General features: G+C 40.4%; 3 protein-coding genes across 3 annotated transcripts; all 3 read right to left on the bottom strand.

Moving 5' to 3' along the window:
• Positions 1–1,955: 1,955 nt before the first annotated feature.
• Positions 1,956–11,684, bottom strand: LOC139718803 (F-box only protein 30-like). The gene is given in 6 exon segments (XM_071630268.1): positions 1,956–2,707; positions 3,211–4,227; positions 4,855–5,175; positions 6,342–6,649; positions 6,652–7,332; positions 11,556–11,684. Coding segments are annotated over 5 exon segments (2,598 nt in total). The 5' UTR covers positions 7,331–7,332; positions 11,556–11,684; the 3' UTR covers positions 1,956–2,434.
• Positions 11,685–15,834: 4,150 nt separating this feature from the next.
• On the bottom strand, positions 15,835–43,902 carry LOC139718742 (steroid 17-alpha-hydroxylase/17,20 lyase-like). The gene is made up of 10 exons (XM_071630209.1): positions 43,829–43,902; positions 32,978–33,186; positions 32,121–32,294; positions 31,022–31,115; positions 24,112–24,270; positions 23,334–23,545; positions 21,473–21,595; positions 20,333–20,572; positions 18,855–18,953; positions 15,835–18,053 (listed from the first exon to the last, which is right to left on the bottom strand). Exons 2-10 carry the CDS (start codon positions 33,147–33,149, stop codon positions 17,797–17,799), a joined length of 1,530 nt encoding a protein of 509 aa, XP_071486310.1. The 5' UTR covers positions 33,150–33,186; positions 43,829–43,902; the 3' UTR covers positions 15,835–17,796.
• A 1,961-nt stretch (positions 43,903–45,863) lies between these two features.
• LOC139718802 (steroid 17-alpha-hydroxylase/17,20 lyase-like) lies at positions 45,864–55,539 on the bottom strand. The gene is made up of 5 exons (XM_071630267.1): positions 55,329–55,539; positions 54,564–54,686; positions 51,728–51,967; positions 47,278–47,376; positions 45,864–46,120 (listed from the first exon to the last, which is right to left on the bottom strand). Exons 1-5 carry the CDS (start codon positions 55,537–55,539, stop codon positions 45,864–45,866), a joined length of 930 nt encoding a protein of 309 aa, XP_071486368.1.
• Between the last annotated feature and the right edge of the window lie 16,550 nt (positions 55,540–72,089).

Here is a 72,089-nt window from a genome sequence, read left to right as displayed (position 1 = left end):
TGCTGCAATGTAGATGGGCATTACAGCCTGTGAAAAGTCTACTGAGATTATGTTACTGAACCAGCCTTTGTTAGCAGGGTGTCACTGAGATCCACATGAGACAATTGACCACAGGAGGACTTGATGGAAGGGAAATGTTAATTCTAATTTGCTCTTGAGTCTTAACGATGGTGTTCCATTTCCCTTAACTGCATCAAGCATGTGATGAAATGCTTGAATTACATGGGAAATCCAGACAGTCTAGAAATCAATTCCTGTATGTGGAGAAGGAAGTATGTGTAGTGCGCATGTGTGTCTGTGTGTGTGTGCATGCACGGGGGGGGGGGGGGGGGGGGGGGGGGGGGGGGGGGGTGTTAAAGTTTGACAGTAAGGATTTGTTCAAGCAGGGTACAGACAAACATTTCTGCGAATTGCAGAAGGTTCATTTCATTATTAAGTGACAGACAAATGTTTCATAAAATATTAGCATTAGCTCTTCTAAATTAGATTTCTGAGTTTGCACTGAAGTGGCCTTGGAAGTCAAATTTCTTGTCATTATTCCATTCACAATGTCCATCACAAGTGTGACTACGAAACTTTGACTATACACTTATACACAGGAGGGACTATTCTGAAAGCTTTTGGTGACTCTAATCAAATTAGCTAATTGAATTAATGCACTTCACTTCCAATACCCCCAGAAGGTCTGGCCCTTGATCATATCTGTATGACATTACATGGTGTACAAGTTGTATTGTAGAATGTCCCAGCTGGTGTATTACCTCATGCAGTAATTAAAGCAGTTTGTTAGTGTGAACACCACTGACAACCTCACCTAAATGCAAGTGGACTTCACTACTATGAGATGACATACAAGTTATTGTACAAACATGATAACATCACAACCTCTTCAAGTCACAGTATCACTCCCTTAATCCAGTGCCTACTGGAACCAGTCAGTACCTGTATTCACCCAATAGAAGATTTCCACACTTTGGAGGCAATGAATAAAGCTATAAGTGCTACTGACCACAATCTCATCAGTAGTGTCTTAGTCATGGGGGGGGGGGGGGGGGGGCACTAGAAGAATTGAGAGACTTTGATATAAAATTTCCCATTGGGTCTGTGTAAGAGATTATTCTCCTGTTACTTGAATGAAGCTGAACAAATAATCATAATACTGGTAACAGTGGTAATTGCTTTCTAAAGATGAAGAAGCATACATGTACACATGAATATAGGTAGGCCTACTCTTATAAAATATTTCTTTGCCTGCATCAGCAAAATACCTACATACAGGCACATACATGCATGCAAGTGTGTGTGTTGTGGGGGTGGGTTGGATGGGGGAGTCAGGGGCGGATCCAGGAATTCTGTGAAGAGGAGGCGCCTTTACAAAATGAAAGGGGGCGCACAAGCCCCCCCCCCCCCCCCCCCCCATTTTTTTCTTTTGTTTCTTTTGTTTTAACAAAAAATAAAGAGGGGCACGCGGATGTGCCACTGGGAGTAACACATTTTGAAAATTCCTGAAAATAAGTCTAAATCTATGCAGTTTTCACTGGTACATATTAGACATGCAGCCATTACAATCACTCCATTTCACAGCATCATGGATGCATTCTGCAGTCACAATCAACTCCCATTTATAATGGGCAAATGTGACACATAGTCAGCACTGCATATCAAAAGTTGAGTCAACTGGGGTAGGAAAATATGCTGCGGTTCAAGCAAAATTCACCATTTATAATGTGATCCAAACAAATTCTAGTCTTGTAATTTTCTTCTACTTGGGGAAAGCAAAATTCAAGATATGTACCCATTGAAGACGAGTCCCGAGTATAATTGGGCAGGTGACTTTAGGAAATGCATGTTATAGTAAAATCAGTCCATCGTCAATGGGTTAACGTATTAAAACAGAGCTGACAAATGCATCCCACATGACTGTATGACACACCTTGCTCTAAAATACTTGTAATACTCCAAATTGAAGCATGGCATATGCATGGGGAATTCTTTGAATTAAAATGACTCATTTTTAGATGTGAATTCAGTTGCCCTCTGTCTAACAAACCACAAGTCGTAAAACCTTAAAAAGATGCAACCCTTTCCCATGAAATGAAGACTCATTCATGAAGAGAGTTTACAGTGCAGCTAGACTTCCCTCTAGTACAATAATAGTCGTGTACATCTCAGGAAGTCAACCATGAGATAATGAGTACAGCCAAAGTCGCTGCAGCGATAATCAAATTTTTTCAATCTGTGAAAGCTGATGACACATTAAGGGAAGCAAGGCAAGCATGACAAAGAATATAACCCCAAGAACAACTTTCCAACCATTTACATGCAGAGAACTGAGCATCTTAAAAAGTGTTTGATCCTAGCAGGGAGGTGTTTAATAAAAGAACATCCCTGGTACTGACATTAGTTGTGTGCAGAGTTGCTAAAAAGTCATTTTTTAAGTATCACTTGCATCAATGACGTCATCATCGACACCTGCCTCTCCTCTGGTGATCTTCTTACCCCGTGGTCCCTTTCCCTTCTCATCTGAGGAGTGCTCGTCGGGTGTGGCCAGGTCAACTGATGTAGGGTCGTGACCCATAACCCTCACAGGGTCATGGGCAATGTTACGGATGTTGAAGGGGCACGTCTTCAGGTGTTCAGCAATAGGGGGGTTGTCACAGAAGCCCCAGGAGGTCACAGGGGTGAAGGCGGTACTGAAATGCCACACCTATTGAATGAGCAGAGGGGCAAACACACTCCCAATTGATCCACGGTCTCAATATATTGGTTCTTGATATCGCAACACACATTCTCAAATGTTTCATTAAAAAAAAAAAATGTATATATATACTTTAAATTTCATAAAGTTGACAATCAGTTTGAATTATTGATTTTCACCCTGATCCTGACGGCAGTCAAATCAATAGTTACAACAATACGAATTACTGATGATCTACGGTGAATGGTTTGTGAAAGCATGTTAACTTTAAAACCTATAAACTTTCTTGTTTTTGTCAGTTTTGACGAAACTTACAATTCTCTTTGCTCAGCTCTCCTTTCCTAATTTGTAATCATACTCCCATGATTGAGTAGAGTTTCCCTTTCTAATCACACTCATTCTTGAGAGCTGCTGACTGTGTCAAACTGCTTCCATTCTGCTCCCGTGAAGATGATGAAAGTAAAATGGCTCACACTGCATCATTGCTACTGCCATCCCTGCCCCCAGCTCACCTTCATGGTGGTTCTCCAGCGCCCTCGATGCCTCTCCCACTGCAGGACCACCATACCCCGCTCCTCCAGGAGGCTGCAGCACACCTGACGAAGGAGCTTGGAGACCATGGCCAGGTGGTTGATGGTGAAGGAATCCAGGAAGCGCAGCAAGTAGCGCAGGAGCTCAAAGGGTAGCTGGCTGAGATGGTCAGTCTCCTTGGAGACTCCTTGGGAGTGTTCCCCAGATGGCAGACAATCCTGGTGGGATCCATCTTCCACCTCCTCAACCTCCAACTTCTCCTTTTCTATACTTTGGATACCACCATTTACAATCATGTCGATGCTTTGATCACCTGCATGAAGATGAACATGTTCTCTCTCGGAGGCACTGGAGTCAGATGTGGCAGGAATGGAGGATACCTCCACTCCAGATTTCTTGCTGCTGGTTTCCATGGAAATGACAGCATCTTCCTCCTCATCCTCCAGACCATTCATCCCTGAGCCATGGTCTTTATCTAAATCTGAATTGCACTTTGTTGGTATACACTTATCACTGTGAGCATCTCCTGGCATTCTTGTACCTAATCCATCATGTCCTCTGTCATCCTTGGCATTATTGCTGCTTTCGCTGGAGCTAGAATCAATCACCCCATTACAATGAACTCCACTGTCATTTTCCTTTCCACCAATTCTCTGGACATCCCCGACTGGTATCACAGTTGCCATACTCACAGAGTTTTCTGGCACCCCACATGTGTCTTCCTCCATGCTCCTAACACACAGCGATTCCTCCAACAGTGCAGGCCCACTGCTGAAACCCGAAGAATGGACACTCTCATCGAGACACAAGCCAAAACTCTCCAGGTTTTCACTGTGCACTATGTGAGCGCCACGGGAACTGGGAAAGAGGCGGCGCTGCGAGTAGGTGCAGCCATACGGTGCTAGGGGGCAGCGCTGCTCCATCCATCCATTCAGACCACCATGGATGTCACTGTGAACATTCTGGAAGTGGTATGGGTATTCATCCCTACGAAATTCCTGCAATTAGAAATGTTTCACAAAAATATACACTTCATTCCTGTACATCTGAGAGGCAAAAATGATCACTCACAAATTGGAACCACGCCAACTCTAAATACCTAAATGTAACTGTATTCATGTACATGCACACATTCTAAACACATTCATCGTGGCAGAGATACGGGTACAAAAACACTAGAATTTAAGAGAGCTGGGCATATATGCTTTGCAGAATACACTGTTATACAGAATTTATACAGGAAGGTGCATTTTATCTACAGAGTAAGTAACATGATTTATCATGCCATATTTGAACCGCCACTTCAATTTGACTGCAAAATTGTGTGAAGATATTTGTTAGAACTTTGCCAAGTCTACAGGTTGGCAATACAAGCATTGATTTGTCCTGTAAGTGAAATTTATTTTCTCTTGTATTTTTTATGTACCTGTATGTATCTTCTGGTGGTCTTACGTAGAAAAGAGTTTACTGCAAAGGATATCATTATGATTTTCATACTGCATTGCATTATAGCGTATAGTATAGAAATGCAATCTTATTGTCTGAGAGGTCACTCTCTTTCCCTTTCCAATACCAGGGATAAGTTTTAACAGTCAGTTTGTAGGACAATCTCAGCTCTTACTGACCTGTGCACAGAGAAAAGTGTACATGGAGTCCGGCTTGGCCTGATATCTAGTGATGGACTCTAGGGAGAGGTCAAGGCTGAGTGAGTGTCGGCTGTCCACTGAGCCGTTAGAGGAGGACGAGAGGCGGTGTGACTTGTCCGAGGAGCTGGACAACACTGTTGGTGGCTGGATGATGATGGGCTTGGAGTGACCGCGGGTCGGTGCTGCTGAGACGTCCCCGGTCCTGGACTGTGTGACAAAGACGGCCGGAGTATGCATGTCCAGATCTTCGCTGGACAGAGTGGAGTTGAGTGAGGTTGGCTGTAGGATGTCTGGGCTCAGCTGGTGGGATGTGAGGTAAAGAGGACATGAGTATGCTGGTATGGTATGCTGGAAAGTAGGCTTTTGTTATCATTAATGTTTTTGGTATTAAGATTCCTTTGGTGAAACTATATCACAGTTGCCAATATTTCTGACACATGATCACTTTTGTTCAGTTCTTCAACTCTTATTTGTGTATTTTCATCTACCTTTAAGTGTGCAATTATAAGACCTATGATATATCAATTTAAAGGACAAGTCCACCTTCATATACATGTGGATTGAGTGAATGCAGCAATATTAGTAGAACACATCAGTGAAAGTTTAGGGGAAATCGGTCAATCCTTTCAAAAGTTATGAATTTTTAAAGTATCTGCGTAGTCACTGCTGGATGAGAAGACTACTACAGTGTATGATGTTATATGCGTACAACCATATAAAGAAAATAAAAAGAGAATTTCACAAAACTTTACTTTTTGAATAAAGTACACATTTCTTCGACTTGTTACTGACATATGTTAAGGGTACCGGTAATAGCATTCCCCCTGCCTTCTGAAAGAGAGAAGTCAAGTGTTCTTTTGTTATGCGAGAAAAGTGAAAATATGTTGAATTTTCTTTATTCTGTCTTTATATCGTTGTACTCATGTGACATCACAAGCTATAGTAGTCTTCTCATGCAGCCTTGAGTAAGAAGAAACTTCAAAAATTCATAACTTTAGAACGGATTGTCCGATTTTCCTCAAACTCTCAATGATGTGTTCTACTAATAATGCTGCATTCACTCAACCCACATGTCTAGGAAGGTGAACTTGTCCTTTAATATGATAACTAGCTTTAGTGCAATTAGTCTTTGAGATACGGTATCAAAATGCAAAGAAACAAGTGTTGTGTTCATTGTTTTATTACCATATTTGAAGATAGCATTAAAGAGAGATCATGCACTGATAGTACTGAATAAAAGAACAGGCTTATGGTATTTGATCGAGATATAATGAGAAAGTCATATCGTGAGTCTACTCTTGACTTCACTACACAAGAAAAAATGATGCATGAATTTGAAGGTCAGTTTTCTCTTTACATCATAGATGATGCTCAATGAATGCCTGCAAAAAATAAATGAGGAAATAAGGTACCATGGCTGGATTGAAGAAATAATTGTTTTAATTGTTAGAAGTCTTAAAATATACCTCCCCACTGGTATCCATGAAGACATGCTCTTCCTTCCCATTATGAAAATGAGTTTTGTCAGCATACGGGTCACTTGTGATTCCATTATGATGTTTATGTTCAAGTTTATGATCAGCACATGAAAGATCGCCACTGGCTGACCCCTCCAGTCCCCCGGTAGCACCAAGTGATTCACTTCCAGTCTCCTCCATCTGCATAGCATGGTGGGAGGCCAGCACCCTTTCCATGCGCTCCTTACGCCGTGCACAGTGTGAGCAATGAATGAAAGGGTCTCTGGGCGGTGCCACCTGTGAATATGGGTACGCACCCCATTACTGGCACTGCTATCGTGGTTCTGACGGTACAGTTCGTTGCATATACTGCGCTGCAGTCCCGGAGGAGTGCGGGCTCTCTCACGATCTGCTGCTTCCTTCTCATCCTGCATTGACTGCAGCAGGTTGTCCAGTTCTTTGCGCTCTTCTTCAGTGTCATGCACCTCATGAGAGGTCAGTTGCGCTGCGAGAGGCACTGCTGGGTGCCTACGGTTCAGTGCATTGGTAAGGATCTGCCGTGTTCGCTTTGACGCTCTCATTGATTTTGTCAGCATTCGCTGATCTCTCAGTGCTAGAGCAATGTCCAGTTGGTTGTAATTATCTGGTACCAGCTGCAAGGGTTGTTGTGGTTGGCGCTCACTGGCATACACCGGCCATCGGTTCCATTCCATGGTGCAATTTATGACACTGGCGGGGCACACCTCAAGATGCCTGCATATAAGGCGGCGCTGCATCTCCACTGGGCAGCCATAGATAGAATTCACACACTCAATCTTGGCATTCGGACAGAGCTCACGATGATCCTCAGCTTTACACCGATGGAACCGTGCACCACAGTCAGCGTCACAGTTTACCAGACTGCAGGCATTGCCCGGCTGTGGTGATACCGAGCAATGGCGATCATAGCAGGCATCACAGTGGCCATGGGGAAGATCTGGTTCCACTTCCACCACCATGTCTGTAAAGGGATGTATATAAAACAACTTAATGCTTTCAGGAACTGGATGTCTTGTGTCTCACATGTAAAAGGCAGAATCGCCATAAAAAAGAGGTCAAAGTTTAAAGATGATAAGGATAATCTCACATAATTCATCAATGTGGTAAGTTTAATCCAGAACAAGAGAAGTTATTCTTTTCAGTGAGGATCTCAATCTGTGGCATTGAAGTATCTAAAGCAGAAAAGGCAATTATGCAAATCACTATAAAGTATAATCTCAGCATGGCCAACAAACTTTATTACGATAATTTGCATGCACCATGTCAGGTGGAAAAGCTAACTAAATGTTTCATTACAGTGTAAGAACACTTGCCAAGTATCAAATCCAAATGAGCAAAAGTAACAACTTGATACAGCGCATACATGCACACACACACACACACACACACACACACACAGTGCACATGATGTATTACGTGTACAAATTAACACAGACACACAGGCATGCACACATGGGAGTCTGCAATGCAGAAGTGACTTTTTTTTTTTTTTTTTTTTTTTGTCGATGCCAACTATGGCATACATGTGTGATGTAAAGTTGGTCAAAGGCTGGACACTTTAAGAAGACTAAGAAGCCAAAGTACACAGTGTGTACACATACACTGTCCATGCATTAATTCACAGGCCTTTTAAAATTCACCACTTTAATACGTGAGCTGTACAGAATTCAGTGCCTCTATGATGCAATGCGCAGATTATATGAACATTGGTTTTATATGGGTAATCAACATTTACAGACAGACCAATTTTTATGGAGTGGACCATGGTGGGGTTGAGTGAGTCTACCAGCAAAATTTCAAGCTAAAGGTGGGTACCAGTGTCACTGATATTTTTTGAAGGAATTTCAGGATAAGTTTCCCCCAATAAAGTTCTGATAAAACAGACAGAATGTCTGCAACAGTAGTACACTGTACCGGTAGTTCCAACATTAACCATGGATTTTGTAAGCCTATACCGGTAAATGAACATCCTGTAGTATTGATGCCAACCTGACCTAAAGAGTATTGGGAAAGGAAGGGACAATACAATACCAGGTAGGCCTACAGGGTGCTACTTAAGCACTTGCCCGATTGCCCGGGGCAAGTGAAAATAAAATTCGGGCAAGTTTTTTTAACAATGATAACAAATGCTTGCCCGAATTGGGCAAGCAAAAAGTTTTGAAGCCACGTTTTTTTTCACTTATTCCCTGCAACAAACCCACAAAGTCGACCATACAGAAGCCCAAAGATAATGGCTGTTTAGTGATACTGCAACACACTCTATACACAGTATATTTCATTCCAACACGTATACGTGAAGAAGCCCTAATGCAATGCAACGGCAACACTTGATCGGACAGAGTTTGTTACTCTGTTGTGTTTAAGCATGCAAATCAAAGTTTGCTGTGTATTCAAATGATTGTGTTTTATTAAGCCCTTGACTATCACATGATTTTCTATATAATTATTTCCTTATATTTTGGACTTTCTTTTCGGGCAGGTAAAGTACTGTTCTGGCAAGCGTTTTGCAGCAAATTTGAAAATCTGCTTGCCCGACCGGGCAAGTGGTAAAATAAAGTTATGTAGCACCCTGGGCCTATACTCATACACAATGCTTGCATCTAAAAAGAACTTACAATGTACAGTCATACAGCTATTACCCGACACAGGCATGATATTAACAACGGCATTGTTCATTTTCTAATGATACTGTGCGGTGGAACAAATAAACAAATATGATCCATCAAGGACTATCTTCTGACTAGCTAGATGTATAATGTAGACTGTACACTTGTACATGTGTAGCACACTTGTGAGGTTTGTGAATGCACATTTTTTTTTTTCTCTCTCTGACTGAATTTCTAAAAAAAGAATCTACAAGGCACAATCAGCAATGAAAAAGGAATTCCTTCACAGTTAGCTACACTTGAGACCCTGGAATTCTTTGTCATTATTTATTGTTAAACAGTTTTGAACTGCATACTATTGCCACTGTGATTGATATTTCATACTGAAATCTTTGAAGACTTTGATGGATTTTTGAATGTTCAGTGTCTGTCACTCTTATTAATCAATTTGATTAGAAATATTTTCCTTGTTGAGAATTCTTCTCATTTAAGAATGTATAAGCCAGAGACAGCAGATGAGCAGAAGAACTTGTACAATGTAAATCCAAAGAATGCTACAATGTAAGTTAACATTTATTAGCTCCACCACCAACCCCACTTCTATTTCTGACTCATTATAATTCCGTATGTTAAGTACAGGGACCAATGTTCCTACCACACAAAATTCTATGTACAGAGTGAAAACATAGATCTTACAAGTGTGTGACATGAGTCAGAAGTAATTTAATTGAAATCTCATTAAAGGGAACACTCTGAATGATTTAATGAAAGGGAAGTTAGAAGAAAGGAGCAGATTTTACCCTTGAGGAAATTGGGAAGATTAACAAACCACCACCACCACCAACACAAAAAACTTTGTTTTTCCACAAAACTGTAAATTGGCATTTTCAGCTAAATACAAGTTGTAGGTCTTGTTAATTTTTCTTTTCTTGTTGATCAAACAAAAACAATTTTTGTACAAGGGAACAGCATCATCACTGGGAAAATCTACTCAGCAGTATGAGATTGTGGTAAAAGTTACTTAGCAGTATGAGATTGTGGTATTAAAAAGTATAATTTTTCGAGAACACACGTGAACAAGATGAATTCCCAATTCCAGTTACATTTGTATTTCAGTTTGATTTCATGAATACTCACAGTTCTTAGAGTTACAGTACAATTCATGGCATTGTTTTTTTTTAAACAGAGAAACCTTTTTTTTTTTTTTTTGGAAATACAACTAGCATTGTGCGGGCTGATAACAGAACTCTGACAGTTCATACCGATCAATAAATCAATAATTAAAAAAAAAACAAAAACAAAACAAAAACAACTAACACAGACCATGATAGACTAATATAATGCATGTCATTCAGGCATTGAGTATATACTGCTACATTGTTTGGAAATATAAAAAAGAAAAACAGATTTTAATACAAGATTGAAAAAAAAAACACACCTCCAAACATTTAATCCTTTCTCTGTCACATCATTGGATAATGAGCAATTTCAGTTCCAGTGTATTTTATTTCAGCTGAAGCCATAATTGCACTGATTGGAAAATTCAATGTCTCAACCCTTCCATGCAAAAGTGTACATAATTATGAAATTTAAATTCATTACAGTCTGATGATCTAATTTCTTTGTAAACCAAAGTCAACGAATCCATCCTTTCTTTGATGGATATGATTCAGAGTCCAGACAAGATCTCTCTCCATTAACTGATCCCTATCATACAACCAAGTACCGGTAGCCATTCGTGTAGATTTGAATAAATTTACTCATATCGTATGACATTTATCTTTCTCTCTAAACATGTTTACATTTCTAGCCATGGAATTATCAAAATCAATGTCATTGAAAAACATTCTACATAATCAATGCTACCATGGCTTTTAAAAAAGAGCTCCAGATCTGAGTATGCACCTCAAGGTCAATGGACAATTACATGGAAAGATGTCTTAACATTGGTCATTAGGATTTTGATATGAGAATGGATTTATTTAAAAACAGTGGGATAGGATTAGTGAAATGGTTTAAAGCAATAGGATGGTGTTTGGCTGATGCATGTAGCATCAATGCATCAGATCTTGCATTGGTTATAGTATAGCTATTGGATGGTCACTTCCTAAAATCACATGAAGTCTAACTAACAGTAGACTCTAGGGGGGTAAACAACCTGACGTTAACGTTAGAAGTATATCTTTAATACAACAGAACGCCAGCAAAGATATTCACAGAGCATCATGTACAGTGTACTAACGTGCCAAATATGTGATGGGCGTAATCAAACGGGCTGTGAATATACACTGTAGATCTGACAAGTGAACGATTGTAAATTAATAAACAATCATCAGTCACCATCATCGCACCACTGGCACTGCGACGTCCAGTCTCATACTCATACATAGGGATAGCACACATGATGTGAGTGCATGTCGGTTGTAGAGTTCATTCATTCATTCATACGCCACAACCTACGGTATCGTACGCGACGGTACCCCGCATTGCTCTTCGAAAGTTACGTGCACTGTACAAATGTACGTAACAAACACGAGAAATAATCATCGGGAATGAAACCTGAACGACTTAATCTTACCTTCTCACAGTTTCTTGCACCAAAGACCGAAATTCAAAGTGTCACTTCATTCACGAACATTGCCTGTCTCATGCTCGGACATAAACAAAGGTGATTTTGTCCGAGTCATCGGCCCTTTGTTTGCGCAATGCCTCCCTGTCAAATAGTTGAGATGTTTCCCAACGAGTTATTTACCTTTTACGGAGAGAGCATGTGTGAAAGGTCATCGATAGTGATATCACTATGACCGATCCCAAGATCGATCTTGTCTGCGATCGTCAGATTAAAACGATTTCACAGACACGACTGATCTCGAAGTTGTATTTTAGATCACATAAGATTGCAAAACTTTATTTAGTGTAAATCTACGATTGGAACCTTTTTATGCCTTACCAAGTAGTGCGTTCTGTTTTTCTTGTTCTACACTCTTTTGAATTACCAAACAGATTCACAAAAAAGGTATGGATTTTGCTTTGGTGCCCTCTTTTGTCAAAAAACAAAAAGGCTACGCAACCTGTTTGTGTTTCTTGGAGCACAAGCATTGCTTGCGTCGAAAGAAAATTTGACCGAAATCTGTCGACAAGCTGAGAGAAAAAAAAAAGAGAAAAGACAATATCAAGAAACCGATTGCCTGAGCCAAATTGATAAAAGGTCCCCCCGGGCGATATAGGCCGACTTTGTTACTGATTTTTGAGTCAGTCAACTCTGTCACGTTGGTGGCGCCCTTTATGAAAGAATTCATTACCGGGTATCGTTGAATTTGTATACTTGACTGTGTTTTGTTTGATTTTTATCTCGTAGCTTTCGTTGATCAAATCAAAGCTCTAGGCCCACATCAAGACTGTTGTGATTGCACGCAAAATTTGGTGATGTTTCAGACAGACTTGGAGACTGTAACTTAATACCATACTGGAAAAAAACAAAACAAAACCCAAAACCTCCCATTTTTCAGGTTGTGCATGAAAGTTGAATTACATATTACTTGAAACGAACTCTTTATAACGTCATGTGAATTATAAAGGGGTATCAAAAACAAAATAAAACAACAACAACAAAAGAAACCATTATTCTTTGATGGCCCTACAAGGTAATTTCAGAATGTATTTTACATTGCAGTATAAATAATTATTACGCAGGGGCCGCGGAACGTTTTTCAGTTTGGGGGGGGGGGGGGGCTGCGCAGCCGGAGGAGGGTGTATCAAGGTCAAACCCCCCTCCCCCACCCCCAACCGCTTAGACGCACCGGCGTATATAGCCTGGATACTAGTAATGATCTTGTGATCTTTGGAGGGTAGCGATTAGGCTGCGTTCACATAGAAGTATACTATTCGGGTATTCGGGCTCGTTTTTCGAGGGCACGCATATAGCTTGAATCGAACGATAGGACTTCCTCACACCGGTTCACATAGGAGGGCACTATTCGAAAGTACCGAATAGCTGCGAAAAGTATAGCAAAGTGGGAATCGAGCTTGTTCGATTTTCTTGCAGCGTATACCGTCTCTCGTTTATGAAATAATGACAATTTTAGTCTGGATTTGCCCTTTAGCAAAAATAAGCATGTAGACTGACATTCTGATGCAGTTTAGAAATTGTTAATAAGATTTGCTGGGATGTAGGAGGAAGAAATCCTCACTGCATGGGATGGTGAGTTGACGGTGCGGGTGATGGTGTATTCGATGCCCGAATAGCGAATAGCGAATAGCGAATAGCGAATACATTGTACCGAATACGGAATACTTCTATGTGAACGCAGCCTTTTACTATGCGAGGAAGCCAAGCGACCGAACCCGAGCGAGCGGAGGGAAGGGGGGGGGGGGGGAAGGGTGTGGGAGGGGGTTGCTCCCCCTCCCACGGGGAGAACTTTTTGCATTTTGATGTTGTAAATGGTGCAATTTGATGCATCTTTTTGCGTCTTTTATCGACATGAAACCCCCAATAATAGACGCACCGGCGTAGCCTGGATAATGATCTTGTGATATTGGGAGGGGCGGTGGTTACTATGCGAGGGAGCGAAGCGACCGAGCCCCAGCGAGCGGAGGAAACGGGGGGAGGGTGTGGGAGGGGGGTGTTCCCCCTCCCACGGTGATAACTTTTTGCATTTTTATGTTGTAAATGGTGCAATATGATGCATGTTTTTCCGTCTTTTATCGACTTGAAACGGCCCCACTTATTTAAGGTAGCAGGATATTTTGATGTGGATTATCATTGAACAATTTGTCTATAAAGTGGTAGCATTTAAATAAAGTTCTTATATTAATCTATTGTTACAATTAATTTCATGAACGTTGTCTGTTAAGCAATCAAACAGAAAAGGCATGCTCACAAGGGTATACATACAAAAGGGATATGTCTCCTCCCACACGAAGGTGATTTTACATTTTCAGACCTGAAACTCAGCGATCTGGTGCAAACTTTTGTTGCAATACTTGGATTTTTTTTCTAGCTTCCCCACCCCTCCCCCCCCCCCAAAAAAAAAATATTTCTGGAAATAATTTGGACTTTTTTTCAGGAAGGTGTTAATAGCAAAATCACGGCATTTAGCTCTTATTCCGCGTGTGCATCATCTATGTGTATGTACAAAGTCTAATGAGGTAGAGGGGGAGGGTGTGGGAGGGGGATGCCCCCTCCCACTCGACGGAGCTTTTGCGTTTTTAAAATGAAGATAAAGCGATCTGAAAAACACTTTTTGTGAGAAATTCGGGTAGTGTGATTTTCCCCCGATTTTTCCCTTTCTTTCTTTTTTTTTTCTTTTTTTTTCCACGATCCAAAAGTGTGTGTGTGTGTGTGTGGGGGGGGGGGGGGGGGCTGCAGCCCCCCAGTCCCCCTGCTTCCGCGGCCCCTGTTACGTTTTTCGATTTGTGACCAGCAATGGAAATGCAGGAGTCGAGTGCATATACCCACTTCGGCACGTCCGTCCATAAGTCACTAAGAGTGACAACGGTGGACATTGGACAAACCAAAAAGTCGGAGGGGCTCTATAATGTCGTCAATGCAATGTATAATGTTTTGAAGACGGACTTTTGTGTGCTCTTTTCATACCAACGATTATAACCATGGCGTTTTGACATCCTATTTCTTGCCAAATTGTTCATGCAGTACGAAGTAATTTGTAACGAGTGTGTACGGTGTCTTCTTTCAATCTCCGTTGGGAGCATCTTCCGCAAAGCGTCAAGAACTGCTGAACAACTCTATAGACGTTCTTTTTATAACTGTGAAAGTGACCAATATTCTTCACAGATCGAAAAACTTTAAACTTCAAAAATTCATATGAAACTATTTGTTTGGTTGCAGTCTCTTTTTTCTTTATATATATATATATATATATATATATATATATGAAGAGTTTGTTTGCAAACACCGATAAGTCCATTTTTGAAGATTTTTAAGTACGGTCTGTGTGATAAAGTACAAAATAATACCTTTTATTTATTGGTCACTTTGTCTATACATATCAAGGTACGCTTTTGAAGTTATGGTCAAAAGAAGCAAATATTTTCTTATTATTATCTTTATTTTCTTGACCTTTAATCGCAATCATCTCCATTTGGCAAATATGGACTTATCGGTTTTTGCGAACAAACTCTTCATATATATATTATGTGTCTTTAAAGATATCAAATAACAATCAGATTAGTAATAGCATTCTTCATCAGGTGAATTCATGAATAATGTATGGTAGTTAAAGTAAATGAGTGAGTTTAAATTCAAGGTTATAAAACCTCTATACTGATAGACAAATCTTTCGAATTTTTATTATGTTGTCGTCGGAAAGCCCGTGTTTGATTTATTAGGCGCAATATTTTCATGATGGTAAATAATCTTTCATTAATGATAATTGTAAAGCCACAAGAGAGAATTTCATTATTTTTTTTCACGCTATAAACACAAGGCAAATATCAAGTGTACATGTATACCTGACTAGGATGTCACAAAAGCAAGCCGATTTACATTACACGAGGACCCATCTACCAATGAGTATAGGAAGGACCCTAATCCAGGTTACATCACAAATATACTTGAATTTCTGTCTAACTCTTTGTGTGATGCCACATTTATTTCCTCTCATAGGTTTGTGTGTGAAATTAGTTTTCTTTGTGCACATGTAGTGGCACATAAAGGGTCAAAGTGCAAGAGCATCAGATCGTAATATGCCCGTTTCATTTCAGAGAAATCTACGGCGCTAAATCATTGTAAATTGCATGTATTTTAGGATATAGACTTAGCCTATCTCAACATTTCACCCGATTACTGGTATATATGTAAATGTGAAATAGACTCAGAATATGCACAAAACTTTTAAAGACAATAACTATTTTGCATCATGATTTTATTTTCTATATTCCTTTACTATATGCGAAGCAAGAAGGTACGTACATGTAGTATATCATTTTACTATCAATGTTATTGTTCACTGATGAAGCCCAGGCTTGTTGGGGGTTATACCATGTACTTATAATACAGACATGTGACAAATATGATTTGTTAAAGTCTGCATATTGTCATAAATCAATGCGTATTCTCGAGAGACGATGGCGGTCCTCCAAAGCACAAGTGTCATTTATGTGACACTGAACAATGGAAATCCTGCCTCACCACAGAAAGGAATCGACAGTTAAGAACTATCTTTATTTCTCGAGCTCTATAGATGCATATGATTTTTCTTTTCACTCCAGCATCATTTCATCACGTGAGCTTCCCAAACGAATTTATGAATACATTAATTTGCATGGTGCAATTCATGAAAATATCACGCACTACACTAAAAAATACAAGCAAAGGTGGGAATAAGAACACAGCATATACTTTTACTCGTAGAATATCTGTAAAATCTTAAAGTCAGTTGCTATGATACATTGACAAAAAAGCATGAATTAGTCTATAACACAATATCGAAAAGTCATTAAATACATTGCTGATGATGATGCTGATGATGATCCATAGCATTTGTATGGCGCAATATAATCTGTTTTAAAAACATTCAAAGGCGCAGACTCCTCTAAGAGAATTATAGCTCCAATTATTCAAGAGGTGAATGTGTTAGGCCCCTATACATCATTTCATTATGGCACTGTAATGTGACAACGTCAATACAGACGTTTGATTTACAGAAACATGGAAAATACCAGACGCATTGAAAGCAATCGAAGTAGTTTTCAATTCTTACTTATAATTATAAGCCAACGAACTGCTGTTTATATACAAAGTCGTATTCTGACACAAACTGACATAAAGACTTTAATGAATATCCTTAGAGTTTGGCAATAATTGACTGCGGTTGAAAAAAAAAATATGTTGAGTTCTTTATCAGTCCTACGGATATATTTCTAACCTTTACAAGTTATTGTTGTAACGAGTTGTGATTTGTCTTATGACAATGTATAGGGACACGACACATAATTATACAGTATTTTTGTTGTACCAAGATTTTACACTTGTAACAATGAGCTTTTCATGACATTATGTTCCTAAATTACGTTGAGACAGACAAGGAAAAAATCGAACACTCTCATTCAGATGAAAAGAAGCTTAATTCTAGCCTGTCAGCAGAATCTTGCTCCTGCCTTTCTCAAGACTTTTGTTATTTCCTTTTTGAGATCAATGCATAATTACTTAAGAATATAAAATGAAGAATTTGGGCCAACAGTTCGGCTCGAAAAGCAAGAACGACAATGATGCAAATCAAGATTTTTATGTTGGTTTAAAATCAAGCTGGGTTCTCGGCTTTTTAACTATATTATGGCTTTAAGAATAACATATACTGGTACAGTAAATATGCGAATGTCATGTGTATGAGTGCAATACAGCGTGTTCGCAGAGTATATAAATGCATTAACATATCTACAATGACGATGCTAAATGTTAAAACAGAAGAAGAAAAACTACGGTAGGCATTGCTTGCAACTATATGAAAGCTGAACACCGAAGCGTACAATATAGGAGAGTTTAAAGATTATATCAAGTGCCAAAAGATGATGGATCATAATATTGTGTGAGAGCGAATCAATCAGATACCTACTCTCATTAACAGCTTTCTGGAGCTCAAGTTTTGAACCCTGATTAGCCAATCATGCCTTTGCATGAAACAAATTTAAAGTGTCAGTATCGGAGTGGGAAATCAAATGAAAGAAAGCATGAGCAATGAATGCATTATGATGTAAGTGTAACTGATTTACTTATTGTGTCCTTAAGAGATATATTTGCGGCTGCACTATATAGTAAAGATTTACACTACTATTTCCAGTTGCAACGTTTAATATGGCTTCTATTTCCTCTCGCTGATTACGATTTCGTATGATGTCAGCAGACGCCCGGCGGCTGTCTTAGGGATGAGGTTGATAAGGCTCTCACTCTCCTTGCCCGGTATCTTGGAGAAGGTGTAGTTCTGGAGGAACCAGGAGAAGATGAGGAAGAGGTCGGCCTTAGCAACCGCCTCTCCGAGACAGCTACGGCGACCCGCTCCGAAGGGCATGAAGCTGGGAGGGTGCTGGCGGACTGTGCCGGCCCCGTCTAAGAAGTGCTCTGGTAGGGAGTGGAAGAACACGCAAAGATATGTCTTTTAAGAGCAAAACATGCACTATAGTATGTTACTGAATTTAGGTTTCAAGTATTGTATCTAATAGTCAGCTAAAAAGGTTCCTACAAAAACCCGAACAGTACCACAGTACTTCATAGCAGGCTCTCTCGATAACACGTTTATCATTAATTATAGTCATGACAGTTGGTGGTATTCTGCATCTTTTGCCCATCAGTATACAACGCAAATTTGCAGCATTGGGTGTTGTCATCGACTTCATTCGTATTTACGTATGCTATGGTGTGTGATGTACTTCGTTGTTGTCGATATTCTGTTTTTCGTGTCATCTCCAGCCATCTCGTCATATCTCGGCACGTGTCGGTACATATCGAGACATTTCGGCAAATCAGAGCACATTGCGTAGACACTTTTTTTTTGTGGACACGCCGCGCCGATTCAGTATTCCGACTGAAAACACCCCATGTAGACCATTATGAGCTTTATTTCTGAAAGATTGTTGTTTGTTTGTTTTGCGTTTCTCCAAATCACTAAAATCTACAGAGAGAATACCGACTACATTCTGCTTTTTATTTGTGAGATTAAAAAAACAAAAACAAAACAAAACTAGTCCTACACTCTCACATGGACTTTACACGCAAGTTCGGAGACGCTACATATATAAATCACAAAAATTGCACTTTTGTTTCTTTCTGAATAGGATCGATATTCCCTGAATTTCCGTGTGGAAATACAAGGCACAGAAATGCCCAGCATAATGCTGAGGACCAGGTCCTAGGATTGCCTACCTGGCTTGAAGGAGTGTGGGTCATCCCATTCCTGGGGGTCAAAGTGCATCGAGTGAGTGTTCATGATCACAACGGCGTCTTTGGGGATGATGTAATCACCTACATCAAATCAAAAGAAAAATGTGAAAATAGCTATTTCCGTGTCTATGAGCGGCGGCTATAGTCATCATATTCAATAAAGAAGGAAAAAAGTAGTCTCGACATTTCATGAAAAACTTGCTTAGTATCTACATGTATATTGACTATCACCAGTGACTGTTGTCTGCCAGGGAAAGACTCCAAGATGCTGTGGCTCAATGGACAAGACTACGGGCCCTCAATTTTGAGGTCATCGATTCAATTCCGCTGAAACCAACCGCACCCCCTTGGCAAGGTACTGTACGTTGTCATCCCATTTCCCCAGAACACTGACAGCCCGCCTTATTGTTGTTTGTAAAACACAGGATCGCTTTCTCACTGGTTACGTTAAATCAGGAAACTCGATTCAATATTTTTGTATACAATATGAAGAATTATGTTTCATGGACAATACAATATTGATAATATGTCCTCATATTCAAGAATGTTCTAAATCAAAGGACACGCAACTCTGTCACTCCGGTCATACGTCACTTCGGTATATATGAGACAAATATTTTTTTCGTTCGGTAGATCTGAGAAAAACAAATGGTTGAAAAAAAATCATTTTATATCAGTATATTGACTTCTTTTTTTTTCGTTATTTTAGCAAAATTGTTTTGTCATGGGAGATAACCAGAGTGCATGGCTCTCTGTGCTATGTTAATATTTCCCCCCAAATATTGTCATGATTATGATTCCTGTATTCTACTAGTATATTGAAGGTGTCCTGAAATAAGCCAGTTCGGAGATAGCTTATGTGCACATGGGTACAAATGACCTTTCATTTTTCTCAGTTGGTTAGGCACTTCACTCAATTCAAAGCGACATAATGCAGCTGCTTGCCCAACATGGCAATTCATGGAACTCGTATTCTAACAAAAAATGAACCTGTGTAGATGAAGTGACCAGAATGGTTCGTTGATCAACACTTAGGGAAGCATCTATTTCATTGTGCTGTTTTGAAATAAATACCAGGCTTTTTGTCAGGTGGATGTACTGGCAGGCATCATTAAATTTTATAAGGATTCCATGAATAATCATAGCATTGCAGATGCTTATCTCAGTGAAATTAAAAACCAACCTGTCTCTCGGTACAAATGACCTTTTTCTGCTCATGCTCAAACTGGAACCCGAACTGGCTTATTACAGTGGAATGGAATACACCGCTGGGTTACAACTATATTAATTCGTTACTTTACGTGGAAAGTAAGTATAGCGCATTCGAAAAATAAATTTCTTTCGAATCTTCCGCATATAGCCAGGAGGTGGTGTTGCAGCATTAGATTCAGTCAGTATCAACATACATACATCGGAGGGAATGACTTGAATATAAAGCGCTTATACCTATCGATACTCACGTATCTTGGTATCGCACATGGTCGAATGCGGCAGGGAGGTAGGAACGATCGTGCTGTACCGCATCACCTCATACAAAGTGGCCTCGGTGTACGGCAGTGTCCCACGGTCCTCGATGGTTGGCACACGGTCACGGCCGACCACGGAGTCGATCTCCGCCTGGGCTTTCTTCTGAATCCCAGGGTTCTCGGACATCAAGGCGAGTGCCCAGTACAACGTCTCAATGGTAGTCTGTGTTCCAGCTGGATGAATTCATAAAAAAGGAATGAAATAAATATAAGAGACCCACTGGTTCTACTAGTGCTCACCTGAGTATCGGAACTTCATCCTTCCCGCATTCTTGCAGACATAAACTAAGAGGAATATAGAAAACTTCGGAGACTTTGGGGGTCTCCATGGGACATGATGTTCATTATCTTGTATATTCCATCACATTGGCAATGGTGCCTGCCAAGTTTGTGATTAATTTGACCACGCGTTTTCAAAAAGAAGATTAAAATTTGAAAAATTTCCACTAATTTGGTCGAGGCCCGAAAGAGGGATCTGCCACAAACAATCTACAAAGTGTACATTTCTTACGTGACACCAGTTTCATAGCCCCGAAAGAAATGTTCTTATTATTCGAAGGCATTTGCGCGCTCAATATTGATAACGTGGCACTTGCTGGGAGATATCATGTGATGTGCTTTCGACCAACCCCCACCCCGTTTTGTGATTCTAACTGTTGATGCCGCTATATTGCTATATGTATAGTGTTCAGGCGCTGATCATTCAGTTGTGATTGATTATTTACACCTAAGACCCTAAAATCATATATAAATATATATATATATATATATATATATTTTTTTTTTTTTTTTTTTTTTTAAACTGAAAAGAAAATGAAATGGAAAATGCCTCGCAGTGTTATTTTTATCGCCTGTTTGCAGATACTGAACAGATCGTCATCATAAATCATTGGCCTTTCATTGTTTAGTTCTGGGCACTATGGTAACCTTAATGCCAGTCGCCTTGCGTCACCAAAACGTAATCATACCGTTGAAGAAATTATTAGAAATACTGTAGTCTTTTGTAAGAGCGAACAAAGTAATGCCGGTATTGAGATGAAAACAAGAATAAAAAGTTAATGTCATCGTCTTTACCGCCAAAGATGTCCAGAAGAGTCTGCACAATGTGGACATCGGTCAGTTTGTCCACGTTCTCTCCTGCTCGCCTTGCATCTTCTTGGGTCTTCAGCAGCATACTGTAGAAGTCGCTGATGTTGTCTTGAAAAAAGAAGAACAAGAAGGAATGAATCTTTCTTCATTCATCCTGTCAATAATTGTAAGTGTAAGTTGTTTCGGACGCTGCGATCATAACTGATCTTGAGAGTAATTCAACCAATCTTTAATTGAAAACAAAAAGCACAATTTTTCTGAACTGACGACAAGTTTCAAGATTGCTTAAATAAAGTCAAGAACTGAAATACATGTAATGAGAACATCAATATGCAAAGGCTTTCAACTGCGAAGAAATGCTTTGATTGAATAATGGGTGCACGCTGTAAGGGACTCTATTACACCAGTTCTGTGAAAACTTCATTAGTTTTCAGTTGAAAAACGTGCTGTATTAAGATACTTATTATGACAATATAGTGTTTTAAAACTTAGAATAATCTTTCTCCTTCTTAAATTGCAGAACTTATTCATCACCGCATTCCAACACGAACTCTTCGATTATCCTCACAACATCTTTTGTCAGTCTATCCTGTAAATACACAAACGCAACATCGCTCTTGGGAATTCATTATCTCTTTCAATTAGAACCATATCTTCCTTTGATTCTTTCAAGAAGGTACTGGAAACAGAAATACCAAGTATTGATGATTGTTTATGTCATGATTGATATGCTATGTCAAGTGCATAGAGAATTTTGTTAATTATTATGCGCTTTGTAAGTGTGAATTATCATTGTTATCTTATATAGAAGTGGTTCTACTTTAATTGTTTATATTGATCCACCCATATAGCGAGTTAAAATCGCAATTTTAGATCCAATCTACTCCAAATGCACATGCAAACTAATCGTCAAAGAGTTTCAACTGCCCTTAAACCTGATCGCGGCGAGTGCCGGCCGGCCAGAAAGAGGGATCGAAAAAACAGCCGGACTGCGATAAAACAGCCGGACGGAGTCGTTAAGCATTTTTCCCCAAGGACTTTATAGTTTACGTGTAACATGTAGTTGTCAGGATTAATCGCTGTAAAACATGTAATACCATACATTTGAATACACATACACTTATGCACATTACACATATACAGAGTACATTATACACATACACATTATACACACACCCGCATCAATACACATTATACACACACATGTTTACAGACACTCCCCTCAAGCGCATGTTTGATATACAGCAAGAGGTTATTTCCTTGTGGTAAGAATCTGAATTTTACATATTTTAAACAATTTGGTCTTATGTAAGGTTGTGTTTTTTGTGGTAGCATTTGTTGTATAGTAAAAGACGGTTTTGTTATGTTCTGTGTAGGTCTATGCACGTTCTTCGAGTACAAATGGGAGCAATTCAGTACTGAACAAACAAATCATAATACGCTTGAATACACACACGCTAAATGCACACACGTTAAATGCTCACACACATAACCGTATACACTTTAGTACTACATTGTATAAAGATTGTGATGTTTAAAGACACATCCTTTAGGCACCTCAGCAGCTGTTCGAAATGCACGAAGAGGCATTTTACTCGTAGCAAATTATCGGAATTACATTTTATGCATTTTACCGTGTATGTATAAAGAATTGCAATTTCATGTTTATATCTGCAGTACAAACAGGTTTGTTATATTCATATGTATACATCATGTCTTTTATGTACAATTGTGAGCAATTCAGCAATCTATATTGCTGCGAGTCACGATTTCAATAAACCATGAATAATAATAATAATTCGGAACTTGTGTTGCGCATTAATTGTAAATGTGCAATATATCTTACCAGGGTCATAGGTTTGCTTTTTGTGTTGATCAAGTTCGGTTTTGATGATATTCTCGAACTCTTCCGTGATTTCTTTGATCCTCCGTGGCCCGCTGGTAGGAACGTACTTGGCCCAGGAGAAGAAATCAGCTGCAAGACCGAGACCGAACTGTGCATTGAGCTTGTCGTTTACCTGCATCCATTCCTTCACTTTGGGGTCGTGAAGGGCGTAGCTGGATTGACAAAGATCAGCAGGATTCATTCAAAAGTTTATCGAGATATTAAGGGCACAAAGAAATTGTAAGAAAGCAACTATAAAACTGCTATTGCTGCTATAATCATTATTATTATTTTTACTACTACTACTACTACTACTTCTACTACTACTACTACTACTTCTACTCCTACTACTCCTACTACTGTTATCTTTCGGCATTTCAGACATGCATACATCGACAAATACAAAAGAAAAATGATTCAGCATATGTAACAAAGAATGAGATAAATCATAACAAAGACTGACAACTTTCATGTCATCTCTGAAGACAAGCCAATGAGAATCGAGTAATAGGAGCACCAATAACCCATGCACCATGCAGCAATGGTTGCATACAATGTTGCAATGATGGCATTGAGCTCGTCCAGTGTCGTCATTTAACTGCATCCATTCCTTGATATTGGGGTCGTTACGCTTTAATTAGGAATTATCATTAAACAATTAAAAAACCCATACACATCACGTGTGTATAAGTGCTTATTGTGTATGTTCATACTGAGATCATGATGATTTGTGTAATACCTCTTTCCAAAGCACATCTGTGAGAGGACATTGAACATGATCAGAGTAAGGAGGAGTCGAGGGTCGATCGGCTTCCCGTCATTCTCGGCTAGCTCCTTCTCCACCTTCGGGTACACGCTGGAGACCAACTTTTGCAGGGGCTTGCCGGTCGCAAAGTGCCTTGAAAATAGAACAACAAAATGCACGATATAAGGCCATAATGATGATGATTATTGCTATCATTACTGTTCTCATATAGCCCATAATACCTTTGGCAAAAGGTCTCTATGTGCTTTAAAGGCAAAAAAAGATAAACAGGAAAAGATAATTACAGAAAAAATCTTCTCCTTCTTGGTTGTCTCTCGAAGTCTGAGGAATACTCGGTGTTGCGCCCTCGTCGATGTGTTCGCATGTGACTGCGTAGTCCAAAACTGGAGGTACACAGGCGGTTACAGGTGGGACATGATGCCAGACGATGGGACACAGGTAGATGCAGCTTGATGCCGTCTCTCCCGAGCAGCTGCAAGGCGTTGGCGGCGGTTATCTTCAAAGGCAGTTACAGCCTTCTTTGTTTGGCTCGCCATCGATATCTGTCTACAGCAGCTGTCTCAAGTTCACGGGGTTGTAAATGCACCCATTTGAGGTTGGCCTTGAGATTGTCTTTATAACGTTTCTTGGGACGGCCTTGATTGCGATTGCCCTGTGACAGCTTGCTATATAGAGGAGGTTACGAGGGATTCTTGACTCTTCCATGCGGATGACATGACCAGATCATCGAAGTTGAGCTTGGAGGATTTTGGCTTCAATGCTCGATGTCCTGGCTCTGTCCAAGACCTCTTGGTTTGTGATGCGATCTTGCCATCGAATATGCATAATGGACCGCAGAGAGCGCATGTGGAACTGTTCCAGTTTTTTGGTATGCCTGCGGTACAGGGTCCATGTTTCGCAGCCGAAGAGCAGAGATGACAGGACAACTGCGTTGTACACCTTGAGTTTGGTTGAAAGGCGAACGTTTTTGTGTTGTAGGACTTTCGTGCGTAGTCTTCCAAGTGCTAAGCTGGCCATCTGTATTCTTGCTGCTATTGTCAAGAGTACCGTCACTGGAGAGCGTACTGCCCAGGTATTTGAAGCTTTTGACATTCTTAAGCTGTGTGCCATTAACAGTGATGCTTGGCTGGAAGGGTGCACTGTTCGGTGCTGGCTGGAGGAGGACTTCCGTCTTTCTGATACTAATAATTGTAAGGCCAAACATCTTCGACGCTTCAGAGAACTTGTTGACGATCAACTGTAGGTGGTTCTCTTCATGTGCCATCGGAGCACAATCATCTGCAAACAGAGCTTCAAGAATGAGCCTTTCCAGCACCTTTGTCTTTGCTGCAAGGCGTCGCAGATCAAACAGCGACCCATCTAATCTGTACCTGATGTAGATGCCGAGGTCAAGGTGTCTGACAGCGTGGAACAGGACTTGTGCGAAGAAGAGGTTGAACAACACGGGGGCGAGCACACAACCTTGCTTTACACCATTGGAGATGGCAACTTTTTCGGATAGTTCACCGTTTGACAGAACCTCATCAGTCATATTTTCATGGAACAGTCTAATGAGTGTAGTAAACTTTGCTGGACAGCCAAGTTTTCTAAGAATTGTCCAGAGTGCTTCCCTGTTGACACTGTCGAATGCCTTTGTTAGGTCTATGAAGACAGCATAGAGGTTCATGTTCTGCTCGATGCACTTTTCCTGGACCTGTCTCATAACAAAGACCATGTCGACTATGCTACAATTGCGTCGAAAACCACACTGAGTCTCAGGGAGGTTTTTCTCTGCAACTGTGGAGATCAGCCTATTCAGAATGACATGGGCAAGAATTTTTCCAGCAATGGACAAGAGGGACATGCCTCTGTAGTTTCCACAGTCTGCTCTTGAGCCTTTGTTTTTTGAATAAGGCAACTATAGTGGCATCACGGAAGTAAGCTGGCATTTTTTCTTCATTCCAGATACTGGTAAGAACATCGTAGAATGCCTCAAAGGCCCGGTCGCTGAGTGCCTCGTACACCTCTGCAGGGATACCGTCATGGCCAGATGCCTTTCCTGGGTTCATCTGTTTGATGGCTTTCTTGACCTCGGCTATGGATGGGGGAACATCAAGTTCCTCTTTCAGTGTATGCTGTGGGACCTGATCAAGTGCGGCTTGTTCAACTGCAGACGAGTGATTCAGGAGTTGACTGAAGTGTTTCTTCCATCTGTCATTTATGCCAGGCCTGTCCCTGATCAAGGTGGTTCCATCTGCTGACAACAATGGACAGGAGCCTGATTTTACAGGGCCAAACACTGCTTTGATGGAGCTGAAGAACTCTTTAGATTGGATCGAGTCAGCAAAACTCTGGATCTCTTCAGCTTTTTTCTCCCACAATTGATCTTGCATTCTGCGCAGTTTTTGTTGGACCTTTTTCTGTAACGACTTGAATCTGTTCCTCTTAGAGATGGAGTCATTGTCGTTCTGCCATTTCATGAAAGCCTTGTTCTTTTCGGCAAGCAGCTCATCGATGGCAGCATTGTTCTCATCAAACCATTCCTTGTGGTGTCGCTTCTTGAGGCCAAGTTCTAGCTTGGCAGCGTCGGTCAGCACTTCTTTCAACTGGTTCCACTTTTGCATTGGGTCTCAAGTCAATGGTCCAGTGGAAGACAGCTTTTCATTGAGCCTAGATTGGAACTTCTGCAGGACGAAAGGATGCTTGAGTCTGGCTGTGTTGAAGGCAGTACGAACAAGCTTTGATCGTCTATGGTAATGGGGAGCTACGTGCAAGTTCATGGTGGTGCGGACAAGCCTGTGATCTGTCCAGCATTCAGCTCCTCGCATGACCCTGGTAACATAGACGTTCCGAAGATCTCTCTGTCGAACAATGATATAGTCCATCAGGTGCCATTGTTTTGATCTGGGATGCATCCAGGTAGTCTTGTACTTGTTTGCCAATCTGAACACTGTGTTTGTAATGACGAGGTCAAACTCAGCACACTTACTCAACAGCAGGAGGCGGTTGTTGTTCATCTTGCCAACACCATGTCTACCAAGAACCCTGTCCCATCAACCATGGTCGCTGCCTACTCGAGCGTTGAAGTCTCCTAGAAGGATGATTTTGTCAGTGGCCGGAATCGTATTGAGTATGGAACTGAGGTTATTGGCATAAAACTCTTCGATTGCTTCCTCTGAACTTGTTAGCGTTTGAGCATATGCACAAATGATTGTTGCATGTCGCTTATGACTGAGGGGTAGTTGTATCCCTAATGTCATAAGCCGTTCACTGATGCCAGTGGGTAGGTCTGAAATTTGTCTCATCAGACTGGTCTTTATAGCCAGGCCAACTCCATGGATCCTGTCTTCCTTTTGGGCTTTGCCTTTCCAGAAAAGGTGTAGCCAGTGGTAGGTTCTGTGAGTGAGCCTTCCCCTGCAATCCGAGTTTCACTGAGGGCAGCAATATCAATGTTGTAGCGTGACAACTCTTTGGCAACTAGGGCTGTTCTCCGTTGCGGCCTTGCTGCATCATCTCTGTCCATGAGGGTACGGACATTCCATGCTCCCAAAAGCAGTTTTATTTTCTTTCTGTTTGTTTCCTTATTTGATTTCAACCGCTGAGTTGGATGATCCTGTCAGCCGCGGTAAACTGACCAGATGCAGTAGGGCAGGCAACGTTTAGGCCACCTTTTCTAGGCCCCTCCCTTACTAGGGTGAGCAGTGCTATCCTAAAGAGGGCTGCTCAGTCGCCCTGGATGCTGCCGAACTTCTCTGCTGCCCTGGGTACATAGAAGAGTGACCACTTGCCCAGAACCGCTTACGTGTGGGATTGCGACTACAACTGCCAGTGGTCACCTCCACCTGTTGCTTCACCGCTCCTCCATCGCCGCAGGACTTTTACAGAAGTTGGGTTACGTGGGAGGTAGAGAGCACAACGTAACCTGTGCGTGAATGGGTTTAAAGTGGGAGAACTGTTGCACTGGAGCAAACCCACTCTCTCGGCCTCAGAAGTCAGGTTCCAGTGGAACGAATATACCGTTACGTCTGGGGGCTTCGTTGGCTGCAGTGGATGGCCAGGTCTTCTTTCGTGCTCTGACATGCCCTTCGCACTCCACAGTGCTTTTGCTGAGTCACCTTCACAGCTGTTGAAACACAAGATTTCTTCCGCCTGGTCCGCCGAAACAGGCTTGGTTAATTGGTTCAGGTGAGCAAAGTCCCTAGATGGATGGCCTGCCAAGGCTAACGAGTTCCACCTGCCCGGGTTTTGAAGGCAGAGGTTTCCTTCTCCTGAGATAGATTTTCAACCAAGGTGTTCAGGGTTGAGGGTTCCACCAGCCCAGAGTGGCATGTTTTTTTTTTATCGGGGTTGTCTCCCCTAGATCCGCCATGTTCAGCCGTGGTAGGGGCCCCTCGTACAGGCACATGGTTGGTCTTCGCCATGAGGGAAGCTGGTGTTTTTTGTGACTAGGTCCCATGTATTGCGCTACTCATGGTGCTGGATATGGGGAGACCAGTCTAGGACGCCCAGGGGGCAGAAGGGGCCACCTAGTAAAGGTACTACTCCTCCAGTGATCCAAACCCCCACAGAAACAATAAAATGCTGCATAGATTATCTGACAATCATTATGTCGCTTTTTGAACAGATTTTTAAGGATGTTTTGAACTTATTGATGTAACTTGCATGCTTAACATCACTTGGGATGCTGTTCCACAGTTCTGGGGCAGCATGCTTGAATGAAACTACGTTTACCATAGCAGTTTGTTGAAATGGAGTGCATAACATGTAGATCCTCCCGTGACGACCTAATAACTCTCCTAGGCTCATATTTTACAAGAAGTTCTGAGAGATAAGACAGAGCAATTTCGTGAAAACATTGATAAACAAGGAAAAGTAGAAATTACGCGGTGCGTAATATATGTCCCCGCCGGAAGTAGCATTTTGTAGCAAAATGTGCAATATAGGTAAAAAATCAAGGTCAAAGGTCAAAGATGTCAAAGGTCAAAATTCTGTGTAAAAGTTTTGAAGCCCTCACCTAGTGCCATCACATAAAGCAAACGGAATCGAAATCGGGTTAGAAATGGCGAAGGAGTAGCATTTTATAGCCAATGTACAATACAGGTCAAAAATCAAGGTCAAAGGTCAAAGAAGGCAAAGGTCAAAATTCTGTGTAAAGTTTTGAAGCCCTCACCTAGTGCCATCAGATAAAGCAAACGGAATCGAAATCGGGTTAGAAATGGCGAAGGAGTAGCATTTTGTAGCCAATGTACAATACAGGTCAAAAATCAAGGTCAAAGGTCAAAGAAGGCAAAGGTCAAAATTCTGTGTAGAAGTTTTGAAGCCCTCACCTAGTGCCATCATATAAAGCAAACGGAATCGAAATCGGGTTAGAAATGGCGAAGGAGTAGCATTTTGTAGCAAAATGTACAATATAGGTCAAAGGTCAAGGTCAAAGGTCACGACTGAAATTCTGTGTAGAAGTTTCAAAGCTCCCTTGTAGTGCTATCATATAAAGCAAACAGAATCAAAATTGGCTCATAAATGACAGAGAAGTAGCAAATTGAAGATTTTGATCACACACGGACGCACACACGGACACACGGACGGACGGACACACGGACGGACGGACGGACGGACGGACACACGGACGGACGGACGGACGGACGGACACACGGACACACACACGTACGGAGCTCGTTTCATAGTCCCCTGCTCGAACTCGTTCGGCGGGGACAACAAGCAATAAGATCTTAAATTAAATACGTGATCTGATAGGAAGCCAATACAAGGCCCCTCAGACAGGTGATACGGTTTCATATTTCTTGGTCTTTGTCACAAACCTTGCAGCAGCGTTTTGAATGACTTGTAGTTTCTGGAGTTGGTGATGATGATGTTGATGATGAGGAGGACAATGACATTGAAATTCATGATAGTGATAGAATCAATATAGGGTGTAGACCCTATTGAAAGGTTTCTTGAAGGACAATGATATAGATGAAAACAAAAACATTGCAATACTATTAAGGCAAATGATGATGATGACCAGCATTTACATTGCGCCATTTGTCTGTATAGAGAACATTTAAAGGCGCCCGGCTCCCAAAATATATCACATATACAGAGTTGATAGAAGCTATAGCAGCTTGTAGGCATGTCACAGTTATGTTGTTTACACTCTTGTCTTTGTTTTTTTTTTGTCCTGACATGTCTGTTTGGAAAGATGACATGCTTTGATTTACTTTATATCTTACTTTGAAATTTTGGAAGTCTCAGATTTTGAGTTAATTGTAGGAGATGACTACTAAGCACCGCTTTTTAGCAATTGGTTTAGTGGAACCTAATTTTTTTTTCAGATCATAAATGACATCACAAATTTGGTTTGAAGCTATGTATATAGCGGCTTTAAATTAATTAGTTACCTCTAATTAGCATCTTACACTGTCAACAAATATGTACAAATATGTTTACTAAAGATCATCTATATTTGTTATATTGTGTTCTGAGAAAAAAAAAAGCAAAATGAAATGAAGTGAATTGAATGAAATTGATATAATGTCAATTGTCACCATCATTACATCTTTGTTGTTATTACTATGAACGTTGTTTTTAACAACTTTAATCCCACCCTTATATACAAGCCTTTGATGCATCAGCGATAATAAAACAATATCTAACACAAAATAACTTGCTGTAATTCCTTGCAAAATTTTGCAGATACTCTCTCGGTTGCATTTATATGACAACTTTGTTTCAAAATTATTGTCTGTGTTTTGAGGATACAAGTCGGCTCTATTCAATCCTGTAAGAGTTTCTAACACATTAAGATTTCTTGCCTTGAAATAAGACTATTTTATGGAGTAAACGGTCAATATCGTCCGACCATGGAGCTACATAGCTCAATCACTAGCTCAATGGGGTTTTATACCTGAGTGCAGTGTGTCCAAGTTTCCGATGAAGCTTCCACGTATCAGAGTAAGTGCTGAAGGCAATGTCCTTAAATCCATCCGTGAACACGTCGACTGCGATGAATTATCAAAAAGTGCGAGTAAATAGTTTTATCTAGGGTAAAAGAAATGAACTTTGACTCTTCTTCGTAAGCATTGTATTAGTAGGCCTACATCATCGCATCTCTACAATCTGGCTCACGTAGCTTATGATTCAAAGCTGCATTTCTACTGCAAAACAGCGTCCATCAAAAATATCACAACCATAATTATAATTGCTATTTATCTACTACCAGTACTCCTCCCCCTCTGTAAATTTGAAATGAATGGAGACAATTACAATTACTGGAATAACCCATAAAGCGAATACTTCCCCCACTTTCACATACGTAAAGCAATAAAGATCAACTCCCCCCCCCCCCCAAAAAAAAACAAAAAAAAAAACAAGTTAAGTAGGGAAATGACGGAATATGTTGCCAGGCAGGATAGCTTGTTTATAATGTTAAAGACTTTTTCTTCAAAATAATATGTACACTGTAGAGGATTTCCCCTCAAAGAGAGAATATTTCTGCCATGGGAGATATCCTTCCCAACAAGGTCATTTCTTCTGACAGATTCTTTTGAACACAAGAGAGTAGGTAGTTTAGAGCTAAGGAGTGCTTTTCTCGACACGAAGATTTCTTTCCAACAAGGGAGTTTCACTTGAGGGTATGACGTCACGCGGATTAGATATTACATTCCCAGCACGTTATGTACCTATACACGGGGGGGGGGGGGGGGGTGGTCTAGGGTCAATGGTCAATTTGTGTTGTCATTTCTTTTTAAATTATACCATTTTGTTTTCCATTTTCCAATTTTTAAGATGAAAAATGGGGGGGGGGGGGGGGGGGGGGGGGGGCTTCAGCCCCACCTCCCGCGGGTCCAAAGACACTCAGCAAACATAATCATCTCCAATATAACTGTATTATAATGTAAATAGCACAGTATGCAAGAATCTTCTGCCATTGAAGGAGGCAGACTTAATCAGAAAAAAAGAAGAAGAAGAATATAGCTCTCGATAAAACGGCTACCGTTTCTTACACGTGTAGAAATCAGGACGTCCTGCGAACTCCACACCCTGCTTTATCACAGCCTCCTTTATGATGTCTTTGCGATTTAAGACCACCATCCAACGCTGTCCAATCTTGAGGCCAAAGATGTCACCGTACTTCTTGGCCCATTTACCAAACACTACCTCTGGGCTGTCATTCATATCTTGAATATAACAATGAGAGACGGAGAAACAAATTTGGCACAATTGCAATGGCTTAACGACGCTCAACACAACTCTGTTCAGATAAAATTGATTTTGATGGAGGAAGAGACCGGAATCAATCAATCAATCAATCAATCAATCAATCAATCGATCGATCGATCAGTCGGTCGACCAATCAATCAATCAATCAATCAATCAATCACACTCACTCACTCAATCAATCAATCAATCACACTCACTCACTCAATCAATCAATCACACTCACTCACTCAATCAATCAATCACACTCACTCAATCAATCACTCAATCAGTCATTCTATCTATCTATCGTGATATATCTACCAATCTATATATTTTAAAAACTATTACTGCATGTCTGTCTCTCTGTACATGTGCATGTGTATTTGCACTAAGAAACATGATGTGGTAGGGTATCATACAGTTTACACATTAAGAAATACAGGTATGGCATATTCCCTAGACGAGACAATTAGCATGCAGGGACAGAGAATTTATAACAGAAATCTCTTACAGGACATCCTATAAAAGAAAGAGAAAAATACCGACGGTTTCCTATCAAAAAAGGGAGAGAGAAAGATTCGAAGAGATGGGGAAGAACAGAGCGAAAGACATACAAAACAGAACCCGAAACTACACACACCATCCATCCTATCTAACTCACCATAGATGCTACCCACGATGGGAAGACCCCTTGGCCCGGGCGGGAACTTGCTTGGTCGGCTGACGCTCCATATTGCCATGGAGACCAGAAGGACTCCAAGAGTAGCTGTGATGGTCAAGCCGTTGACCTGTCCGAGACTGGACTCCGTTAGGGTTCCGAGGAAATCGATCATGGTGATGACTGCAACTGACGTACTTGACTCTGCTGATCTGTACAGTGTTTATTGTGTAAAATATTTGGATGAAAGATATCTTGAATTATCAACGCATTTAAACAGATCTGTGTAGACGTCTTATACTTATCAAGATTGCACAATCACTATCGAAATAAAAATCTAGGACAACGAACTGAACTTATTCAGTGTAATTTAATCTTGAACCTTGAAGATAATATAATCCTGATAGGAGTTTGTTCATGAAGCTAATATAAATGAGATGGATGTGTGACAGGCAGTGAGAGTATCAAAAGTAGGTAAAGTGATAGTGGAAGAACATGCAGTTTTATGTACAGAGAGTGGTTTAGAGTAAATCTCGAGCCTAGAGGAGGGTGCATCTCTACCATCTGCAAGTGAGGTAAAAAAAAAAGAATAAGAAGTTGTAAATTTTAGTTACTTTTCACCAAACAGTTCTCGAAGATTCGATATACAGATGCAAATGAGTGAGTAGATGCCATCCCTTCAAACTTTGCCATACAGTTTGTACACAAAATCCTGAAATTTTCTTTTTCTTTTGTTCAAACGCAATTATGCCCCATAAATCCTACTATGTGTGACTGATCATTTTTTTGGAAGTATTCAGTCAGGAGTAATACTATCAGGTTTTAAATTTGTACACATTTTGGGTCTTTTTTTGTATATAATCAGAAACAGATAGTGAGATGATGACATCACCAGCTCACTAATTTACATGAATGCTTGAAAACTGGATTGCAAGAATCAGCACAGCTTCAGAATTTAATAACTTCATCAATTTCGACGGATTTTGATCAATCATTATTAATCCAAAGTTTATTTTCTCAAGGAAAATAGTTTGCAGTTCAACTTTTGTCTGCTGGGGTTACAGCTTCAGAGTACTATAACTTCGTCAATTTTCAGCTGATACTGATCAAATTTGCACCATTGTGCTCACAAAAATTTTACTCCTTCTTTCAAGGCGAACGTTTTGATTGGTCCGGATTTGTACAGTACGGTATCCATTGAGAAGTTTATAGGAACATGATGCAAAGTTAAGAGTACAAGAAAGGATGATGAACGAGGTTAAATTTCCACCAGCGGTCTCCAAACGGGCGATAGTCCTCTTCCCTACAGAGAGACTAGTTACGACAATTGCTGTTGTCAAACCGTATAGCGAGTTATAGTGCGGTGGTCACTAACACGTCAGTCAGTCATTCAAATATGGGAGTTATGCGAGGTGGAAAGTTGTACATTTCTTACACTTGCTTTTGAGTGGTTCTACATCATTAGGCTGGTGCGCGATTTGCGCTCAAACTGTGAGCTTGAAAAGCATAGAATTTAGCTCGCCAACTGTATCCTGATCAATGGCAAGAACTCATCGTTGCTCTTAGAAAACTTTGCTTGTCGTTTTTGTTTCCACACTTTCTCCGCGTGCTTTAGAGCGGGGGAGGAGGCGCTTCATGCAAATCACTTTGCTACTGGACAAAATAAACACTGTTGATGGTAGAATTGTTAAGTAGTTCAAAACGTTTGCCTTGTCTCTCCAAGGCCACCAAAGGTCCTTTGAAGAGTTAATTGGTTATATTATTGTTATGCTCTGTCGCCCCAATAGCGCTACGTACACTTGGACGAAATCTCGCACACGGTTTGATGTACCGAGTGTATACGTTGCGCTTCCACGATGAAAAAGAAGGTGAGAAAAAAAGAAAGAAAACCCAGTCAAAATCTAGACTATAAAGGGAATCTCTGATACACGGAGTGGAAAAACAACATTGGCAGAATAGTCTGGTAGGAATGGGGGGTCCCCATGCACCCCCCGAACACATTTTTTTTAACTTACTTTTTTGTAACCCTTAGGGTGTCTAGTTAATGAATTTTTCTGTTCCCAAGAAAAAATCGTGTCCCATGGGGGTCATTGGCGGCCATCTTGGCAGCCATCTTGGATTTTCAGGGAAAATCATTATCTTCCATAACTTTTGAACTACACAGCATAAAATTATAAATAAAGCACTTCTGCAGGGTAAACATGACACAAGAAATCGATTGCAATGGTTATTTACATGATTAAAGCAAGTCTGAAACAAGAAAAGCCTAAAACATCCAAATTTTGGTGTCATTTTCACCGAAAACTACCCAAATATCTTAACTTTTGAATTACACAACATACAGGGACAAATAAAACAGTAATTCAGAGTTAATACGGCATGATGAATCGTTTGAGAGAGTTATCTACATGATTAAAGCAAGTTACATACAAGAAAAGTCCAAACATGCGAGGAAAACCAGTGTCGTTTACTCTAGAAATATTCGCAAGTAGTCTATATACATATATACATGACAACCTCATACCTCCTAAGAGTAAACTTACCTCTTTTTCTTAACAGTCTGGTAGGAAAGGGGGGGGGGGCGTGCACCCTCCTTTTTGTATCCCTTAGGGTGTCTATTTGATTTTTTTTTTGTCTCCAAGTAAAAATTGTGTCACATGGGGGTCGTTGGCAGCCATCTTGGATTTGCGAGGAAAATCATTAGTTTGTATAACTTTTGAAGTTTCCAACATACAAGGAAAAATAAAACATTTTTTCAGGGTAAATGTGACATGAGGAATCGATTGAGATGGTTATTTACATGATTAAAAAATGCTTGATACAAGAAAAGTCCAAAATATGAAAAATTCTGTATTGGTTACACTGAAAAGTACCCAAATAGTTCAACTTTTGAACTATACACAACATAAAGGGACAAATAAAACATTTCTTCAGACGAAGCACAGCATGAGGAATCAATTGAGATTGTCATTTACATGATGAAAGCAAATTTGATACAAGAAATGTCCCAAAAATGAAAAATTAAGTGCTGTTACTCTGGAAATGGCCCAAATATTTCATGCTACATACAAATGTACATGACAAATTGCATACCTCACAAAAGTGACTAACAACTCTGTCTTTAGATCATTGCCCAAATAGGCCTTTTTTGTTTTGTATCAAAAACATTAAATAGAATCTGAAGAAAAAATTAATTTCAAGCATTGTCACCCCTCACTTGGCGAAATAGAATAAGAATGTAAGCACTGTGATAATTCATATGCAAATATCCTTAAAAAGAGGTGACACATGATAATAATGTTGATCACAACACTTAAAAGTGACTAATGGACAAAGATAAAACTTGAACTGAAATTTAACACTCTTTGTGCGCATTCAATTTCGTTTCATTTTATATTTAAAACGAGTTTGAGTTGGGATATATTCAAGGAAACAATCACTGTGTCAAAATGTCGAGCCGATTTCAAAAATTTAGATGCCAAAATGGTTTCATTTATTCTCAGGTTAAAAAAGCAGTTCATTCATATGTATTTGTTTAAAGTTTATTGTCCGAAAACAAAAGGAGAAACATTTCATTTGACAGCCGGAAATCTAGCCTGTGAATAGGGACTATATATCAATGTGGATTGCTGCTACTTTAATTTAGAAATATTTGCATATGAATCGCTTTTGTGCTTACATCCTGTATGCATTCAATTCAAATTCACATTGATTGGAATTAAGTTTCCTTTCGAATTCTGTTAAAAGTATCTGATACAAGATGCAATATTCAAGCTATTATCAAAAGACATAATGATATTTTGAAAGGGTTAGTCACATACCGATTAGTAATTGGCTGAACGCAGTCACGTGATGGAAGTACATTCGTTATGTTCGCCCATGGGCAAACATTCTTGTAATGTTCTCCCATGGGAAAACATTTCCACGTGACAAATGACAGAATTAAGGCCTAGGACCGCACTGCACTTATAACCTCCCTCAATAGCATTTCAGACCCTTCGGGTGGAACATTGGGTATGTTCCCTCCGCCGCCAGTCATCATCTATATATTTTAACATCTGTGACATGTGTATATGCTTTTCATGAAGTATGGAATTAACGTATATTGAAAAAATATAAAGTAACACAATATGACTTCACTTTTTTTAAAAAGTATTCTGAATGCTTATCCTGTGTAACTGTACAAACCACAGAAGCGGTTATGCGATATATCAGGTTTTCATTTCACACTTCTTTAATTTCTATACCGGTAGTCATCATCAAAACGATCATTGTAATCAATGTTTGGCTCTTCTTCTTCATCCTCCTTCATTTCCTCAGTAATTTTCTGAAGAAGTCAATGAGGGAAGTCGGAAAGATAGGGCCACTTGACCACACTGGCTCCATCATAATAAAGGCTACCTTCTGCCATCCTTGTCCAGAATCAAAGGAGTCATATACAGAGCACCAGAAGATTGGTTGGTCAGCTCTCTTTAAGATGGCAAGGCGATGGGTCACACATTTAATGTGTGGGATAAGGTTGTCTCTGCAAGGTGTATATGAGCATGAAGAAATCCACATTGGAGTTTGTCGTCATTGTTCGCCCTCTCCCATCATCTGCTTTGGATGATGCTTTTGTAAATAGACTTCTCCACCTCTTATGGTCATACATTAGGCATGTGAATGCTCCAATGTCTTCTGTCACCTCTTATTGGCTCTACAGACCACCCATCTCCAAGGTTTACGTGGGGGACAAAAAACATTGGCACATTTTAAAGTCATGTTGTAAGATTTCAGCAGTGTTCATTATAATGTAATATTGAACAATCTACCACATTTCAGTAAAATATTGCAGAGATTATAATGTCAAACTACTCTCTCCCGAATGCTGTATGGTACGTGGGGTGGCTTTGTAGATTCTTTAGGGGTCCGACTTTGCCCCTACTCTTGAAGGCACTTGTTACATCTTCCCCTGTAAACACATGTCGTCCAAGTATTGTGGTACAGTAGCCAGCTCCCTTTGATTCTGTATGCCAGTTCAACGACATTCACAATCTGGCAATGCTCGACAGTCCATTTATCAAGGAGGATAGTGAGGGTGACGGAGTAAGCATGGTGCAAGAAGATCAAGAAAATGTCTGTGTCTGGTGTCCTTACCACAGCTGCTCTGTACCAAAGCTTAATAGTGGAATACTCGAGGTAGAGCGCTACCCCGGTGTCCATCTCCTGGTTAGACGGCAGCTCATGGATAGAGCTTATTGTCTCCTGGGATGAATAATAAGGTGAACAAAAAGAATGTAACAGGAATCACTTAAGCTTCAGAGAATGTGATTTCTGTTACATTCCTTTTGTTTACACAATGATATGTTCCAAGAGACAATGGCGCGATATCCATGAGTGACTGTCTAACCAGTAGAAGGAGACGGACACCAGGGTCGTGCTCTACCTCAAGTGCGCTGCTAAGCTTGGGTACAAGGTAGCTTTGGTGAGGAATCCAGACACACATTTTCTTGATCCCCTTGATCCATGCTTAATCCATTTTACAATGTATATTAGTATCTTTCTTAATAAACGGACTGTCACGTATTGCCAGGTTGTCAATGTCAATTAACTTGCATTTATATAGAATCAACGGGAGCTCATATACTGTATACCAAAATACCTGGACTGTATTTGTTTACCGGGGAAGATGTAACAATTAAAGTGCCTTAATGGGTATTGGAAAAGTTGGACCCCTAAAGAATCTACAAAAGCCACCCCATATACCACATAGCATTCAGGTGAGAGTTGTTTGATATCATGATTTCAGAAGTATTTTACTGAAATCTAATAAGTTGCTCAGTATTATATTATAATAAACACTACTAAAATCTTCGCATATGACTTTACAATATGCCAAGTTGAGTGTTTTTTTTCCTCACAAATCTTGGTGATGGGTGGTCTGTGGAGCCAGAGGTGACAGATGACATTGAAGCATTCACATGCCTAAAATGTATAGCGAGGCCCGGGAGAAGTCTATTATAATGGCGTTCGCAGCATCATGCTGAAACAGATGGTAGGAGAGGGCGAGCAACTGATGACCAAATCCAAGGTGGATTTCTCCTTGCTCCCACCTGGCAGAGGCAACCTTATTTCACACTTTCAATGTGTGAACCATGGGTACCACCTTGCCATCTTCAAGCGATCTGACTAGCCAATCTTCTGGTGCGCTACCTCTTTAATCCTGGACAAAGGTGGCATAAGACAGCCTTCGGTATCATGGATCCGGTGTGGTCAAGTGGCCCTATCCTTTCCACTTCCCTCATTGACTTGCTTCAGAAAGTTACTCCGTAGACGGAGGAGGATGAAGAGGAGGAGCCAGACATTGATTACAATGATCGTTTTGATGATGACTGTAAATTACCAGAAGTGTAAAACCAAAAGCTAACATATTATCGCTTACCGAATCTGCATGTGGTTTGTATAATTGCATAGGATGAGAATTAAGAATATGTTAGACAAATTAAAGTCATAGAAAGAGAGAGAGGATTTCTGACTGTCAAGTGATTTTCATATGTTTGTTTTCAGACAGGAAGGCTTTAAACAAATACTTTTGAATGAACCATTTTAGCTTAATCTTAAATAAGTTTTAATGATAACAATCTGACACCTAAATTGGTGAAACCGACAGAGCATTTTGGTAAAATGATTTCCTTTATGAAAATACACTTACTCAAACTCTTCAAATACAAAATTATATGAAATAGAAGATGCACACAAAAAGTGTTCAATGACATTTTAGGTTTGAATTTTGTCGATTAGTCACTTTCACATGTTGTAATCAAAATTTGTATGTTCACCTCTTTCGATCTGCTTTTTTAGGGGTATCTGCATATGAATTGCCATCGTGCTTACATTTTTCATTTGATTTCAACAAGTGAGGCGTCAAAATGCTTGGAGTTGCATCGTTGCATTTTTTTTTATATACAAAACACCATATTTGAGCTATGATCTAAAGACAAAGTGCCAAGTCACTTTTGTGAAGTAGTTTGTCATGTATGTATACGGATTTTGGGTACTCTACAGTGTAAATGACACCAAATTTTTCGTATTTTGGACTTTTTGTTTCAAACTTGCTTTAGTCATATAAATAACCATCTCAATCGATTCCTCATGATACAGTTACCCTGAAGGAAATGTTATATTTATCCCTGTATGTTGTGAAATTCAAAAGTTACAGAATTTACTGATTTTCCTCTCAAATCAAAAATGGCCGCCAATGACACCCCCCCCCCCGACACGATTTTTACTTGGAAACAAAACAAAAAAAATCATCAAATAGACACCATAAGGAATACAAAAATTTAGGGTGCATGAGGATCCCCCATTCCTACAAGACTATTAAGACTTTAGTGGTTAGTCAATCATATGAGGTATATTGTCATGTAGGTATATGGACTATTTGGGCAGAGCAAACAACACTGTTTTTTATTCGCATGTTTGGATTCTTCACGTATCATAATTGCTTTAATCATGTAAATAACAATGTCAATCCATTCCTCCTGCCAAATTTACCCGGGAGAAATTATTTATTTGTCCTTGTATGTTGGAAAGTTCAAAGGTTATAGAAATTAATGATTTTCCTCGTAAATCCAAGATGGCTGCCAATGACCCCCATGCAACATGATTTTCACTTGGAGACAAAAAGAATCAAATAGACACCCTAAGGGATACAACAAGGAGGGTGCATGGGACCCCCCATCCCCCATTCCTACCAGACTGTTAAGAAAAAGAGGTTAGTTTACTCTTAGGAGATATGAAATTGTCATGTATATATGTATAATATAGACTATACTTGGGAATATTTCTAAACGACACTGGTTTTCCTCACATGTTTGGACTTTTCTTGTATGTAACTTGCTTTAATCATGTAAATAACTCTCTCAAACGATTCCTCATGCCATATTAACTCTGAATTACTGTTTTATCTGTCCCTGTATGTTGTGTAATTCAAAAGTTAAACTATTTAGGTATTTTTCGGTGAAAATGACACCGAAATTTGCATATTTTAGGCTTTTCTTGTTTCAGACTTGCTTTAATCACGTAAATAACCATTGCAATCGATTCCTCGTGTCACGTTTACCCTGAAGAAATGCTTTCTTTATAATTTTATGCTGTGTAGTTCAAAAGTTATGGAAGATAATGATTTTCCCTGAAAATCCAAGATGGCTGCCAAGATGGCCGCCAATGATCCCCATGGGACACGATTTTTTCTTGGGAACAAAAAAAATCATTAACTAGACACCCTAAGGGTTACAAAAAAGTAAGTTAAAAAAATGTGTTCGGGGGGTGCATGGGGACCCCCCATTCCTACCAGACTAGAATCTGAGAAGCTTTGTGGGACGCAGAGCAGACTTTGTACCCTAGCCCGTAGACCCTATTTGACATTCGAAAGCGTTCAAAGGCACTTCGCAGTGCAAATTTGTTGACTGTAGTGCTGATTTTAATATTATAACCTGATCTCCAAGTATGAATATCCAAATATGAGAATAAATTCTATAATTGTCTGACTTTTTCTTCAGATTAGGACGTACTTGCATCCGCGCCCACAAAAACTATTCTAAACAAGATCATGTAGGAGACGTCGTGTGTTAATCACTGCTATCAAGTTTTATCATTTTTCTTCATTAAGGGAAGGCATTGGAATGCAAAAATACCTTTTGATCAAGTTTAACCTAAATTAGCCTCCTCTTGCTTTGATTTTGCTCCATGAGCACATATACCAACGGCGTAAATCCGTACTGGGGAATGGGGGGGGGGGGGGGGGATGATTGGCGAATGTCACCATCACCACGATTACAAGCCCATAACCGGACCGGCGCAGCCCTGTGGGGGGGGGGGGGGGGGGGGGGGGGAGGGGAAGCTTGCAAGTCTTTGATAAATATAAGGAAATAAAACGTCAATCTCAAAAGTGTACAAAGTCTAGCGAAAGGGACCCAGTAGCGGAGCTTTTGCATATTTATGATTGCAATTCAGCGATCCGGTGCATAATTCTGGCGGTAGCAAATGAATTGTCTGCCCCCAACATTTCCGTAGAGGCGGGACAAATGCCCCTTTAATTGCCCCCCCCCCCCCCCCCGATAGATTCGACGCCCCTTATAGTTAATCCCTGGGTATGCCCATAGATGTATCAGAGTCATCGTTTTAGGAATGACTCAGGAAATGGAGGGGGGGGGGTTCAATTATGGCGGTATAGTTTTTGTTATTGTTTGTTTGTTTTCGTACATGGTCCCGAGTTGCTCGCTTCATAGCATGTTTACATGTAAGCCTATGCTATTTGACGTTGTCAACGTCTGGACCATACCTTATGTCGATATTACTTTCTTCGCGAGCGAGCGAAGCGAGCGAGAGCTTGAGAAAATTATGTATACAGTATCCTACAAGATAGAATGCTGTTCAGCTCTGTTACCTGTCTGAAGATGGGCGTACGAACGTCATGCAATATGCAAAAATTGATACAATCACATTTCTGCTTCCTCCATTTTTTTTCTCAAATATCAGGGGGGGGGGGGGATGATTGTACAGGCCATCACCCCCTCCTCCATTTCAGGGGTGGGGGGGGGGGTACACCCATGACATACAGTATTTAGTTTTGTGCCGTTCGCGTTTTGTGCGGCGTATGCAGTTGTTTGTTCATACCCATGTAGTTTGCAGAACTTTTTGATCTGTTGTTTGCTTTTTTTTGCATATCTTTACAGCGATGTGGCGCAATACCTTTCGTTTGTGTGTTCGCATATTGGAAGAGCTTTACTGTACACGGATATCGCAGCATTTTCCCTCTCCATATTATTAGCAAAGAAGACCTGATAACTGAGATAAACTGAAAAAAAATTGTTCTAATGTTGAGTGACAAACGTATTGATAGAAAAGGAAGACAATGCAATTCAACGTCAAGCGCGATGCTTGTATTTGAATACTAGCTGCAGTACTGATTGCAAATAACCAGGGAGGTGCTGTAAAAGGAGACCCCCCCACACACTTAAATCTCTCTTTTGTACTAATGCTCCTGTCGAGAAGGAGTTATACGCTCTATTGGAGGTGTAAAATTGGCTTTTTATAAGAATGGATAACCTCTGTTCAGGTTTTTACCAAAATTTCAGTAACTCCACAATAATACAGCGCACAGCAGGTCGCTGTCCCTTTCAATACATTCGGTAGAAATCATTTCATGTATGTAAAAGGAGCAGAGCAAACGAACAAACAATCTTTATAACTGTATAAAAACGCAGCTGGGAGCATGTAATAACAAAGCCAGTGGAATATAATACTAGCATGCAATTGCCATATATACAGAACCTCATACGCAGAAATTTGTACACACTGCGAAGAGATTTCCCTTCTCCTATAACATTACCCTGCCATGACCATTGGCAAGCTTGAGGTACATGTATAAGGCTTGAGGGGGGAAATGCCATCCATGGTAGCTCTGTGTATATACCTTTCGAGCTTAAATTGTTATCCTCCGGGCTGAAAACCCGTCCCCGCTCACGTCAGAGTTACGAAAAACAAAAACAAGAGTCATTGAACTACAACATAGTACATTGCATACGGAGCGTTGTATGAAAGAATTAGAACACTTCTAATGCATTCAAATTCTCACCATATTTCCGAAACAAAGGTGAGCTTCGACAAACACGAATTCTGCAAGACACTTGTCTGACCGATCAATGTGCCATGGAAATGGTTTAAAACTTTTGACAAAAGCATTTTAACTATATGTAACAGGTTCGAGAAGAGTTGTTGGTGAGGTTATTGTCAGTATGAATAAAATAAATGTGCATAATTAATGAAACTATACAACGCTGATCGGATCTTATCCAAGCTGTGTACACTCACCCGTCCTTGCCTACGCCCAGCCGAGAAGACAAGTGAGACTCGATCTCGTTTCAGAGCCGCCCTTTATACAGAAGTATGCTCAGTACAAGGTTACTTCAACCATGGACCTAGCAACTTTGGACGAGTATTATTTGTAGCACGCACGGCTAAGTGGAAGTTGACACAAAAGAAGGCAGGAGAATGAATTGATCAAAGTTCCTGGCAAACTAAACAAGATATCATGAGACCCTCGGTGTCTCGTGATTCTTCATCAGTACTAACTTCAATGTGAACATTATATGTATATATATATATATATATATATATATATATATATATATACTTGTAGTCCGCGTGTTGGTACAAGTACCGGAGAAAAGATGACGAAGTAGGGTGGTAATGCATTTCTGTCCAACAGTGCTACAGGGGCGTTATGTATATCATATATCATATGTTATGTATCATATATCATATGTTATGTATCATATATATGTATATATGAGGGGAGCGAGATGTGATTTTTGAGAGGGCTTGATGGTTGAAAACAATGACATGAAAATTAATTGCTTTACAAAACAAGATTGTTTTTTCTAATGTCTTTTATATTCATGTTAATAGAGAAAACGGACGAACATTTGTAACGTGTGTAGGATCATCTCTTTTTCATAACGTGGTGATACTTATACTGTGCTAGTTATGATAGATCAGTACAACGTCCATTGGAGAGTGAAACATTAAAATGAAGTTCTGTCGGTAAAATTGCATTACAAATAATTTACTGTATAGTTTGTACAAAATTCAGTCTAGTACTAATTTCATTTTATTTCATTTTATTTCACTTCATTTCTTTTTCCATTTTCAAAAAAAAAATGCACACAATTACAAACATAACGTAATTATGTGACCACCAAATTTTTTCTAAAGTATTCATATGGGCTCGTAAATTGTTCAGTGATAAGATAACAAACCTTGAACAAAGTCGCATAAAACTAAGAAAATAAACATTGAACAAAGTCGTATAGACTTAAATACCACCATATCCTGCAGTATTTCTGGTTCTCAAAAGTTTTGACTACTCCAACTATTTCATGTTAATCCGCTGAAATAAAACCCTTTGTATTTTGACTAGATTTGAAAAAGTATCATTCTAAAATATGGTTATCTTTTGCTTTTGCATAATTTTCATCCGTCTATTCAGGGAGGTGATCTCACCTCCCTGGTCTATTTTAGTAAATTTTGCTTTTCATATTATGTTTCATGGGGACTTTCACTGAATGAAAAAAAAAAAACCCATTGAACAATGTTTCGAACATTTCTTAAGACTATAAGAGGGTCAAATTTATTCTTGAATTTACGGGATGAGCATCACTCTAACAGTTCTCACACATAATCATGTGATACCCTCTATCACATTGTAAATATATATCGTAAGACATAATAATATAATATTAATATATGACATGATATGATATAACATTATATCATATTGTATTTATATTGTATTACATATAAAACACTTTCAGTAATGAACATAATTATATCAACATTAGATTTTACAACTTACGTACTAATAACTATCGTATTGAAATATAATTACTTTCTCCTTAAAATCGTCATGATGGTCATGTTTGTGTTGTTGTTTGGCACTAAGATTTCGATTTGAGCTATTACGGGTGACTTTTTTATAATATCATTACCCCGTTATGTATAGGCAAAGACAAGGTTATTTTACCATCAAACTGAACCTATATACCCACTTCTGTCATGTCTTTCTCATGCTCTTGTTTTATTTATCCACGTTCTTCTCCTTTTCTCTCTTTCTAAATTCTTTCTCACTTCTCTATGACTTTGTCAAGAGCGTCAGGTTGCAGATTCCAATTGTATATGTCAATTTTTAAATATCAAATGTTACAACGATATATCTGGGTAAATCATAATCAAATTCTTTGAAAAAAAAGATTAAAGATTGAAACGGCATTTCTTTTATGACCAAAACAAATCAATGTGATATAGATTTCTTAATTTTGGTTAGACGCGGGATACATTCATCGCTTGTTTATTTCCTCTCTTTGATCACGATTTCGTATGGTGTCAGTAGACGTCCGGCGGCCGTCTTGGGGATGATGTTGATAAGATTCTCGCTCTCCTTGCCCGGTACCTTAGAGAAGGTGTAGTTCTGGAGGAACCAGGAGAAGATGAGGAAGAGGTCAGCCTTAGCAACCGCCTCACCGAGACAGCTACGGCGACCCGCTCCAAACGGCATGAAGCCGGGAGGGTGCTGGCGGACTGTGCCGGCCTCGTCTAAGAAGTGTTCTGGTAGAGAGTGGAAGAACACACCAAATAATTGGCCAGAACCTAAATATCACTGAACTTAAGTTACAATATTTCACAGTCAGTTAGTAGGTTTCTACGACTCCCGAATGTGCCGATATAAACGTTGCACCTGGTGCCATTCGTGTATACGTACGAAGAAGCAGGCTGTATAATACAGACCAAACGCTTAATTAGGGATCTTTAAAGTTGTCGGTCAGTCGGTTGAGAATGATGAGGACATAAAGGTGCCTCGAACACTAGCTTTAGAGGCAACTTAACGCCTTATCATTCTCAAGCGACGTTTTGTATCTTTTGTTCTGCAGCAACACTGGATAGTGGTGCTGTGATGTAGTGCTGGTGCTAATTATCATTGACAAAACTTATTGATTGTGCACTTCAAGGGGTGCAATGTATATACGACCTTTGGTTGATATTCTGTATTTCATGTCACACTACCGGTTATCTCGGCAAAACCTCGGCTCACTTTGTCAATACGTTTCCCGTCAACCGGGAAACAATCAACGTAAGAACAGTACGTGGAATATATCGAATATTTTTCTTGTGTGCGTGTGTACGTATTCGTTTTCCTTCTTTTTGCATGTCTCCAAAACAGCAAGAATTACACGGAAATCATCAACTTCGTTTGTTTGATAAAAACTAATCATACACTCTCGCACAGTCTTTACATGAGTTCGATAAGATATGTAGGTCCATGATAAGACTACCGAATACATAAACAGGCTCGTAACACTATATATATATATATATTTTTTTTTTTTGGGGGGGGGGGGGGGAGGGGATTGGATATGGTTCGAAATCGAAATGAGTGAACTTTTCTGACAAAGTGAAGATAATTTTTCTCCTGTGGGAGGGGAAACAAAAATGTAACGTTCAATGTTGGAATACACACAATAGCGTGAGAACGTAGTGTCCGAGCTGGGCGTTAGAATCCCTTCCATATTAAGGAACTTCTGCACTTTGCGAAATTAAATCTAACAATGTGATGCATGCTTCGGGTGGAATAGTTTACAAAATTGAAGTCAGAAAAAACGACGATATGTTGGCTATGTATCGTTAAACACCCCCCCCCCAACAAACAAAATTCTTAATTGCTGCATGATTTTGTCATTTGCTGAAGCTGTCCTAGGATTGCCTACCTGGCTTGAAGGAGTCTGGGTCATCCCATTCCTGAGGGTCAAAGTGCATTGAATGAAGGTTGACGATCACAATGGCTCCTTTGGGGATGACGTAATCACCTGTATCATTTTATATCATCAAAAGAATGAACATTTTTTTGTTTGTTTACCGTGTATATGACCGGCGGCCAGTCATTTTCATTAAAGAAAACAAATACAATCTCGAAATTATTCATAAAATACCGAATAGTATCAATTATCATAGTCGGACATCCGGGCAACACCTGGAGTCAAAACAAACCCACGACCGGCGTGTTTTTGTAAGCGAAGTTATCGACCTTTCTTCCATGATTAGCTTTCGGTAAATTCCATGAAACTATCAGACATGGTAAATGTTAACATATCTGGTAGCCAAAAGAAACTTTAATAAGAAATTACGATAAAGTCCCCTCTTGAATCTGTTGAATCCGCAAAGTACTAAAGTACTTGTGTGTAGTCATCACTGCTGATTTGAAGTGAACCCAACACATTAACAGTGCTGTCCACAAAGCAAATGAAGTCCAGGCATTTCTGACACGCAATTTTTGCATAAAATCCTCCCATGTCAAGGCCACAACTTACAAAACGTTAATTCGACCAATTGTAGAATTTCAAAGAACCTCATCCGCAAAGTGGAAATGGTCCAGAGAAGAGCTGCGAGATTTACTCTGAATAGCCACCATAATAGTGTCACCAAAGTGTCACCAAAACAACGGCGTAGCCAGGATTTGATCTGGGGGGGGGGGGGCGGTTAGTCTGCGAGGGAGCGAAGCGACCGAGCCTGAGCGAGCGAAGCGACCGAGCCCGAGCGAGCGAAGCGAGCGAGGGGGGGGGGGGGAGGGTGTGGGAGGGGGGTGTCCCCCCTCCCACGGTAAGAACTTTTTGCATTTTGATGTTGTAAATGGTGCAATTTGATGCATGTTTTTGCGCGTTTTATCGACGTGAAACAGTCCCACTTGTTTAAGGTTGCAGTATATTTTGATGTAGATTATCATTGAACAATTTGCCTATAATATGGTATAATTTAAATACACTTCTTGTATTACTTTTTTTCACTGAATATCATGAACGCAACTGAACCCGAGCGAGCGGAGCGAGCGAGGGGGGGGGGGGGGGGAGGGTGTGGGGGGGGGTGTCCCCCCTCCCACGGTAAGAACTTTTTGCATTTTGATGTTGTAAATGGTGCAATTTGATGCATTTTTTGCGCGTTTTATCGACGTGAAACAGTCCCACTTGTTTAAGCTTGCAGTATATTTTGATGTAGATTATCATTGAACAATTTGCCTATAATATGGTATAATTTAAATACACTTCTTGTATTACTTCTTTTCACTGAATATCATGAACGCGACTGAACCCGAGCGAGCGGAGCGAGCGAGGGGGGAGGGGAGGGGTGTCCCCCCTCCCACGGTGAGAACTTTTTGCATTTTGATGTTGCAAATGGTGCAATTTGATGCATGTTTTTGCGCGTTTTATCGACGTGAAACAGTCCCACTTGGTTAAGGTAGCAGTATATTTTGATGTAGATTATCATTGAACAATTTGCCTATAAAATGCTATCATTTAAATACGCTTCTTGTATTAATCCTTTTCACTGAATATCATGAACGTGACTGAACCCGAGAGAGCGGAGAGAGCGAAGGGGGAGGGGAGGGTGTGGGAGGGGGTGTCCCCCCTCCCACGGTGAGAACTTTTTGCATTTTGATGTTGCAAATGGTGCAATTTGATGCATGTTTTTGCGTGTTTTAACGAGTTGAAACAGTCCCACTTGTTTAAAGTTGCAGTATATTTTAGTGTAGATTATTATTGAACAATTTGCCTATAAAAATGGTATCATTTAAATAATCTTCTTGTATCAATTCTTACACTGAATATCATGAACACTGTCTGTTCAGCAGTCAAACAGAAAAAAGCATGCACACGAGGGTGTAGATAGGGGAATATCCCCTCCCACACGAAGGTGATTTTGCATTTTCTGACCTGAAATTCAGCGATCTGTTGCAAATTTTTGGTGCAATACTTTTTCATCGAAGTGATAAAATCACGGAATTTAGCTCTTAATCCGAATGTGCACCATCTGTGTGTACACTGTATGTATAAAGTCTAGTGAGGTAGAGCTTAGGGGAAGGGGGATTCCTCCTCCCGCTCGCGGAGCTTTTGCGTTTTTAGAATTGAAATAAAGTGATCTGGGTATAGCCACAGTCTGCTTCTATGCATGGCGGAAGGGGGGGGGGGTAGGGGCGGGCGAGCAGGGAGATGGCGTGGGCGAGTGTTATCCCCACCCTTCCCTTCCGATTGAGCTTTTGCCTTTGAGATATCTCGTATACGCACATTTGATGGAATCAACATTTGGAAAATCACACACACACACACACAAAAAAAAAAAAACTGATGGGGGAGGGGGAGGGAGGAAAGGGTCGATTAAAAGGGGAAACTCCCCTTATACATGAGGAAACCTTAAGTTTTCGGAATATAAGTGATAACTCTTGTGCACTCAGAATTATTCATGACTTTTTGTAAATCTAAAAAGTGTACTAAGCTAGGGAAAGAGGCACAGAGGGGGAGGGTTTGGGAGGGGGTATCCCCCTCCCAAGCACGAGAGATTTTGCATATTTTGAATTGAAATTCAACGATCTGGTGCACACTTTGAGTGAAATATTTAAAAAAATATCTTATTTGATGAAAGGTTGCAAAGGAGACCCGCTTCATGTGCATGCATACAGTATACACGCATTTTATTTCCGCCTCCCAAATCCCCGGTCCAAATCTTAGGGGGGGGGGGGGGGGCGATCGCCCCCATCGCCCCCCCCCCCTGGCTACGCCAGTGCACCAAAATGCTGCAAAAACTTGATTGAACCACTTTGTTAAAGCACAGAGAAAATGACAGACTGCCCATGATATACAAAATACACAATAATCTTGCTCATCTTTCGGCAAAGGAGTATAATATCAAACAGGTTACCCAATCGACGAGAGCCACCCCACCACATTCCTATTATACCCCATTCCACAGAGATTTTTTCTCATCGGTCCCTCATCGGAAGCAAAAATGTTGCTTCCGGCCACCAATCGAAATGTATCGGATCGCCGTTTGATTAATCAAACTTCTTTGGTCGAGTATCAGGTGAGTGTCAGACATGTCGAGCGTGATCCTCATCGGACGATCCTGCCTCATCGGATCACCTCCCTCATGTCTAAATCTGAACTGATAGTCGACCAACACAGGTCGGATCCACCGGACTGCGATTTGATACACTTCGGTGGCTGCTCGGTCACACTGCGGTCACCGGAATCGATAAACTTAACTTCCGATGTGTGACCGATGAGAGAAAATCTCTGTGGAATGGGGGTATCAGATACCATACTCGCGAACTGAATTGCATTGTCATTCATTCTTTCCGAGAACAGCAAGGCCGAAGCTGGATTCCTTGTCCTCGGAAATTGTTGCAGCGCCATCTATGGGGGCATTCCGTAATTGACTGACGGTTAATAACAGTGGCTAGTCTTTGTTCTTTGCTATCTATGTGCTTGTAAATATCGTCTGTAGATATACTGTATGATAATGTCAATGACACTCAAATGGACGTAAATTACGGTGTCTGAAAAAAAATCTCTAAATTATTGACGGAAGCAGAACATCTAACGTATACCTACAATACAACCAATTAGTAAATGAATGTTGAGAGAGTAAGAAAGACAGAGAGAGGGGAAGAGGGAAATGCAATTAACCATCATCTATCTACTGGTATATTTCCAATCCAACTGTACATATGCAAGCTATTTGATCTGTGCTACTCAGATTGTCACTCAAACTAGATGGGTTCGGTTTTCTGTACCATACTCGACTAATTACTGACTGATGTTTTGATTTGTGTTTTTTTTCCTAAGAATCTAGAAATAAAGACAAATGATCAGAACAATCTTCTCAATTTTACTTTACTGCATTTACTTCTTTTCTTCGGGGAAATCGTTTTTGTCATGGAAAAATACCAGAGTAAAACGATCTAGTATTGAGATAAGAAAAAAAAAGCGTTCTATTCCTTAATTCTATAGATCTATTCGGAGTATAGGGGTGGGGAGGGGCTTCCAAAATGGGAGTACACTGTAAAGGATGATACAATGGGTTATGCAATTAGTATTATAGATGCATAGCTAAGTCAGTTCATAAATTAACTATTGTTAAACATACCGAAGGCTCCCAGTTGTGACTGGAATTGACATTTACATAAAAATAGTGCCCAAATTCGACAGGTTTTTGGTATCCTGGAATAATAATGGACGGACTTACACACCTAAATCACAGGAGGTATCTAATGTATTCAATACGGAAGTGGCTCATTCCTTTTGTCCGTTCCGCATGTAGCTATTATATGAAGTGGTGTAGCAGGAATGAATTCCTTCATAACATAAGTTCCTGACAATCGATACTCACCTATTTTGGTATCGCACATGGCCGAATGTGGTAAAGCGACAGGAACGATCGAGCTGTTTCTCATCACTTCATACAAAGTGGCCTCAGTGTACGGCAGCGTCCCGCGGTCCTCGATGGTTGGCACACGACCACGGCCGACCACGAAGTCGATTTCCGCCTGGGCCTTCTTCTGAATCCCAGGGTTCTCGGACATCAAGGCAAAAGCCCAGTACAAAGTGTCAACGGTAGTCTGTGTTCCAGCTGCATGCATTTACACAAAAAACAAACAAACAAACATACATACATACAAACATACAAAGCAATCAAACGAAGACCCAAATACCAATAAGAAAGATATTAATGAAGCAGCTGCAGAAAGCAAACGCTTATCAATTATCTAACATTTTCACAAGAATGCATAGTAGTCCTTAATAATACGCTTACATCATGTCCCCAGCGGCTATGGCAGCCCCATTTGCCCCAAACTAGTGAGCTGTGGGTAGGGAGGATATTCTACTGCCCCCCCCCCCCCTCCGGATTCTAGTCTTGTTCCTTCCAGTCCTCCTTAACGACCGCATCTAAAGCCCTGTTTTAACAGACCTTACCCTGACAACGGTCGGTGGAACGGCCGGATTACAAAATGTATCGTCTCAAGCAATAAAACCGCAGGAGAGAGGGAGGAGTAGCGTTTAAACATTTCTCTTTAGAATTTAAATTCTAGTAAGATATATATTTCCTTTTAAATGGTGAAAAGTTGAAAAGTTTTGATAGTTTTAACCTATATCAAGGGAGCTGAATCCGAATAATTATGGATAAGACAACTTTTGTATCCCTGAGGTTCTGAGATATCCAAAATAGCCGCCAAAAATTGAAAATTTGATATTGAGTATTTCCGTATTCAAATAATGTTCAAATTGAGAATAAATCGACGGTTTTATCCTGTTTCGAGGGTGCTAAATCCGAATCTAGTTGATTTGCAACTATTTCACCTATGAGATTTTTTTTTTTAATATCCAAGATTGCCGCCAAAAATTGAAATTCCACGTTAAGTGTTTCCTTATAGATGGTGAATTAATCAATACGAAAATTATGATTTCACCCTATCACGAGGGTAATGAATCCGGATCTGGTTGAAACAACTGTCGAATTCTTGAGATTTTTGAGATATCTAAGATTTCTTGTATTCTTTTTTGGGAGCCATCTTGAATATCTCAAAAAAAAAAAATCTCAATGATGCAAGACTTGCTGAACCAGGGCACAGTTTCAAAAAACTTGTCGACAGTGACAAGCTGCGATAGTTGTTATAAGCTACTGAAACCCTTGCATCCAATTGGCTGAATGCAATTTGTCATAGAAATGCGGCAGTTGTCACTGAAAACAACTTTTAAGAAACGGGACCCAGATTCGGATTCAGTAACCTCGAAATAGGGTAAAACCATCAATCTATTTCAAATTTATTTGTATTTTATAAGGAAATACCAATATCAGTATTTACATTTTGGCGGTCGATTTTGGATATTCAAAAATATCTGGAATGTAAGAGTTGTTTTAGTCAGATTCGGATTCAGCACCCCCAAAATAGGGTAGGAACATCAGCTTTTTCACATATTCACTGTTTCAAAGGAAATATGGGAATTTCCATTTTTTTTTTTTTTTTGCGGACATGTCGAATATCTCAAAATCCTCAAGAATGCAATAGTTGCATCATCCTGATTCGGATTCAGTACCCTGGAAATGCCATAAAATGCCATTTCTTATCCAATTTTTCACTGTTTATAAGGAAATAGAAATTTCAGATTTTGGTGGTCATATCAGCGGCCATTTTGAATATATCAAAACCCTTACGGATGCAAGAGTTGCATTATCCAGATTCAAAATACGGTAAAACCATCTACGAAAGAAAAAAAAAAACATCGGGCAGACGGTAAAACAACGTTCAGCCTCTGGCAACCAGACAAACAGAAGAATGTGTCATCTAAACCCACGGCGCGTTACGTTTCGGGCAAGCGGTGCCGCCGTGGCCGCCGGGAACATGGTGTAAATGCAGCATAAAAAGTCTGAGATGGTTTTCCACGGGAATCAAGTCCTGTTACGTTTGCCATCCCGTCATTCCGCGTTGTGTCACGTCTACTATCCAGTATAGCTGCCATGAAACGTAACTGCCGCGGCCGCCGGGAATTAATTGGTGTAGACGTACCATTATTGCGATTCATATGGCTGTAGTCGCATGTGTGTGTGAGCGCGTGTGTGTGCGAACAACAGGAGGAATGCGAATAACCCTTCATACTTTCACCAGATTCTATTATGATTAAACTGAAATATATTGCATTTCCAGGAAGGGCTAATTTAAAATACTCTCATAATGTCAATTCTTGTCCCTACAGTGCTGACCAAAATAAAGCGAAACATGAAAGAAATACTCCCAAAATGTACCTCTTGCTCGTCTACCAAATACGAAATCTTGTGCAATTCTTAATTACACGAATCAAGACGATTCACTCAAGTCAAGAACGAATAAAAAATTGTGCGTTTTGATGAAGAATATATAGTAAAGAATGATGTATGATATGATTGGCATTGTAATTGTGAGTTATCAAATACTACTTGACGGTATTCATATGCTCGATCATGTCAGCGGAGAAACGTGCAATGATACTTGTCAGGAAATGTCTTGTGATGAGCTGTTGGCCAATCGGACTGTAAGAACATTTTAGGTGTTTCATGATTCTGAAATGCTCAACATTGTGGCAGCCTCAGCTCTGTTTGTTTTGATATTGATGAAAAATTATCATGAATACTGTATTCTGCTTTTAAGAGCGAACATCTCAATCTCAGTCAATCTGGCCAGTGTATTTACCTGTGAAGATGTCCAGCAGAGTCTGCAGGATATGGACATCGGTCAGTTTCTCTACGTTCTCCCCTGCTCGCTTTGCGTCTTCTTCGACCTTTAGCAGCATGCTGTAGAAATCGCTGATGTTGTCTAAAAAAAAACCACACACACATCAAAAACGTGTAGATGAATCTACTTCATGTAACATGTTAGTTTTGCCCTGTGTGATGTCTTGGACGATGCCATCATATTGGTATTAAGGTATGTTTTATTCTGATAGTAAGAGTAATTTAGCTCAGTAAATATTCGATAAAAAAAAATCTAAAGGGCAGCAAATCTGAACTGCAAACCAACATTATGATTCCAAATTATATTGAAATGATGAATACACCAATTTGCAAACGTTAATACTGTAAGTCGGGAAAATATTCTAATTAAAATGTCCCTTCGGACGTTGGAATTATGATTCACTTCAATCAAGGAAGTATTGGCCGATCAATAAAATGACGTATATATATATATATATATATATGTATACTAAGTATATACGGTGGGGCCCCCTTCTTGCACTCTCTATATATAACTGCACACATGACAATTTACACAGTCGTCACTACCTCTTGAACAGTTTCAAACTTCCTTTCCACCACATCCCGGGATTGTCGGCCGGCCAGAGGAGCCAAGGAAGCAATCCGAATGAGTTGCCAAGACATTTTGTAATTTGTGTTCACTTGCACTTGGCAAAATTAAAACTTACTTTAGTTCTTGAAATTCACTAAAAACCTCAATTACCAGGGTCGTAGGCTTGCTGCTTGTGTTGCGCCAGTTCAGATTTGATGAAATTTATGAAGTCATTCATAAGATCCTTCATCAAACGTGGCCCGCTGCTAGGGACGTACTTGGCCCAAGAGAAGTAGTCAGCTGCAAGACCGAGACCGAACTTACTGTTGAACTCGTCATTCATCTGCATCCATTCCTTCACTCTGGGGTCGTGATAGACCATGGGGTGAAGCTGAAAAAGAGGCTTAGAAAATGGGTTTCGTTCCAGCAACACTGGCACTACTTTCTGAACGCGGAAATGTGATGTTTTGTACATCCTAAATATACTGTAAAAAGTTCTCCTCGAAATATCCTGCAGTTTTTGCGAAAATCCATATTTTATAAACTGCGACCAGCAGCCCAATACACATATAATAATGGGGCTGCGGATTGTAGCATTTAGGATCATGACAGGGAAGTATCAAGGACAAATGTCAACCTTAAATCGAACAAAAATTCTTCAATTTGAAGACTTACAAGTAAGGTTGAAGTATTGACAACAGGGTTCGTGCAAGGTTTGGTTCTACATAAAGTCATTTTCTGTTCGATTTGATGACTTAATATGACTAGGTCGAGAGGAATCTGGGAGAGCTACGCTGAATTGACGGTCAGCGCAGGCGCACACTGTACTGCGCACAAATTTCGTATCCATTGACTGTCTGTGTGTGCGTGCGCTGGCCGTCAATTCAGTGTAGCTCTCCCAGTTTCCTCTCGACCGAGTCACATTTAGTCATCAATTTGAACAGAAAGGAACTATTTGCAGAATCAAACCTTGCACGAACTCTGTTATCAATACTTCAAATTTATTAATAAGTCTTCAAATTGAAGATTTTTTTCCCGATTTTAAGTTGATATTTGTCCGCGATAAAATATCCGTCATGATCCTGTATGCTACAGTTCACAGCCCCATGACGCTGTGCGTATGGGGCTGCTGGCCGCAGTTATGCGTATGGGGCTGCTAGCCGCAGTTATGCGTATGGGGCTGCTAGCCGCAGTATAGTTCCCATAGTGTTTCTAAGTTGAAATGCATATACACATTTGTAAAGCACTGCTTTTAGCCATATACCTAGAAAAAAAAAGTGAAGTTTTGGTTTAATAGTTGCATTATATCTCATGTTTCAGCTTTTCCTGATGCTGGCTATGCAAAGGAGGACAAGAGCAAAGTGGTTCAAGACCATATGAGAGAGAGCACTAACTGACCGTCAGAGGTCAAGGCAAATGCCTTATATTCTGTTCAAAGACATGTTATTAATCAAATGACTAATCATTCAAGGCAAAAAAAAAAGAAAAAAATCAGTGTGTTTGTTTGTGTGTGTGTGTCCGCGTGCATGTGGGAGAATGTTATTGTACACACACACACACACACACACACACCCTCACATGCACACACACATACGCACACACATAGTTATGAAGATTCAATATACCCAAGTGTATTAAAATATTATTCTACATGCCTTGGCCATTTATCACATCAGCATCATAAAAAAGATTATCATAAACATGAACACACACAATGATATAATACATGTACTGATCAGTGCATTACACATACACAGGTGCATAAAAACGCTGACATATTATATACACTCACACGCACACATACAAACTCATTTACACACATGAGACATTACTATTAAACAGATCATATTGTTTATCAGTAAACATGTTTTTCTTTTCTTCTTCTTCTTCTTCTTCTTAAGAAGCTTTAATATACTTAGATCACATAGCAATCACGTTGTTCATGAAATATTATACATTACTTTAGCACTAGAAAATTTAATCTTCATAAAATTTCCTGAAGTTTTCATAGCTATCATTAGGTTACAACATGGTGCCGTGGGACACTACCTCCTTTCATGTAAGATAGCTAAAAATGATAATCAGTCAAATTTTCTAGTTTTAATAAATTTCCTGGAACATTCCATGGTCCAAATATTCTTGAAAGGATGTAAAAGTTTTGAAAAATGCCAATATATAAAATAAAGGCAAAATTATAGTTTACCCATTCATGAGTGAAAACTGTTGGATTCTGCATTGGAGGCAACGTGTACCTGAAAATCTTGGAGAGAATAAAACAGGTTTGGCATTAAAAATTATGATAACATTGCAATTAACATCCAATATCAGAGGATCTGTGCAAACCTGACTCAACTTATGCACAATTTTCATTTGGCTGGTGTGTATTAGTTTTAGCAAAGTGATTTTGTACTCACACCTACATTGTACTGACCTTTCTACATGAACATTCTGTTTCAGTATTAATAATAGTTACATATTTTTTTCCCCAGAGTGGGAGAAACAAATTTTAATCGTAGTCATTCAGTTTTATGAAAAAAAAACACACTTAGGAAAACATCTTTGTTCTTAGAATAATTCAACCCTAATCAAATCATAATAGTGGGCAGAAATGTTTGCTAAAGGGCGAACAATCACATACTGAGGCAAGGAGTCAAAACATGTTGCATAAACATTGGCATTTAAAATACAGGAAGCAATCTGTATTACAAAGACATTTTATCATGCACAACTTTGGTAAGATGTCAATTCTTGAATATCAATCACATTGACCAAAGCATTGGTGCATATACAGTACATTCTGTTGTTTCTGAACTTTGCACTGAAGTTCTTTGTGTATGTGTGTGAATGTTTCAGTGGTGTATAGGCCTATATATTGCTCCATTTTATCAAGGACAACTTATAGTAACATGACAGTGTTTTCATGCTTCAATATCAATCATATTAACCTATTTCCCTTGGTAAGTAATGAGCAGGTTGACTCTGTTGCAAATGATGCATTTCACAGGCAACACAGTAGAACCTGAAGAGCTTCCAGAAGAAAATCTTGATCTTGATGTGAGCGTCTTAGGGGAGGAAACAGATGCTCCTGCTGACGGACCAGGCTCCTCCTTCAGCTTTCGTTTCCTAGCGAGATTCAGGCGTTTGCTATCTATAAACCTCTTGTAGCACGTTTCATGGAATCCTATTTAATACAATGGAGAAATGAACAGCAATGATTAGCCGTTGGATTTTGTTAGGGGGAAAAAAGGCTAAATGCTAGAGGGAGGGGTTGAACATTACACTCAATATATCAGTAAATGTACGGTAGACTATTGACTGCCAATATTTGAATCTTGTAATTACCAATACACAGGCCCTAGTACTATGCCAGGTAATCATTAACGCCTCGTGATCATTGTCATCATCAACTACTTCAACTTGTACTTGCAGTGCAATTACTGATTTTAAATTACATCTACAGCTTTCAGCACCTGATCACATGCAATATCAATTATCATAATTATGAATACAACTGCCTTATCATCATTAATACTAGTAATCCTTGGCCTTTCACTATCACCACCACCCACTGCTTTATAGTTTGGCACAACATAATGGTAATCATATGTTTTAGGGAGTTTAATTGTTGCAATTATGTTATTGTCATTGTTGGTCTTTTAGATCTATTTATATCAAATATTAATAAGTTAATTTAATGAGATGCTAAATGTGTGTTTTGAGGGAGGATTCGCCAATTTCGGGGTGAGAGAAACAGGATGGATTTTTAATATTAATACTCCATGGCCATGATTATGAAAATATAAATTTACATGCAGTTTAGACCTTTTTCAATCCAGTCCTGTGTGTCAAGACTTTTACAAAACAATATCACCGATCAGCTACATCAACCTAACCTGGGCTGTACATAGAACAACATGTAAAATTACATCTAGGCGACATTATAACGGCGCTATGCCATGCCAAGGCGAAATTCAAGATAATTTATCTAAGTAACAGACACGCTAACGGCTAAGCTACTGCATTAGCGCCCATTATAACATACACAAGCAACGTTCATAACATAGCTATTAAACATTGTACAATTATACTTGTAGTCATCATGGTCATTAACATTATGAGTGAGACTGCACTGCAGTGTCGACTGCTACGACTCGACTGTACGCACGTAAACTAACCTGTAAATTATCCTACTACGTAGGTTGCAGTCAGTCCCCCTGAGCAGCTGAATCACTTCGTTCTGGTCTGCGATTTCACGGTCTCCCCCCACTCAATTTGATCCACTCTTTGGCACACAAAATAGGTTTCGTCTATCTTAGGTTTGTCATAGCCGTGAAATTTTCAAACTTCATCGCTGTTACATGCATAATAATAACGCATAATAAGTTTCGGCTGAGCAGACGACGTAGACGCGTCGACAGGCTCACAGGGGGCGGCCATTTTGACTCGTAAACAATAATTCTCGATTCGGATTGGATAACATACATCACATGATCGTTCGCGAATGAATATCGTACACGGCAAAGTGTACATATTCAGCTCCTCAGTGACAAAAAAGTTCACTGTTTCCCCCTAAATTACCAAAATACTGCAGGAGGGTTTGTGTCGAACTTTTTCCTGTAGCCTTTTTGGTTATTTGTTTACACGTAGCTGTGGAGAAATTTTAGTGCCGCAGTTGTCGGAACGAAACAAGCGAAAAAACCAGCTCACCCCATGGCCTATGAAGGGCGTAGCTAGATTGATAGAGAGGAGGTTAATGCTATAAATGGTAGTACAGATATTAACGGCGAAGAAAGTGTCTTAAAGACCTAATAAAATGCTTGCAAAATATTTTAATATGCAAAAGAAATGTAAAATACATGTCATGATTATCAATGTAAATATGTTGTCAGTGTCGTTCCGGTTTTTATCGCTTCTAGAAACTCCCCCAAATATCACATTTTTGGAGGACCCCGTTACAGCTTTTGCGAAAAAGATAGTCACGTGACCAACACCCCTGAACCGATTGATGACGTATAAGCACGGAGTTGTGCTCAGTTAGCAGACGCCGCTCAGCACAAGCACTCAGATTACTAGCTTGGTACACGCGCGTACACGAAAGCTAGCCCGGCCAGGCGCTAGGCCCGGGCCCCGCGCGGGATGTGCGCTCCCGGTCGACCCACTGACTGTCGACATGTACGCATTACCACGTACATTATCACTAAGTTGGCTTGCACAGATACCTGGTACCTCGAGCATAATGTCTTCCCCTATATGGGTAAACTTCGACATTGATGATGATGATGATGAAGAAGACTGCAGCTCTGACGATAGCGGAGAAGAAGAGCAGGCACATAAAGTTGAAGGGGAAGATGGGGAGGGAGAGGCAGCCGATGAACCAGAACGTTATCGTGGGGCTGCACCTTACCGATATGAACCAGCTGCATCTCCCCCGCTGCCAGTGCAAGAGCGTATAAAGAACATGGCACCAAGCCCGAGAATAGACCTCACGGAAACGATCGCCTGGGAAATACAGAGTGGTATGTCTGGTATGCCCCCATATAGTTAACGTTAGGAAGGATATACGTGTACTGTATTCTACATGATTGACATATTGTAAGTTGTAAATGTTTGTCTAGTAAATAGATTAGAAGAACAGACTCAGCTTGCTCACAAAGTGAGCGGCTACTCCGGCCGCAGCAAGCAAGCGGGAGCGTCCCGGCCGTGGCCTGGCCCGTCGGCCGGCGCTTACAAGTTAAACTACTAGTAGTAGTCTAGTAGTAGATCTAGTAGCAGTCTACTAACAATGTTAGTAGTTATAGTAGTCTACTAGTAGTAGTAGTCTACCAGTACTACTACTACTAGTAGTACTATTTACCACTACGGCACTAGGTCTAGTAGACTAGTAAGTAGTAATAGCAGAATCTTTGGTAGTAGTAAAAACAGAGGCTACACTCTAACGCCTATTCGGGAGATATGTTGTTACAGGGTGGGTCGTGGCTATAAGTATATATAAAAAAAAAGGCCTAACCAGTTTCCCATAGTCAGTTTCTGCAATATTTGTTATCAGTACTTTAGATGCGCCATTTTCAAAGAAAAACGATACCAAGAATGATCGTCAATTTTGGTCGAGTAGTTTTTGTTTTATGCTAAAAATCATACTGTGGAAGGAAGCCCAAACGCCGTGCTTGGTCTACCGACGAATGCCACGGTGGGGCTGGATTCACGAGTAGGTCTAGGCCTATAAAGCAGGTGAGTCGCCGTAGTATTAGTACAGACACGCAGTGGTGGCGGGGCTATCGTGAAATAGGCCCCACCGCAGTGCGCGTGCATTGTACCCGTGCGTTTATAGCAAGCAAGGGTAGGTCCTCCTAGGGTTTAGGGTTGGGTAGGGTTGTATGGTTAAATTGGCCGTTAAATTAGTGGAGGGCCATATTATGAAGTCATTGTCGCCGCATTCACGAGTATTGACTGTGGAAGGCAGCCCCACCGCCGTGCTTACCTACCGAGATGAACGCCACACGGTGGGGCTGAATTCATGAGTATTTAAACAGGCGAGTCGCCGTAGTATTACTATTTATCTATTAGTACAGACACGCAGTGGTTTTTGTCTATCTCCTTCTGTCTATCTCTCTGTACATGTTTGATTGGATTTGAATCGACTTTGAATTTGAATTATTATCGTTTGTTTTTCACTGCCCTCAACTCAGGCAATAATAAATGCGTGTTATCAAGCGACCATGTGACTGACAGGCAGTTTTCAAGTCATCCTCGAAGACTGGCAATGAGGTTGAAACACATTGCCTCGAGGGGCACAATCACTGCCGGTTATCAGAAACCTTATACACATCACGTGTGTGTAAGTGCTTGTTGTGTATGTGTATAATGAAATCACCAGGTTTTCCTGTCGTGTGTAGTACCTCTTTCCAAAGCACATCTGTGACAGGACATTGGACGTAAGCAGAGTAAGGAGGAGTCGAGGGTCGATCGGCTTCCCGCCATTCTCGGATAGCTCCTTCTCCACTTTCGGGTACACGCTGGAGACCAGTTTTTGCAGAGGCTTTCCGGTCGCAAAATACCTTGATAATCCAGAAAATATGTAAAAAATCACATGGGCTATAATTTTGTATGTGAAATAGACTTGTATTCGGCGTGAGACATCAAAGTCATGCAGTCAAGGAATACGGGATGAATATTGTTTTACAAAATCAAATGCCGTCCATAACACAACACAATCTGTGTACAATGTATTATTCTTACTAAATGTTCCCTTATCCGCCTGCTTTTACGGGAATATAGGATATCATTTTCAAAATATCTGTGCTTTAATGGTAAAATTTGTAGAAATTGGTTTCTATTCAAACATGATTATACAAGTTTCAAACACATTATATTTGTTCGTCTTGGAATATGACTGGTTACTTGAAATGGCTCTACATACCTGAGGGCAGTGTGACCTAATTTCCTATGAAGCTTCCAAGTATCAGAGTAAGTACGAGGATTATGTCCTTAAATCCACTTGTGAACAGCTCGGCTGCCAGGAATAAGTAAAAAACAAAGTGATAGAAACATGGTTTCATCTAGGGTAAAGGAAATGAATCTCACATTCATATGAAGTACAATCCGACTCATGTAGATTGCTAGATTGACGTAGCTTACCCTATTCGGCTTTTATACTTGTTACTGCAATACACAGTTCATTATAAACACCACCATGTAAACAGAACCATCACTTACACTTTTTCCTGTGACTATGAAATAAATGGAAATGATATCAATCAGTCCAGTAACCGATAGAGCAAATGTTCTTTGGCCAACTTCGCGCAAAGAAAACTCCAAAGATAAAAAAGCAAGTCATGTAGGGTGTAACAATGCGACCAGTTTTACCCCACCCCCTTCTCCTCTCATTTGCATTAGGATTATGCATGCTCACATCTTAGCTTTATTTTGAACACATTAGCTAGGGACTATTATAAGGACTAGGATAAGGTACTAGTCTGACTAGCAAGTCAATAACACATATAGCCCAAGATTTTAGCAAAGTTCAGACAGGTGTGTTTAATTGGGTAGGATGCAAAATCTTTTGTGTTTGTGTATGCAAGTGAGTATGAGAGTGACTAGTTATGAGAGAGAGTGTGTGAGAGTAGACAGATGATACCAAGAGCTCCTTGCAGAAGGACGAAAAGCTGAGGAGCTGCAACCAGGCCCCTATATGTGTAGCCATAGGGAATTGGTGGAGGCACTGAGGCTAAGGCACGCTCAATTTGCAAGGTGGTTTTAGCATGCCTGGCAAAACTACACATTTGCAGACAGCGTGACTTCTGGCAACACAGGCCAGGAGAAGCCAATTCCAGCGCAACTTTTGGCAGCACAGGCCAGGAGAAGCCCCACCTTCCCCCAACTCGACTCACCCCTTTTATGAACTGGATGAGCTGGGCTCATGACAACGCTTATAACAGCTCACGACAAAGCTCACGACAAAGCTCCCGACAAAGTTTCAGTCCGTCTCGCTATATAACGTGACATCCTGCAGGATCAACCCCGAGCTGCTATTCAGCACGCAACTCTCTCTGCACTCAGCATTGCGCCACTCGTCAAACACTCGTCATTATTCGACATCGTTCGCCGTCGGTCGGACTTCGGAGTCCCGCTATCAGAACTGCTCGCCGTCCTCTATCGTCCTACAGGGTGACGCGTTTGCCCGTCGTTCATCCGCGCGTACGACCCGGAGACACCGCAATGTTGTGGACGTTACGATCGTGAACTGAAGGACTCGATAGAGCGATCTGCACCCCCCTTTTCAAGGTGCTACTTATCCCTTTAAAGTCCTTGCTTATGTTTACGTCTGCCACAATGTGAAATTGGTAGGATAAAATTTCTTGCAGCAACACTGTTTATGTAATTCCTTGGAAGTGTCAATTATTGTACCCTTTGAATTTTATTTCATTTTGCCGAGCCGGAAAGCACCGAGCTTCGTCAATAATAAACAATTTATTTCAAGGAATACATTTGTGCAACGCCGCCTTTCCTTCGAGTTCATAATTTATACCATTATACCACTGTAACAGGACTTATAATCATCGTCAGCCAGACTACCCAGAGCCAAGAGCTGACATAAATGGCGGCCACGAAGGGACTTTTTTCTTTTGATAGGTTAGGTTAAAGTATGGTTTGGTGTACCTACCCAGTTGTGTATTGTTTACCAATTCTCATGCAATTAAATATACATGTTATATGCAATTCTCATGCAATGTCATATTCTAGATGCTGTATAGGTAATTCTGCCTTGTAACAGTGAGTCAAGTGGGGAAAAGGAGGCTTCATCATCTGTGCCTGTCTTCACTTCAATTCTGTGCAGCGCGAAATTCATTTTGGTAAGTGTGCAAACTTATCCTCAGTGCCTTACAGTATGGAGTGTGATAAATTCATTCCACAGGGAAAAGAATTTGGGTTTAGTGGCAGTGATTTGAAGGAGTATGTTGACGAGTGCAGTAAAGAAGCCAGAGATGAGAGAGCTGAAACTAGGTGAGCTGAGACAGATGCTAGGAAAGAACAAGCAGACTTGTTAGCCCAACAAATCAAACTAGAGGAATTGAGGAGTGCTAGTGGGATGGGACACAGGCCTAAGGTTGGGAATAGACCGAGCATTCCCCCTCTGCCTCTTTTTCAAGAAGGAAAGGATTTCATAGATAGTTACCTTTGTCGGTTTGAAAGACACGGAGGATTGGGCGCCAGCACTGTCCGCTTTGTTATCTGGTAAGGCCCTTGACATTGTCTCTAGGCTTACATCAGAGCAGGTGCAGGACTATGAGATTGTAAAATCGTCCCTGCTGAAAGGTTATGACCTTACCCAAGAAGGTTATAGGTTAAAGTTCAAGCAGTCTAAACTCTGCCAGGGTGAAACATTTGTGCAGTATGCTTCCCGAATCGAAAAGTATTTGGATAGGTGGATTGAGTTTAGTCCATACAATGATGATGTTCAGGGAATTAAGGCTTTGTTGATCCAAGACCAAGTATTTGATACATGTAGCAAGGAGTTACTGATGTTTGTCAAAGAACGTCAGCCTAGGAATCTGACAGAGGTCCTATCACTTGCTGATCAACATCGGGATGCTCACATGGACCCTAGGATTAGGAGAACGAAAGACAAGTCCATTCATTCTAGTGGAGCCCAGCAATCCAGTTCATACACTGCCAATACAAGTAACAGTGATACTAATAGATCTAATTCCTCCCCAGGAGCGGTACCATTCAGAGAAAAATCTGGTCAATCTCAGTCACAAGGAAAAAGGTCAATGAAATGTTTCGATTGTTCTCGATTTGGTCACTCCTCTTGGAATTGCCCATATAAGAAAGGTCGACAAGAGAAGGGTGCGAGTCTCACTGAGGGCAAGCCAGCAGCAGGTCGTTCCCAGGACATAGGACCAGCTGAGCCCCTACTCAAGGAATCCAGTGAGACTACCCACTTGCCGGAACAGACTGGGATGTGCTTGATTGTGAATCCATCACCTATCGGGATGGAGAATCTCACTGATGATGGAGCCACAGTGAAATTGGCAACCGGTGGCACACTTCCCGTACTGTCAGCGGCTGCATGTGGAACACGCGGAGACGCTATGCCAGTGTGCCAAGGCATGGTGAATAGGCAGCGTGTGGAGGTATACTTCGCGACTCAGGTTGTTCAACCGTTGTTGTGCGACGCAACCTCGTGTTAGAGGAGCAATTCACTGGTGAGCAGAGGACCTGTGTTTTGATCGATGGAACAGCGAAGAAGTACCCCGTCACAATTGTCGAGGTAGACACACCCTACCTAACGGGCACACTTGAAGCGTTGTGTATGGATTCGCCTGTTTATGATCTCATTCTCGGCAATGTGAATGGAGTCCGCGAACCAACGAATCCAGATGAGAAATGGGAGCCAGAAAGTCATCAGTCCAGTGCAGTGGAAACCAGAGGACAAAAGAGGCAAGCAAGACGTGCACAACCAGCCCTTTTAGTGCTTGAACCACTGGAAAGCATGGTGTCTGTGGATGACTTGATAAAGGCTCAGCATGAGGACGAGTCGTTGAAATCGCTGAGAAACCTTGCAGAACTCGGAGATCAACGTGTGACAAAGAACGGCAACACTACGTCGTTTGTGTATAAGAGCAATGTACTCTACAGGAAATTCATTGATGTAACCCCCGGATCAGATGTGGTGATGCAAGTTGTTGTGCCATCATAGTTTCGGAATCAGGTCATGAAGCTGGCACACGAGTCCAACTTTGAAGGTCATCTGGGAAACAAGAAGACCCGCGACAGGATTCAGTCCAACTTCTTCTGGCCTGGAATGCATGCCGATGTGGGACGTTATTGCCGTTCGTGTTGGCCATGTCAACGAACCTCTCTAAAAGGTAAAGAGACAAAGGTGCCCCTAGGATCAACACCCCTCATTGATGCGCCGTTTAGACGGGTTGCCCTCGACTTGAAGGACCGGATGGAGGAAACGTGCAAACTCTCCCAAAACAACCTCGGCCACTCAGCCGAGAAATGCAGACAGCAGTACAACCGGAAAACAAAGAAGGACCAGCCTACATCACGGAGCAATCTGCTTCATCAACTCCCACTGAATCTCCCCATAAAGCGCAGACTAGTCCCAATCCAGATAAAAGTCGGCGTGGGACTATAAAACCTGTACTGGACGAGAAAAAGGATGTCCTGACCGACATCCCCCGACTGACAACCCTTGGAAAGCGCGACATCAGACAACCGAGCGAAGGACCAACCAAGAATAAGCCATACTCATTACCCCAGATTATCTCAGAGCACCTCAGGATATCTCAGATCATCGCTGATCATCTCAGCAGGATCCCTGAAACCTGAATTTGGGGACTGTCTCCAAATCAGGGAGATCTTTTCTCTTTCTTCTTTTAGATTATCGACACTGAATTTCCACCCCAATGTGTATTTGACAGGAGAAAGCCACTCCACTAACAGAAACTTATGCTTTTACTACGTTTTAATTTACTAATGTTTCTCCCCTTTTGAAATCATAAAAATTTCTCGAAGGAGGGGGAGATATGTCACAATGCGACCAGTTTTACCCCCCCTTCTCCTCTCATTTGCATTAGGATTATGCATGCTCACATCTTAGCTTTATTTTGAACACATTAGCTAGGGACTATTATAAGGACTAGGATAAGGTACTAGTCTGACTAGCAAGTCAATAACACATAGCCCAAGATTTTAGCATAGTTCAGGCAGGTGGGTTTAATTGGGTAGGATGCAAAATCTTTTGTGTTTGTGTATGCAAGTGAGTAAGAGAGTGCCTAGTTATGAGAGAGAGTGTGTGAGAGTAGACAGATGATACCAAGAGCTCCTTGCAGAGAAGCTGCAACCAGGCCCCTTTATGTGTAGCCATAGGGAATTGGTGGAGGCACTGAGGCTAAGGCACGCCCAATTTTCAAGGTGGTTTTAGCATGCCTGTCAAAACTACACATTTGCAGACAGCGTGACTTCTGGCAACGCAGGCCTGGAGAAGCCAATTCCAGCGCAACTTTTTGGCAGCACAGGCCAGGAGAAGCCCCACCTTCCCCCAGCTCGACTCACCTCTTTTATGAACTGGATGAGCTGGACTCATGACAACGCTTATAACAGCTCACGACAAAGCTCACGACAAAGCTCCCGACAAAGTTTCAGTCCGTCTCGCTATATAACGTGACATCCTACAGGATCAACCCCGAGCTGCTATTCAGCACGCAACTCTATCTGCACTCAGCATTACGCCACTCGTCAAACGCCCGTATGGCAAGCCATATTACTTTTTTAAAAGATTTTCTGATATCACGAATTCCCTTTCGTGATATCAAAAATTCGAATTGCTGATATCACAAATTCAATTTTTGATATCACAAATACCCATTGGTTTATCACGTAAAACCAATTTTTGATATCACGAAATCGAATTAGTGATATCACAAATTCAATTCGTGATATCACGAATTCAATTCGAGATATCACGAAATCACATTCTTGATATCAAGAAATACATTTTGTGATATCACTAATTCCAATTTGTGATATCATTAATTTACATGGAATTTCAGCACATATCTTTCGCAAAGAAATAATTTGAATTCGAGCATTAGTTTTGCGCTGAAATTCAACCGTAAATTCTAGCGTTTGTTGAGGGCAGAAATACACAGGGAATTCGAGCTTTAGTTCAGTGCAGAAAACCAACGGGAATTTGAGCGTTAGTTGAGCGCAGAAATACACACGGAATTCGAGCATTAGTTTTGCGCTGAAATTCAGCTGTGAATTCGAGCGTTAGTTGAGAGCAGAAATACACAAGGAAACGAGCATTAGTTTTGCGCTGAAATTCAACTGTGAATTCGAGCGTTAGTTGAGCGCTGAAATACACAGGGAATTCGAGCATTAGTTTTGCGCTGAAATTCAGCTGTGAATTCGAGCGTTAGTTGAGAGCAGAAATACACAAGGAATTCGAGCATTAGTTTTGCGCTGAAATTCAACTGTGAATTCGAGCGTTAGTTGAGCGCAGAAATACACAGGGAATTCGAGCATTAGTTTTGCGCTGAAATTCAGCTGTGAATTCGAGCGTTAGTTGAGCGCAGAAATACATAGGGAATTCGAGCATTAGTTTTGCGCTGAAATTCAACTGTGAATTCGAGCGTTAGTTGAGCGCAGAAAAACGATATACACAGGGAATTCGAGCATTAGTTTTGCGCTGAAATCCAACTGTGAATTCGAGCGTTAGTTGAGCGCAGAAATACACTGTGAATTCGAGCATTAGTTTAGCGCAGATATTCCTATGGAATTTCAGGTGTTATCTTTTCATAGTATATAACGATAGTTACAAAAAAAAAAAAAAAAACCTAAATGAAGAGTTTTGGCAACTCGTCTTCATTTAAAGTGATTAGGAACTGGTTTTAAAAGAATCGATGAAAATAAATCGTTTAGCAACATATCTAAAATGCCATTATTGATATGTTGTCAATTACTTCAAAGGCATTATTATATTCTCTCTTTTTTTCTCCATTTCTCGCCACTGATTTGGCAGAGACTGGTTGACTTACAACTTTTGTTTGCGTTTCTCTTTACTCTGTCATGTGAAAGATACTCTCTCCCGACCTCCCCCTGTTAGTCCTCCGAGTTAATAAGAGAGATTTCTCATTGCGCAGATTAACAAAATTGAAGTCCTTCGTACCACTGCTTTTTTCTTACTACAAATTCTAACTGTTTGTTTGCCATGAATACTGCTGCATAAACTCCTCATAAGATCTGGATATCTTCACTCTTCTTGATCTGGTCTGAAGACTTTTGGGCTTGTGCATTCCAGTTTTGTTCTCCCCGGTTTTGATTCTTGAATAAACTTGCCTATATGATTAAACTTTAAATTATTTTACAAAATCATAAACATATTGGGGCAGGCAAACTGTACACCCAACACTATTGGTCTTAATTGATACACCCCTTTGTTTTGGAGGACTGATTTTGAGGAGTGAGAAAATGTCTTTAGGAGAAACACGTTGCTTTATGTGACCACCAGCCGACACCAGTGGTGGACATTAAATTGGCAAGTTTACGACTCCCTCTCGCACCCCGCATGACTCACAGTCTCTCTCTCTCTTATTCTCCGCTGCTGACATACACAGACCAGAGGGTTGATTGCCCTCGGTCGGTCCTCCGCAATACAAACACATGGTATATGCTTTTATAACACACATACACATACAACCACACATAGTTATCATCGATTTGGTGGAAGAGTCTTACTGTAAAGGGGATTACCACATGAAAAATGTATCATAATCAACAATAATGTGGTAATAGATGACAATTTGAGGACCAAAACGATGAATTAAATGTAGGCCCTAAGTGAACATAGTATCATTGAGTTCATGATAACATGTTGCAAAACAATTGATTTGTATCAATAATTCATCGAATATACCTTGACGATCATTTAGGGAATGATGGATGTGTAAATCTCTCATATATAGTTATTGGTATTTTGAACATTGTTCTAAAAAAAGTTAGCAGTAGTATACCTTCCATCTGAATATCAGCTCAAAAGTAATGTTCCAATTCCCTGTGTATTTCTGCGCTTAAAAAAAGAACAACAAAACAAAACCGCTCGAATTCACAGTTGAATTCCAGGGCAAAACTAACGCTCGAATTCCCTTTGTATTTCTGCGCTAAACTAATGCTCGAATTCACAGCGATTTTCTGCACTAAACTGACGCTCGAACTCCCTGTGTATTTCAGCGCTCAACTAACGCTCGAATTCACTTTGTATTTCTGCGCTAAACTAATGCTCGAATTCACAGCGATTTTCTGCACTGAACTAACGCTCGAAATCCCTGTGTATTTCTGCGCTCAACTAACGCTCGAATTCACAGTTGAATTTCAGCGCAAAACTGATGCTCGAATTCACTTTGTATTTCTGCGCTCAACTAACGCTCGAATTCACAGGGATTTAGTGCACTGAACTAACGCTCGAAATCCCTGTGTATTTCTGCGCTCAACTAACGCTCGAATTCACAGTTGAATTTCAGCGCAAAACTAACGCTCGAATTCACTTTGTATTTCTGCGCTCAACTAACGCTCGAATTCACAGGGATTTACTGCACTGAACTAACGCTCGAATTCCCTGTGTATTTCTGCGCTCAACTAACGCTCGAATTCACAGTTGAATTTCAGCGCAAAACTAACGCTCGAATTCACTTTGTATTTCTGCGCTCAACTAACGCTCGAATTCACAGGGATTTAGTGCACTGAACTAACGCTCGAATTCCCCGTGTATTTCTGCGCTCAACTAACGCTCGAATTCACAGTTGAATTTCAGCGCAAAACTAACGCTCGAATTCCCTGTGAATTATTGATATCACAAATTCGATTTTGTGATATCAATAATTCAATTCGTGATATCACAAAATGGAATTTGTGATATCAGAAATTCGCATTTGTGATATCACAAATAAGAATTCTTGATATCACAAATTCAAATTAGTGATATCACAAATTTATTTCGTGATATCACAAATTCGAATTTGTGATATCAAAAAATAATTTTGTGATATCACGAATTACCATTGGTTTTTCACGTGAAACCTATTTTTGATATCAAGAATTCGAATTTCTGATATCACAAATTCATTTAGTGATATCTCAAATTGAATTTTAGATATCACAAATTCGAATTTCTGATATCACAAATTGAATTTGTGATATCAAGAATGGATTTTGTGATATCACAAATTCGATTTCTTGATATCACAAATTAAGTTCATGTGCTACACTTACGGGAATTTGTGATATCACAAATTTAATTCTTGATATCACAAATTGAATTCTTGATATCAAAAATTTTATTTTTTGATATCACAAAATGGAATTTGTGATATCAGAAATTAACTTTAAATGTAAAAAAGGCTTGCCATACGCCCGTCATTATTCGACATCGTTCGCCGTCGGTCGGACTTCGGAGTCCCGCTAGCAGAACTGCTCGCCGTCTTCGTCCTACAGGGTGACGCGTTTGCCCGTCGTTCATCCGCGCGTACGACCCGGGGACACCGCAATGTTGTGGACGTCACGATCGTGAACTGAAGGACTCGATATGTAGAGCGATCTGCACCCCCCTTTTCAAGGTGCTACTTATCCCTTTAAAGTCCTTGCTTATGTTTACGTCTGCCACAATGTGAAATTGGTAGGATAACATTTCTTGCAGCAACACTGTTTATGTAATTCCTTTGAAGTGTCAATTGTTGTACCCTTTGATTTTTATTTCATTTTGACGAGCCGGAAAGCACCGAGCTTCGTCAATAATAAACAATTTATTTCAAGGAATACATTTGTGCAACGCCGCCTTTCCTTGGAGTTCATAATTTATACCATTATACCACTGTAACAGGACTTAATCTATCGTCAGCCAGACTACTCAGAGCCAAGAGCTGACAT

This window comes from Diadema antillarum, unplaced genomic scaffold (genome assembly GCF_040938485.1).
Source record: "Diadema antillarum isolate AM-2024a unplaced genomic scaffold, OU_Dant_1.0 scf00000099, whole genome shotgun sequence".
In the NCBI taxonomy this organism is placed as follows: Eukaryota; Metazoa; Echinodermata; class Echinoidea; order Diadematoida; family Diadematidae; genus Diadema; species Diadema antillarum.
This window is presented reverse-complemented; position numbering and strand designations above follow the sequence as displayed.

Bases quoted from the DNA above. Each gene is read 5' to 3' on its own strand.
- LOC139718742 (XM_071630209.1), bottom strand. From the start codon at position 33,149: ATGATCGATTTCCTCGGAACCCTAACGGAGTCCAGTCTCGGACAGGTC. The intron at 23,546-24,111 runs GTATTACACAAA...TTGTCAATCCAG, and splicing joins CAGATGTGCTTTGGAAAGAG to CTACGCCCTTCACGACCCCA. The intron at 21,596-23,333 runs GTAAGATATATT...TCTTTTTTCAAG, and splicing joins AAAGCAAACCTATGACCCTG to ACAACATCAGCGACTTCTAC.
- LOC139718802 (XM_071630267.1), bottom strand. From the start codon at position 55,539: ATGGTCTATCACGACCCCAGAGTGAAGGAATGGATGCAGATGAATGAC. The intron at 54,687-55,328 runs GTAATTGAGGTT...GTTTTTTTTTAG, and splicing joins GCAGCAAGCCTACGACCCTG to ACAACATCAGCGATTTCTAC. The intron at 47,377-51,727 runs GTGAGTATCGAT...AAAATGATACAG, and splicing joins CATGTGCGATACCAAAATAG to GTGATTACGTCATCCCCAAA.